Genomic DNA, 52700 nt, shown 5'->3' on the forward strand with positions numbered 1-52700 from the left:
GGTGGGGGGGTGGATGGATGGGGGGGCGGGAGCCCGGAGCGGTAAACACCGGCAGCGTGCGGTGGCAGAGCGCCCGGGAGTAGCCGGAGTTACCGGAGGAGTTGGCGGTGCTGGAGGAAGTTGGGAGGCTGAGCGCTGCCTCCGCCGCCGGAGAAGTGGCAGAGAGTGAGGCTGGAGCCTGGAGGCGACAGTCATCCAGCCGGGGCCAAACTCCCCGGCTCTTCTAGTGTTTTAGAGTACACGGTGTCCTAATTATTATATTTTTTTTTAAATCCCCTTTGGTGAGTATAAAAGAATATTATTAGCCAGAGCCCCAGGTGCATCTCGTCTCTGACAACCCATCTCCACGTGTATCAAATCAAAACAGATCGGTTTTGGTGAGGCTAAAATTGATCCCCTTCCTCTCGCAATGTTTTTGCTTTAGGCTGCTAATTGATTTTAACTTTTTATGAAGAAAGAGATAACACAGAAAGACCAAGTAGTTACTGTTTGCGTATTATCAGTAATTAGGTACTGTTAGCAAAGAATCACTTATTTAAAATGTCAAGAGATGGTTAAGGCTGTTCACATCTAAGTAATAATTATATAATGGATTGGAATGCCCCTGATTATTGAACAGCTATTTTAAGATTGTGGTTTCATTGCTTTTTAGGGCTTTGGTAACCTTAAAGGGAGATCTAGTTAACTTAGTGTCTGATGTTATGTTTGTATATCACTAATGCATTGGGGGCCCTTAATTCTTTTTCAGTGGGTCATAGTTTTAAGTGTGAAGAATAATTTAACCAAAGAGTTTTAATGTGTGGGTATTCAGACTGTCTTAGACACAGAAGAGGAGTGCAGGAAGTCTTTAGTCATTTTGTCATGGTTTCTTTTGATCTTAGCAGAAAGAAATAGTAGACTTCTTTAAATAAAGAGAATTTTTGTCACTGTTATTTGGTTGATTATACATGGTAATCTATGTCTTTTCTTTTTTAACTGGAAAGCTGTATTTAGAGATTCACAAGATAAAAAAAAAAAAAAAGAAGGATAGTGTCCTCTTTGTTGACATGGAAGAGACTTGGAAATGATCCCAAAGTTTTTGGAATGTTTCCTTTAGAATTTCTAGGAATATGTTTGGTTTTCCTTGGATGAGATGAGAAATAGTTGGGGGGGAGGGGAAGCTATTGAAACTTTTGTGTTTATCTTTTGATGTTAAATCTTTTGCAGCTTTCCTTTCAGTATTTTATGTTGATGTGTCAACTTCCAGAATGATAAATGGCCCAAATAATAAATACATCAATTTTCTTTCACATTCCACGTGTTTTAAAGCCTGCTTGTGAATAAGCAGAATGGACAACAGCTTTGTGGCCTTAAGGAGAATCTCTCTCTCTTCCAAATGGTCTTGAAAGAGAATGTTTTAGACCTCTAATAACAGTATAATTGGGTTCAGTAGTTTATCTTGTATTCGGATTATCTTTGAAATTGGGACACTTATCCAGGAATTCGGTGAGTTTTTTGAATATGAATTTATAGTGCCTAAGCACAGTATGTGGAGGTTGAGTTTGACTCAACAAGGAGATTTACATTTACCTTACTCTCCAGTAATTCAGCTATCACTTTTGAAACATCCAGATGATAGTTTCTTTGTGTTCTCAACTGTAGTTTGACACAGTTGATGTGTGATTTCTAGCCTCTGGTTTTATAAAACCTGTAGATGGTTCTGCTCTGGTTACAAAAATCTGGGGTTTTTTGCTATTATAGGGATTCTTTGCAGAATCTTTTTGGTTTTCCACTGTCCTGAATATTAAAAAAACCTGCACAAAACCTTAAGTTTTTTAAAGTTGGCTTTATTTAGTAGTTACTTCAATGATGATTTAATGTCAATTAATGCTATATTTAAGCATACGTGATATTAAGGGTGGGGGGAAACACTGCTGAAAAAAGTTTCATGGACTGGCTTGCCATACTGACACTGGAATTCTTGAAACCTTCTCTCAGTCCACTGTTCAGTGTTGAGATTTACTTTGCCAGCAATCTAAGGTGAGCAAGAAAAAATGTCCTTACAGATAATAGTAATGAAAACATGCAGTCCAGTTCCTGATAGTAAACTGGTTATTCAGTGCTATCAACCATTGAGTGCATTCTGAAATGGTTGCGGCTAATCTGCTGAACCATTTAAGATTAATATAGATTTTATAAATCTCATCGCTCAGGTTTCTTTGCCTTTTTTTTTTTTTTTAAGTAGGAGATAGTGTTAAACAGATTTATACCTTAACCATTCTTCTGTAGTCATAAGTACCAGAGGTCCCTAATGTGTGTATTCTGTAGAGTGCTTCAAAACAAGGGCTAGTTCATGGTTTTTCAGCAGCGTAGGCACATTTTGTTCCATCTCTATATGCTACCACCTTGCCCTGAAGGGCACTGACCTTGGTCTGAGAAAATACCAGTGCAGTGACATGTATCTCCTTTTCCCTACTTGTTTCATCTCTTTACCCAACAGTTAGGGATATGGGCACCGTTTGCAAGCAGAAAGCTGCGAACAGCTCTCTTTTGGATTTGAAAGTTGCTTGGGTTTGGTACCTAAACCACTTCAGTAAGATGATTCTCTTTGCATGGGAAGTTAGCTGCCTAACAAACCAGGACAAGTCGTCAAATAACAAATGGACAACTGCAGCTGCTGGAAGGTAGAAGGTGAATGCGTGTCTGCCTTTCTGTTCCCTAAAGCTGCAGCTCTGCTGCCCTGAACAGTTGTCCATCACCTCTACATCTGGGTCTGATGGACCACCAAAGGTAGGGTGACTGCGTTGGAAGGACTCTCAAAGGTTGAATATGCATATTCTGAACGTCAGTGGCCCACACCAGACTCAGCAAGTAGGTTTTTTCTGTTAGGAATTTAAAAAAAAAAAAATTCTAAGGAAGTTGCCTTTTGCTTTTAGAAACATTCTGCTTTCCTACGGCTTGTTTTTATAGCACATCAGATTGTTTCTCCAACTAAAAGTCTTAAAGAAAGCAAAGTAAATTTAACCAAATGTGGAAGTTGTCACTTCTAGGCTGGGGAAATTGTTAACTGACTTGACAAAAGATGATCAAAATACTGCTTTTAATTATATAGGAATAGGCAAGATTAAAATAAACTTTATATAAAAAGCATTTGCTTAGGTAACATATATGCGCACATACGCTCCTGCAGGCATATATGCATCTATGCCTTACATTTGTTTATGTTGTGCTAAAATGAGTATTTTCACCCATTCATTTTCATTATCAAATAATGCTGTCTCACAAATTGTCTTGATGAAACAGTAGTATTACTCTTTCTTTTTATCTCCGTGAGAACATAAATTTTGAATTGGAAAAACAGGGAAACATGGAAAAGTAGTATTTTAATTTGATGGTTCTCTGGTCAGTGATATTTCTTGTTAAATTTCTGAGATGGTTTCAGATTATTTCATGCACGTGTGTGTATATAAATATTAAAAAATTAAATATGAACGAATATGTAGATGGCATTGGAAGAAGAAGAAACTCATCTTCCAGAAGCTGTTTTCTAAAGCCTAACACTGTGGTAAATTGCATTATCTGCTCACTTTTTCTAATAGACACTAATAATAATGTCTGTCTTAATGCAGATTTTATTTAAGGATTGGTGAACTCCCATTTAAATGCAATCTTTGTTCCTCTATTATTAGGTCTGTAAGTACTGCTTAACTGTGATGTGCCTTCAAAGGTGCGATCTGTGAGTAAACCTGAGTGATGCGTTTAATGATGTTTGGAAATCTTCCAAGCTCGTTTGAAATAGCTTGAAAACGTCAAGCGGGTTAACGCTTGTTGTATCGCTGCTTCCTACCTGGCTTTCCTTAGACTGGCAGCAGTAATCAGGAATGTGACATTCCATGGGATCAGTGTCAGGTACAGTGTACATCCACACCTCTAGACAGCAACACAGGCCAAAACTGCAGCAATGAAGACTTCTACCTTTCTTGGTGTGCCCCTGGGGAGATGGAGACCCTTATGTGAAACGGAGGCTTACTGATACTGAAAACTTGAGTTTTAAGATAAGACTGCTCATCTGCTTTCAGATCCTAATTGGACTGCTCACTATCCAGAGCAAATTACTTCAGCAAGTCTGGTCACAGGAGGGATAATGAAATTCTCTCCTTTCAATGCAGACTCTGAATAAGCACTTCTTGTACACAGTTTTGCTTTTTTCAAACATACTTAATTTTTTACTTGTGATGCAAAAGGTGGTGACCCCTGTGGATAGTTAGGTGTAACGAAAAGCAATTGAAAGTCCTATGAAACAGAGAAAAGCAGTTTGTTGGGACTACCTGGAGCTCATTGGAGTTTTGTTTTAGAGGTGTTAGCAAATAAAGGTACCTATAACAATGAGGGTCAAATATATTTTTCTCTCAAAACCTAGGCAGCTGTGATTTTTAAGTTGTACTTTCATCAAACAGACAAGAGAGGCACCTTATACAACTCTTGGGCAAGTCAGTTGGTACCGGTGGTTATTTTGTGGTGGTTATTCTGGCAAGAAACTTTGAATGCAAATGGGGTTCATCCTTGTAAGGAGCTTCTAGCTGGTATTGTTGATGGTGGGAAGCTTAAGTTCTTTCTGAAGCTTTGCAATGAAATAGAATAATCAATTATAACAAAAACTAGGTTAAGAATTCACAGTAAAGTACTGATTTGTTGCAGGTGATTTATTGATGCTGTCTATATGGTGAAAGTAAAGCAAAATGGTGATTAGCATGTTATTCTGTTAGGAGACTTTCTTTACAAGTTGAAAGGAAAGGTGATGGCATTCGAGTTGTGTTTTAAACATCAGATTTGGCTTTTCCTTCTTGAGTGGTTATGAGTTCCTGTTACCTTTTGTGTGTTGCTATTGGCATTAAGAAAACCTTCTCTCACATACCTGTCTTCCATTCCTGGCCATGTTTTTCTAGCTTTGTTTTAGCTATCTTGAAGGTTATCGCTGAGTAAGGGCTGTGAAAGCAAGATTAACAGTGACTGAAACTGCTTAGTCCCCATCTATCTACTACTTCTGAAATGACATCTAGTGCATTGTTAGTCTACAAATATTGTAGGAGATCTTGTGCAAAATACAATTACATTTAAAATAATTTCAGTTGTCATAAATCCTCTGCAAACTATGTTTTTCTACCATTTTCCAAAACTGCAGCATTTTTTTCCTGAGATTTTAAGAAGTTAGTGTAGGCCTTTGACCTAAGCTTATAAAATACTGTTATCCAAAGTCAAAAGGAGCTTGAGGACCATGTTTTTAACACAATAGCTTTAATCTAGTGCTTTTTATAAGAGTATGCCTCAGAGAGACAAAATGTACTTTTAAATGGCGATGTTATTTCCTTTCTTTTGTTTGCTTTTGAATCCATGTCTGTATATTTCACATGTAACCTGAAATTACTTTTTATGAAAACACATAACTTTTTTAATAGCAAAAGAACATGTCATATTACTAAACTCTTGATTTGATGCTTAAAATGAAAGAGCAGCATGCTTTTAATAGCAGACTCAAAATCAGTATATTTTTATTAAGTGTGTGTAGGGTTCTATGCAATCTTTTGTAGTGCTTTTTTTTTCCCCCATTTAAGTAAATTGGTAAAATTATATGGGAGTCTATATATTACATACATTTTGTTAGAGGGATGCCGTTCAAATTGCAGGGGTTCAACATTCAGAAGCTGAGAAATAAGACTACCATGATGTATGTGAAAGAAAAAAAAAAAATCATTGTAACTGAACAATTGCATGGTGTTTCTTCCTTTGCTGGATTTAGCCCTTTCTCCTTTGGCTCAATATACTTTTCTGATCGCCTACCTCTCTGCTTTTGTTGCCCCATTCTTTTTTTTTTTTTTGCATCTTAAATGTACTTCTTGCCATTGCTACTGCCTGTGAGCCTTTCATGTGAGTTCAGTCTTACTCCATCAGTTTTGCCCCTCATTTTTCCTTCCAATGGTAAGAGGTCTTAGCTTTTCCACTTCTGTCTTCTGGTGCAGTTCCTGTGTGTCCCTGGTGTTTAAGTTGAGCTATTTGGGCATGTTTAGGATGGTATTAAGAAAAATAAAGATGGTCTCCCTAGTTTCTTTAGCATCAGAGAACTTATTCCAACAAGTCCTGCTGTGTTGCCATAGCACTGGCTGAAGTATGCTCATTCATCTTGTGGGAATGTTGCATGTGCAGTGTAGCAATGGGATAGGAACTTAGAATTATTAGTGTATGCTAAGCACAGATCCAGTTTACGGGGGAAAAAATTAAATGCAATGACTAGCAAAGGTTTCTTGAATAAATGCAGACTTTTTTTTTTTCCCAGATCTATGGCTAGAAGCATGTTCTTGATCTCAGCGATTCACTGCCAAATATTTGCTCTTTGGTGGAAAGCATGAAAATACTAGTGCTTCCAAGTGGCTAGAAAAAAGTACACTTTTTTTTTAACTGTTCTTGGAAATGGCTGAGCCATTTTTGCTGACTTTAGTATGTAATGCTATCCCTCCCAGCTGCAAGAGTATGCTTGTGACTAAAGACCCTCAGCAGCGGAAGGCAAGGTCATGAGTTTACACTTATTTGATTTAGTTGCTTGAAGCATGTGCACCATGACAATAGTACCTAATCCCTAATTAGTTCCTGTTATTTGCAAATCTCTGTTTCATCCAGTTTAGTCACAGACTACTTAGAAGAAACACCTAAGTATTGAACTGTACGATTTGTGAGAGAATGTTATGTACAATGCTTTCTCTTTCATATTTCTTTGTAGTATGTTAATCACTAAGGTACTTCAGTGTTTTATCAGGAGTTTATGAAACAACATGACTTAACCCCAGGCATAGATGCATGTTTTCCCTACGGCGGTGGTTGTGGTACAGTGCTGCTTCTGTTGTGTGTCTTATCATACACCCACATGTGAAACACCCTCACAGTGTATGCTGTCTTCTATTGAAAATACTGTTTCGGATAACAAAATAGGGTGGTCTTAATTTCTGGGAGTATATGCTTCATCATCTTGTATCAGTCTTTAGAAGGTTCTATCCATCCTGTCTTCTGTCTAAATGAAGCTGTTTTTTCCTGGGGGATTTAACCATGACTCCAACAAATGTTCCTCTTTTATGGCTGTTGTGGACCCAGCCATACACCTCTGTAAAGATTTGGTCTGGAGTTGTCTTTTATGATTCAGAATATCTTTGGAAAGCAGTGTTTTGAGCAGTAGCCTTACTGAGAAGTTACCTTGCGAACTTGCCTTATTTTAGCGTGTAGGGAAACTATGTGGCTTTGTCCTTGCTGCATTTGCGTTGTTAAGAGCTGACAGAGGCTTGAGTAACCTAGTTGGTCCTCTGGCAGAGCAGAAAGGGATTTTCTCATAAATGTGAGAAATGTCACTAAAGAGCCAGTAGGGACACAAGCACAGCTTTAAATTACAGGTTAGATTGATTAGCTGTGAATATATACTTTGAATCAAATGAGACTGCACTGTGACAGCTAACTCCCCAAAGTGCTTGGTTTGTTTTTTTGGTTAGGTGTTTTTTTTTCCCCTTTTTTCCATGCTGACAAGCAAATTTAGCTTAATCTAGTTCTCAGTCTGTAAATGGAATTTGCCTTAGCACTGGGCCATCTCGGTTGTCAGTGGTCACCCTGAAGGTACTGATAGTGTAGAGCTGTCATTTTGCTGTACTTTAGTATGTAGTGTCATGGGGTCTGATGTGTTAACCTCACAGCTGCTGGCAGGTACTGGAAACGCTGGAGGGATAATTGATTTAGATTGGCTTGTGCTTCAGCAGATTCCCTCCACAGTTTCTCATTGCTGCTTACTGGTTATGAGCCCTTATAGGAGTCAAGGAGAAATCCTAAACTCGTGCCACCTATCCCAGTGGAACAAAGTGTTTTACAGTTCACAGTGCAGAAACATGAGAAATGAAATTTCCCTTCTGTAGGTAAATTACCCATCCATGTCAGTGAGGTAACTGTAGTTCAGTACCAAACTCAAATTTGACATGTCTGAAAGCTGCTAACTGCTGTGCAAGCTTGTAATCAACTTCACCTCTTCATGAGCTTCCTCAGAAAAATGGGGCTCAGCCCTGTGTGATAGCATGGTGAGAACTGATGTACATGGAGAAGCTTTCTTCAGTGTGTTTTTGACAGAGAGAACTAATACCCCTTTGATACTTAACCGGTTTTGGTCAAACATCATACTTTTTCTGACTTGTATCAGTGTTTGTGTGGATTTTCCCAGTAGTTATGTGGATGCTCACGCTTCTGATAAGCAAATCGGCCCTTGCATGTGTGTTGTCTTTTGAGGGGAGGAGGGGTGATACGACAGTGTTTCACAAACCTTGGTGCCTTGTGTTGTTTTAAGTTATCTATTGCTTAAGACTGATAACATGGCTCACTCTTTTGGATGGTTTATTGGGAGTGGGGTTTGGAATTTTACTGATGACTGTGGTAATTTATTATCAGTTGAATTTTAGCACAAGATTTTTGAGTTTGTCACTTTGTTACAGCTTGCTTTCCAATAGTAATAGGCTTTGTGTAACCTACATCCTTGTTTTTCTTTATTACTAGATATAAACCAGTAAGAACTGGTTACTTTGGGAGGAAAAGAAACATGAAGGCTGGTAGATCAGGGTGCCAGCTGCATGACTAGGATTCTGAGATGAAGGAATGCTTGTCCCATACGTGAGTTTTCCAGTACGGAGAGAAATGGGATGTTCCTTAATTAGATACCTGCTGGTGATACTTTGTTACTGTCTTCAGTCCCTCATATGGGTAAATGTGGTGGGTTTTGAGTTTCTTTTTGCTTTGATAGCAACTCTTATTTAAGAGCATTAAATCGACACGGTGCTGTTGTTAGAGGTATTAACAGAAAAATACAAATTTTGTGATATAAATATGTTGCCCTGTTTTTTCAAGTTGGTACTCTTAGTTCTGTGTTGTACTGAAGCTTTTTGGATAGTGGCTTTTCTAAGTAGAACTAGAACACCATTGTTTACCCGTATGCATATGAATAATGTAAGATGATGAATAAAGTATATTTTTGGTTATTGTTAATAATTGTAGAATAGTAAGGAAACCTGTGGATCAGCAAGACTTGTCAAGGCACGGATACATAAAATAGTACTGCTGACATTGTTTGGCCGCCTTCTTACACTGTCCAGTAAACTGAAGTGTATTAAATGCACATGGAAAATGAGGAGGTGATTGGAGACAGCCAACATGGCTTCACCAAGGGCAAATCATGCCTGACAAACTTGGTGGCCTTTTATGATATTGCCACAGACTTGGTGGACAAGGGCAGAGAAACAGACATCATCTACCTGGACTTATGCAAAGCATTTGACACAGTCTCGCACGACATCCTGGTCTCAAAATTGGAAAGTCATGGATTTGATGGACGGACCACTCAGTAGATAAGGAACTGGTTGGATGGCTGCACTCAAAGGGTTGTGGTCAACGGCTCAATGCCCAAGTGGCGGCCAGTGACGAGTGGTGTTCCGCAGGGTTCAGTACTGGGACCAGTGCTATTTAACATCTTTGTCAGAGACATGGACAGGGATCAGAGGGATGGAACACCTCTCCTATGAAGACAGGCTGAGGGAGCTGGAGTTGTTCAGCCTGGAGAAGAGAAGGCTCTGGGGAGACCTTATAGCAGCCTTCCAATATCTGAAGGGAGCCTACAGGAGAGCTGGAGAGGGACTCTTTGTCAGGAAGTGTAGTGACAGGACAAGGGGTAATGGTTTTAAATTGGAAGAGGGGAGATTTAGATTAGATATTAGGAAGAGACTCTTTCTTGTGAGGGTGGTGAGACACTGGAACAGGTTGCCCAGGGAAGTTGTGGATGCCCCATCCCTGGAGGTGTTTAAGGCCAGGCTGGATGGGGCTTTGAGCAACCTGCTCTAGTGGGAGGTGTCCCTGCCCATCGCAGGGGGGTTGGAGCAGGATGATCTTTAAGGTCCCTTCCAACTCTAACCATATTCTATGATTCTATGAAATGCTAGACAGAATTCAGTCTGCCTTGTAGCAGCATCTCAACATGTAACATTCTATAAAAGATGTGGTGTGCCCCCGCAGTTTTTAGAACCTTCTCAAATACATGAGTTTTTTTCAAAATGACATCTTTCTTACAGCCCTTTTATGTTTTGCCAGTGTCTTACAGGTGCTCTTTTGTTAAACTTAAGTGAGGAACACTGCTTACTCCCTTCACTTAACATGAAAAGGTCTGTATGGCAGGTTCTGAGCCAGTTTATGATTATAAGCTTTATACAGGAAGGACACACCTTGTGTATGTGTCCACTGTAAGGTTCTTGAAACTCTTGGCTCTTTGGATGGTCAGACAGGTTACCAGATGATAATCGCTGTGTCTAAGCCACTGTAGCAGTTCCTTAAGCTGTATTTGCACATTTCCATTGAGTTCTGCTCACCTCCCTTGCTTAGGAGGCAGTTCTGATGTTGTCCTGTCTACTTCTGTGAATGCTGACTGGATGTGAGCGTTGAGTGTCCACAGCTGCTATTCGCTTTGCTATTGTTGAGGTGGCCACAAAAATGAAAGCGTTGAATCTAGCAGAGATGTAGCTGTAGCCACAGCACCTGCAATGTCAGTGTGCTTGTCAGTGTCCTGCTGCTAGACTCTGGAAAAGGAGGTCCTGAGAAGAACATTCACTGTGGTGTTTTGAGGTTGGTTTTTATTCTCCTTTTGTGTAGAGAAGGGGAAAGTCAGCAGAAGGCAGTACACTGTTTAGGGTGGTATAATTGCAGCCATTTGGCATTGACGGTTTTCTCCTGTGACTTTACCTTGTGTTTTCATGGATTTGGCAGGTAATCTGGGTACTGCTGTGTCCTTGAAGGGGGGGCAGTTCGACACCACAGTCGTAGCTGTTCTAGCACCTTGCCACTGCCAAAAGGGGCAATCCAGTTTTGTCTTCCCTCCCCCATTCTGTCACTTGCAATTTCTTTGGCGCATGTGTGGCTCTTAGCTGAGTCTGCTCACCATCACCAGTGGTGAGAAGCAGAGTCGCTTCTTTCGGTGGCAGCAAACTGTTAGATTAGATTAGCTTTCTTGGGTAATTGCATCCTTAGAGGGTCTGGAAAGAGTTTTTAAATCAGCGGTGTCTCCTCTCTTGAATAGCACTGATTCTTTTCAAGACACTGGATCTACATGAATAGGCTTAAACCACCTATAGAAAAAGATTTTCCCTTTTATTCCCCAAAGCAAAGCACTAGTTTCTTTCTTTCTCCCCATCTTTGTTGGTTCTATGGCATTCCATCTGGGAATGCAGACAAGGTGCAATTTGAGCACACAATGAGTAAAGATCCTCTTTAAATGCCCTCTTTTGAGTGTGCCTGTTGGTTCTATTCTTACTAATGTTCTGGGCCATGAGATTTTACTACAAAAAGGAGCAAATCCAGGATAAGTGCTTCCAGATCCTCAGTTTAGCTCTCATTTATTGGAGGGCAAACAGCATTACTGAATTGTTACTTGAAACAAGTCTACCTTCCAGGCTCTTCCGACAAATTTAAAATTTTTCCAAATAAAAAGAGCTGTGAAGGTTCTTGATGTACTTTTGCAAATACCTAAGACTGTCTTTTGTGGTTTTTGGTTTTTTCTTTTCTTGGCCTATGTGTTTTGTTGGGCTTAATGATACAAGTAGGTGAAAAGCTTTTCAAATGTTCAGCTGTCATTGGAAATACTAGATGTTTTCTCAGCCCATCTCAAAGAGGGCATGAGACTTCTGACAGAAGTTTTCAAAATTTTCATCAGCAGCTGGGTGTTTGCCCAATAATGGTCCAGAGGTTATGATGAGCCCATATGAGGAACTCCAAAGGACACTCTGTGTGCTGCCATTAATTACTAAAAAAAAAAATTCCAGTTTTGTAAATGTGGCTAATTATTTAGATCTGTTTTCCTTAAAAACATGCTTGCTGAGGGAGAGTCTTAAACCTCCTTCCGAGGTTTCTTAAAAAGCATTAAAATGCATAGGGCAAAATAGAGTCTTACTTATGACTGCCCAACATTTTGATGGGAATAAAGGGGGGTGGTGGCATTTTATTAAGCAAATAAACTTTGTATGCTGAATGTATGGCTGGCTGTTGTTTTGTATTGGAAACTGAATGTCTTTTGAGTTAGTAAAGACATCAAAACACAACTGAAAACATCACAAATCCTCCTTGGAAGAAAGGAAAATATTTTTAATAGAAACAGAACAGTCAAAATAAGTCACTACTATTAAGTGTTGATGCAATGTGTATCTAAGAAATTGAAATATTGCAAATGTTTCCTATATTAAGTCTGTTCAGGGAACAAGAATAAGCCAGTCTTGGACATAATTTTTGCCCTTGCTTACAGAAGATTTTGTTGCATGTATTCTTGATTTTCATCCCCCTTTGCAATTGAACAAGTGTAGTTCTGTGTAGATAGGTCTCTGAACCATTCCTGTATTGCAGGAAGAGTGTATTTAGCTGTTGCATTTTATTTACAGGGCGCAGAGAGTGCTTGTTAAAGGCATTGTTTTGTAGTTAGTCAAAAAGGAGACATGTTAATTTCATGTGTCACTTATAATTAGGCTATTATAAATTTTCATCCAATGATTTTTCGATGCCTGTGTAGTTTTAGGAGTTTAATGTAGTAGATTTTAGTTCAGTAAGAAATTCAGTTACATGACTTTGAACACACCAAGTCTTTTCTTTCTGCATGCACAGTGAATTAGTGTTGAAGTACATCTTTATTTTTAGGTTATGAGTTGTATGGAGTAGTTTGTGTTAATATACATCACTCATATTTTTGTGATACAGGAAACTGTTTAGTGTGTAAATGGCACTCGTATCAGTCTGCTTTATGGAGTTTAAGTACATAATGAAGCTACATTCCCCAGATGGACAGTGACAAATCTATTCTCACGTTCTACAGTTAACTCTGTTTAGGCACTTTTGTTGGCAGATGTCATTGGCATCTGCCTTCCACGAAGACAAGAACAGGAATTTCCTTTGAAGAATAGCCTAGAAACTTTAACTATGTTTAACTCCCTTCAAAAATAATGCTGGGATGTGGTGGTGTGTACTTATGGTAATGTCCTTGTTCACTGTTTGCAGTTTAATTTACTAGAGTATTTTTGCCTTTATGTCAAATATTAAATCAAATAAGGTATTTCTCTTACAAAGTAATTCCATTGAAAATTTACAAGCACCAGAAAAGTACCGTCCTGGCTGTAATGCTATGCTGTCTTCAGGATTTTCTTAAAAAGTCTTTTATCTGCAGAGTTGTTGGGAGAGGTTGATTCTGTTTTTTATCAGCACCAAGGTAGTATAGTCCTTGTTGCTGTCTTCTCAAGTGCCTTGCATGTGTGGGTCTTGGGGTATTCTCTAAAATTTCACATCAACAACTGAATGATTGTTACTAAAACGTGTTGGTCATGAGTCAGTGGAATCTGGTAGAAGTTCTTTTTGGATATTAGCATTCTTCAAATACATATTAGCCTGATCGGACATGATTAGCCATGGATATGGACATAATATGATCTTCATGTGAACTCATACAATTTGGTAACTGGGAGAATGACAAAAAAATTTATCTCACTCCTTTGACTGTCTCTCCCCATCCCCCGCCAAGACTACAGATTTCTTGTACAGCATGCAGCTGGAATGAAAAAATCTGAGAAATAATTCCAGATCTTCTTGAAGCTTAAAAGAATCTAAAGGAATATGTCACATTTTGGGAGAAATAGGAATTCTGTTTTCTGTGCTGTCTGCTTCTCCTAAACCACTGTGTTCTCTTCTCCTAACTCTGTTTTTAATTTTATAAATTTAATGGCAGTCTTTAGTGGTAACTGCTTTTCTGCTATTCCAATACCTGTGATGCCCCTTCTAAAGCAGTGGGGGAAGTAGTCTTTGCAAAGTTAATTTGTTAAATAGTATGTACATTTTGATTATGTCTTATAGATACTTATATTTCAGTAGTATTAAATTTCTCTGCTGTGATGTGTGAAATGCACGGTGTCAAACTGGCAAAAAGGTGTGCTGTGCAAAGTGATCTGTGAAATGCATTAGCGGTGCTCGCTATCTGCTTAAAGAAAAGGATTGTGAGAAGAACAATGTAACACCACATAAATGTTTTCAGTTGTTGCACATCTTGGATTTACTGATACTCTGTTAAAGTTTTAGAATCTCTGTTTTTCTAATTATTGTAACTGCAGGAATTTATAGGATGTCTTTGTGTCTAGAAAGAGTACAATGGAGAAAAGTTGGTTTTTTTGGTGTGTGGGGTTTTTTTCCTGGGGAAAAGCAAATCTAAAAAGCTTCTATGGGTTCTGTTTCTGCAGTCTGTCTTGGTGAGTTCAAGACCTATGTTGCAATAAGCATGAACTCTAGAGCTACTGTTTAAGTTAAGATTTGGTATTTAGGTGGTGTCTATTTAAAACCTTTTCTGTGGATAAATACAGAGTCCAGAAATCTTGATCTTGTCTTTAAATGGTCTCAGCTGTGATGTGTCCTGGGACTTTTAAGGTTGAGAGAAGTTTGACCACAGCTTATGGATTTTTCGGCTTCTGTGAAGCATGGCTAAGGTTTTGTGAAGACATAGAACAGAAGGAATGTTCTTATGTTTTATATATAGAACTTGCCGTTTACCACACATCATCATATGATTTAAACTTTTTGGGACCGAAGCCACTTAAAAGTCCTTTTGCAAATCAGAGTAAAAACAGTAGACTGTGATCTCATATTTTAAGTTCAAATGTGTTTGTGGTGGTCTTACCAAATTTGCAGATTTTGTTTAAGGGATTAAATTTTAAAGTAACAGTTTGGCTTTTGCTGGGTTTCATCTTGCCAAGCCTGCAAAAGATGATAGGTGATGGTCTGGTCAGTGTTTGTTCTGCTAACAGAACTTGCATAAACCTACAGCATTCACTGCAACACAGTCTGTATTTATGTTAGTGCTAGTAACTGCTCTACACTTGATGGCATTTATCCTAGTGATATCTTTTTAAGTCTTTTTGTTGTATCAAAATAGGAGAGCAATGTAGGGAGGAAATTCCCTCATAGGTCAGTTTTTGTTTCTTTCTCCCTTCATTTTCCTCCATCTTCAGTTAACTTGATTCACATGTTCCTTTGGGGGGATTGAAAAGTAGTTTCTAATGGGAACATTGTAGCCTTTTAGAATTCTAATTACAGATTTCTGATTTAGTTTCACATACAATCTAATTACAGATTTCTGATTTAGTTTCACAGTTTTGACTATTTCTTTGATGAACTGTCTGTGTTCAAGACTCACAGTTCAGAATCCTGCTTGCTTGCATCACCTAAGAAAGCAAGAAGTGTGTTATGTAGTGGGTGCAGAAATGCTTTTTTTTTTTTTTTTTTTAAGTAAAAAGAAATAATTGTTAAAACGCTTCCTGCTGCCAAGGTCAAGCAATAAAGACTTGATCAGAGGAAAAGTTTTGGGAAGCAGATTTTGTCTCTCCCACTCCTGGCCATCCAGGTGATAAAGGGGAAACCACTGCAGTTTGTAAGAGAAGCAGGAGGAAGTTTGGTTGAGGAGTGTGGTAGTGGCATTCTCAGCTCTGTCCTGCTGCTTTTTGTAGAAAAGGTGTTAAGGAGTAAAGGGTTTGAAACTTTGAAACCTGGGTTAGTTTGCTTCAAAAAAAAAAAAGATCTGCTTAAGTAGCATATCTTGGTAATTGCAGATTTCTTCAATCTCTTGTGAAGTTTTAATTAGTCATTTTAAATAATAATAATTTTGAAAGCTTTACATAGTTCTGAAGAAAACTCCTGGTCCCTCTAGGGTTGTTGGGTTGGAGCTTTAGGTGCTTATACCATCTCTGCTGTGACTGCAGGGGTTTGAAATGCAGGAGGTTCAGTCCTTGGTGTGGACATTTTTTTTTTTTTTTTTAATTGAAGTGTGTTTTGTTCTGCATGTAGCAGGTAGGCCTCCAAAGGCCTCCACTTGCTGTTTCTCATGCAAGATCAAATTCTTTCAACCTATTTGATGTTGATCAGAAGGATATTCTTTATCCATTTTATCCATACTGCTGCTTTGGAGAAGAGTTAAAAGGTGCATCCTTCCTCTTTATGGTACTCCCCTGCACCTGTGCTTGTCACCTGTCCCTTGTTTGATGATACAGCTTTCCCTGCGTTCTTTTTGAGGGCCAATAATTCTAATTGTCTGACAAAAGCAGAAAGCAAGCAAATGTAAGCTGCTTTCATCTTTCTGGCTTGCCGCAACTGCAGTGATGCTAGGTTGGGGAAAGCAACTAAATCTTCTGGTGCTTCTGTGTTTAATATTTTTACTTCAACCGTTTCTGAAGGGCAATTTGCAGATGTTAGTTACTGCAGTGTTAGGTGGGGTAGTTTGCATAGGAACGTAGCAATACATTTAACTTTAAAAGCACCATCGGTGGTCTTAAAACACTGCAAAAACTTTGCAGCTGTTGAAGAAAAGCAATTTTTAAGTTGGCAGTATCAGTTGCTAGACAGTATTGATGATGATCATAAATTGCAAACAGATTGTGACTGATCTGTATCTCACTCTTCGTGTCGTATGTTTCTACTCTCCAAAGGTATAATGAAATTGAGAGCTCTGGAGCACATTCATTAAATCCAAAATAGTCATTTTTATTTTCATGTTGCAATCTAAATGAACTCTGTAAACTTTCTATGTTTTCCAGGCTACGTTTTGTAAGAAGATGAAGCACAGAAAGCAATGTATTCAAGATACTGAGGGTCAGAAGCATGAAGGCATGGAAGGTAAAGTCTGTGTGTGTGAAAATATTGAAGTATATTATTCAGGTTCAAGCTGTGAAGGTCAGATTTTACATTTGCTGTCTTAATTAGTATGCTGCTTGTTTTGAAAGAAGTTGAGTAAACATAACCACTGTCTCAGCATAATATTTTTCTTTGGCCTGTGGGGTCTCCAAGTCCTTTCCTGTCTCTTCTATTTTTTACTTGTTGACTTCTAGTACTGGAACAAAAATGGAGATAACAATTGTTATTCAGAAAGATAATTAATTTAGAGTAAAATTCCATGAAGAAAAGTTCTTGCATTTTTATATTCTGAAAACAATTTGTACCTTTAACAACACTGGGAACATTTTTTATTTAATGTACATGATTAGGTAAATATTTGAGGATGTTCAGATTAAAATACTTGGAAGACTGGAAAACTAAAATAAAGGTAGACTATGTGCATATAAGATAATGAATATAGAATATGCTGGTCTAATGTATTTCATGGGGAGAGAGTGCAAACATTCAAGGAGAATGAACTTGGGAGAACAGTTTCTAAATGGCTAGATGGCCAATAGGAAGCACTGTGTGGTGCTTTCTTTATTTAAATAGCACTAGAGCTAACTTTCACTTGTTTTAGAATTGGTACAGTAGTCTGAAATATGTTGCTTAGTATTTTTCACCTGAAATACATTCTTTTAACTACTCTGGGCAGTGTCTTTACTACATTAGGCCTGAAAACTTGATTAGTTTGCTTTTAACTACAGAAAATTGTATGTTATTGCCTTATTCAAATCTAGGGCATTATTCCAAAAACTGGCAAAAATTCTAAGTGTCCATGTTAATAATACCAGGTGAAGAAAATGAAGAAAACTGTTCCTGTTCTACTTTATTGTATGACGGTGACACATGCCCCATCTGTCTGAACTGCCTTCTAGAACAAGAGATTGGTTTTCCTGAGAACTGCAGTCATACCTTCTGCATGACTTGTATTCTTAAATGGGCTGAGGTAAGACTGAGATCCAAGGTGTGTGTTTATTTTTCAGTAAAATCTACTGCATCTAGTAACTACATGCTTTTTCTTTTTTAAAGAAAATAAATTATGCGTTCTGACTCTGCACTGAAGTGTTTCACGGACGAGTCTATAAATAGATCATAGGAAACTTTCTCCTTAATGCAGTAAAGTGCTTTGTTTTCTTTCACTAGACATCCTGACTTACTAGTGGTTAGTAAAGATTAGGGATCAGTTAAAAAAAAAAATGGTGTTGGCTCTTTGGAAGGTCAGACGGTATTACGTACATGTTGTAATACTCAGTGTCATTAGCATAATCATATTTTGTTATCCCTTATTGCTGTTTGTCATACTGTCAACTCTCAGGGCTGGGACCAATATATATGTTTTCATGTTAATCTGCAATATGAGTCTGATAAAACCTCAGTTTTCTAACTCTAAAGAGAATTCAGCTAAAAGGTTTAGTGCAATTCTGAATTAAAAATTTTCATTTTAATGATAATTATGGCTATTATTTCATTGATGTTAAGACTTCTGTAGATAGTTCTGGAACCTTAAAGTAAAATGACTTGTTCAACAAATTCTTGATGATCTTGTTCTATTTAGTCCCTTTTTCTTCACATTTCTGTAATGATTGTATTTAGTCTGGTAACTTTTTCAATTGTCACTATGAAACACTAAATTAGAATTGTTTTATACTGTACGTGAGAGTGGTGGGGTGGTGTGTGTGCTCAAATGAAATGGTGCTTTTTGTCCTGTTCTGTGAACTTGAATGTGTTGCTTATTGTAGCAGAGACAACTACGTGGTGCCTTTGCAATAACTTTATTTTGAAGTAAATGATTATTTTTGTTTCAGTATGTCCTTTAAAAGGTTGATATGGCTTATATGTATGTGCATATACAATATTCTTGTTATGTAGTATTTTTATTTACTATATTTTTAACCTTAACTTTTGGGTTACTTATTACTGAAGGCAGACAGTAGCATAAATCACTTCTTTCTGAAGATTTTTTTTATGACCTTCAGAGTATTAAACAGAGGTTATTAGATGAAACTTTTTTAGATTCACAAACCAGATAATAAACTAAGTCTTCTGTTGCCAGATTTTCTGTTCTGCAAATGATTGATTGCAGTGCTTTTATTTATAAGAGAACAGGAAATTCTCATCCACAATTTTATCCTGACTTCCTTTGCTGGTTGTTACAATGGCAGCTGAAAGGCAATAACTAGTGAGATGCACATGGAAGCAGTGCAGTAGGTGGAGGGCTTGCTGGTGGATTTGTGTTTGTTCACATTGCCTAACAGATGCTTTTAAGCCCAATGAGGAAGGGAAATTCTCTTGTTTTAAAGAGTACGACATTTTTCTTGTCAATTATTTTATTTTGTTTTGGCACAAAGTACTATCCAAATAGAATAAAAGCAACTTACGCTCTTAAGAGTTCACAGATGAAGTAGATGTGGTGTCATAAAAATGGTGAGGGCTTGTTTTTAAAGCTCTGTAAGGCTTCTGCTTCTTTCCATTAGTGACATCTCATGGGTAAAACCATCCAGCCTTCCTTTTCTGAGGATACTTGACAGTTGGACCTGTTGAGTTCATGAAACTCCTTTGCCTAATCTAGTAGTTTTAATTAAAAGTAAAGGGGGAGGGGGGGGAAGTGTTGAAAACTGGCTGACAGATGTTCAGAAGCTTCAGCTGTGAGAAGCAGATGAGGTTTTATAGCTTGGAATGATAGAAACACATTGTTTCTATAAGCATGTGGCCATCTGAAGCATGCTGATGCCATGTGGTTTTTGTGTCCACTATTAATATTTAGTAAGTAAATGTTTTTGATCTTTTTGAGAAGTGTTGCATAAGGTTTACTAGTTCTTGGTTGATTATAACTAAGAAAAACTAAATAATTGACAAGCAGTCATTTTACATCACTTTGAATAATGAAGATATAAAAGTAATCTGCTCTTTAAAAAAATGTGATACCAGATTCTGCTTAAAGATAAGTATTTTTATTGGGTATAAATAAATTGGTTTTAAAAACACTGTTTTCCTGTTTAAGTGCCAGAGAACAACAAAATTGAGAATAAGATTATTGAGCATAATCTTTAAAAAAAAGAAAGCCTAATGCTCAGATTACTTGAAGTGCTCTTTTTGTATCTACAGTTAAGCTTCATACACTTAAAGTTTTTATCAGCAGTCTGTGTTCAAGTTGGATACTTCCTCTTTCTGTGTTGCACCTGGATTTCAAAATATAATGGGAGCAACTACATCTTTAACCTGCTTTTTCAATTTGTACATAATAACTGTTCTTCCCAGAGTTTATGGCTTTTATATAAAACTATGTAGATTCTAATTAAAACCAGGGTGGCTTAGGCAGACGGTAAGAGTTTGTTTACCATTCTGCTCCTTCTATCTATGGAAGATTTTAAACATTGCAACTGCATTCAAGTGTCCTGTACCAGCAGGTTTTCTGTCTGGAAGCAGCAAGCATAACACTTTAAGGATCTCGCGTTTTAAGGAGAGAGAGAGAGATAATATAGTTAGATATATGTGCACTTAAAAGCAATATGTTAAAATTGCTTTTAAGTGAGTATCTTCTGGTTCATTCCATGAAGGGCTGAAAAGAGATAGAAAATTTGCCACAGAACATCTAATATACTAGATCCGGATGGGTAAATCTGAGCATTTAGCTTCAGAATTAAGTAGCATTACAATTGAGTCAGTGCTGTATTTTCTTTCCCTTTGAGGAAAGGTGTCCAATTCTTGAAAGAAAAATGAGGGGGACACCAGAATCACCTCTGAGAAACTAGTCTTTTAAAAGCTATGTAGTCTTTAGCTATGTTTACTGTAGGTAACCGTGGCATCTGAGAGCATCGCTGTGCGCTAAATTTAGTTGCCTGCACTATTAAAATCTTCTATACTACTAGGCTGTCATTTTTTATGCCTTTGGCCATGCTAACCAGCACTTTCCAAGAATTGCTGGGCAGCACTGGGCAGGCAGACTGTTGGGGGTTGTTTTTAATAGGCATGCAAAGATTTAATAAATACACAAAGTGAAGTAATTGCATAATGTGTTTCTCTTGTCTGTAATACCACTAGTAGATCGGTTGGCTCAAAACCTATACATTTTTAACATTGTTTTTCTGGTATGCTTGTATTTTGTATTTGATTTAAAAAAGCACATGTGTTCTACTTTATAATAATCAGTTATGAAAGCATTTAAGTAAAGCTAATGTGAAGGGTGGCTAACTAGGTATCTATGGCAAGCAGATATGAGAAGTAGCCAAAACCACCTCAGCTAAGACAAGTGCTTTAGCAGCAATAATATCTTGCCTGTGTGCACTAGAGGAAAACTCTCTGCATTTTTGTATTCTATTAAAAGAAAAAAATATTAAATTGAAGGAGATTAAATATTTACTCTGCTTCGCTTTAGGCTTTTTTAACTTCTGTTCTTCAGAGTGCTAATATATATACTGGAGATTTATGCCCTTGCTCTTCTATTAATTCCTCTTATGAACCATCATGAGAGAAGAGTGTTAAAGAAAAAATTCGGCGTGTTGTCTCCATTATCACAGTGACTGTGTGGGAGACATTGATTTCTGTAACCCTCTCTTACTAAGCTCATATCTCTCAGTCTCTGCACCTGGTTTCCCTCATTCATTTTTTTTCCTTCTCTGGAGGGTTTGAAAGTGGAGTACGTTCAGCTGTGAATTCCCTAAAGCATTGGGGCATATTCAGGTAGGCCCTGTGCAGTATCAGTGGTTGGCTAAATAAAACTGAACAGTTGGCACAAATTCCCACATTATGTTTCTAGCAGATTTCTCTTCTTAGAGTAGTTGTTACTTTTGTGCTGGTATAAGGTCTGGAACATGGGTTATGTAGAGTCTATGACACGTGTATATTCTTCGGAGAGAAAAGAGAGTTACCTGTATGGTAACTGGAATTATTAATGTGTGTTCTTTCTGATCTGGATTTCTTTTGTCCTAAAGGAGACAGGAAGGAATCAGCTTATGTGGCAACAAGCTCCATAGTGATCAGCGGTACAGAGCACTGTGGGCAGGATTAAGATTACATTCACCAGCCAAATACGCAGTGTGTTCAAAGAAACAATAAATCAATTAAAAACCCTTCTTGCTCAAGTGCGTCCATGGTAATGCATACATAGACAATACATCAGAGAACTGCTGCACAGAAGAACTATTAATCAAATTCTTTCTGAAAATCTAGGCTTTAGATGACTCTTTTCAAATTACATATTTGTGGTATATGGATATTCTTGACACATGTCCCTGCTTAAGCAGGGCATCTGGCCAAGATGTCCTCTAGAGGTCCCTTCCAACCTTAACCATTTTGTGATTCTGTTATTTATCAAGTACATTCATGCAGCAACTTATGAAAGCTAACGTTGCTTAAGTGCAGTGCAAAAGTCTGTGGTTTTGAGTTCAACTTAAGTTCTTCCAATAATATAGTGTCAAAGGAAATGCAATGGCACATACAGTATCTTTCTTACAGAATTCACAGATCCTTACAAATAATGATTCATTTCATCCTTTCCAAAAGACAGCCACCATTCCAGTAGAATTTGTCAACACTTTGTGGCAATTTTGGATTGAAAGTTAAGGACTTTGCCAAGTGAGAGGACAAGAGGAAACGGGCACAGATGTTTAGATGGTTCCATCTAAACATGAGGAGGAACTTCTTCTCTTTGAGGGTGGCAGAGCACTGGAACAGGCTGCCCAGAGAGGTGCTGGAGTCTCCATCTCTGGAGACATTCAGAACCCACCTGGAGACATTCCTGTGCAACCTGCTCTATGTGGACCCGCTTTGGCAGGGGGGGTTGGACTAGATGATCTCCAGAGGTCCCTTCCAGCCCCATATCATTCTGTGACTAGCCACCTGTGTGATGTGTGTAGAGAGAAGACAGCTGTATAGAATTCTAACCAGGGCTGTTGATTAGCTGTTGAGACTAGAGTATCTGTTCTTACACATTATGTATCTTTACTATAGCATAAACAATGTTTCAAAAAAAACAACCCCAAAAACCTAACATCTCGTGTCAGAAATTCTGCTTTCCTAAAGCATAACTACAAAAAATTTAAAGGTACTTGCTTTTTTGAAGTAGACTGAAAAAGAAGTAATCCTGGGTTTTTACATGCTTCTAGAAAACAGTGCATTTCCTGCCGTGCTCCTCCTTTTCTTTCTTTCATCAAAATGTGGAGAGGTGTTTCTCACTATATGTGTTCTTACAGTCTCCCTTTTCAGTTGGAGGTGGAACTGTTGTGGTGCTATTATTACTAGGTGCAGTGAAATACACAGACATTACTTTTACAATCTAAACTTCACTGTTAGGTCTGAATTTAGTCATGAGAATCTGGTACTATTTGTGTTGCTTAACAGGCCCTCTATTAAAGAAGCAGTAAAGAGTGCAGGACCATTTTTCTTTTTGAATCAGCTTTTCAATACAGTAGTTGAAGAACAGACTTTATTAAGGGCCACTTGAAGGAAGAACAAATTATAGAGAAAGGGATTTACTGCAGCAACTTTATTCCATGCTCACATCTTGTTACTACTTGTTACGAAACCTTGTAACATGGAACTTGATGAGATGGGGATATCAGCCAAATATGTTCTGAGGTTAGCTTGTATCTATTTGTGTAACTTTCTGAAAATTCCCAGCTGGAATATAGGAGCTGCTTCAGCCTTTTTTCTACCTCACTTTGTTCAAATGCTTTTTGAAGTGATGCAGTGAAAATAAGGGACACTTACTCCTCGAGTTTAGAGATGACACATTTGGGGTGCTTTAGCAGTTACAGGAATATTGAACATTAAGTTATACCTGGGGAGCTAAAGCAAGATTTTTCTAGAGTATCATCAAAAACAAATAAAGAGTTTTTGGAAAGCTTGAGAACAAACATGCACGTGCTCATGGAGCTTTTCAGAGGTTGCAGACTTCGTGAATGCTTACATATTTATGAAGACAGTTCTCAGGATATCACAGGATAGGTGAAAGAATGAATCACTGCAGAGTTACCAGTTTTAACATGAAAACTATGAGTAGTTTTGTGTGAGGAGTAAAACAATCAAAGACGTTTTGGAATGTTCTGATCTACTATTGTATGTTTCCAAGAAACATGCTGTTGGGAAGAAAAGCAAAGCAACTCACAAATACCAGCTGTGAGGTTCTAATGATTTTTATGATTACATTAAAGAATACATGTTCTGATTTTTAAAGAGCTATATTAAAGCAAGATATTGTATGAAGCCGTGGTTCTTCTAAGGTTGTCGCACATCCCACACCCCTCCTCCTTTACGACCAATAAAAGTGATAGCTGCTGCTTGGACTCATTCCATCTCAATGGCTTTTTTTCTTGTTTGAAATATTTTTCCCCAAAAAGGACAGTGTACATTCACTATTATTTATGATGCTACCTGAACAGAAAGCTCATAAGAGAGGAATTGCTAACTGGCCTTGAATGAAAGAAGACCCACCACCTACTTCGGTCACTGAACCATTTTCTCAAAAAAAATTAAAGAGATGAGTGAAAGGCCACCACTCCTCATGATTGCTTCTTGTAAAAATGTAGTCAACTTTGTTTTTTCCCCCTCACTCCTTTGTATAGCAGCACAAATTGAATCTTCCTGTTGGGGGGGGGGGGAAAGGACAGGGGAAACTTTTTTCTTCTGTTTCCACTTAAAAGGCTTGTTCTTATGTGTTAGCGGACAGATGAGAGCTGATGCCCCATGGCAGGAGGGTTGGAACTCGATGATCTTTAAGGTCCCTTCCAACTCTAACCACTCTATGATTCTATGTTTAGACAAAACTGTTACATAGATGAAGAAACCTCTAGCTTTCCTCAGGACTATCCAACAATAGTACGATGCTGGAGGGGAAGGGGGCACGCATGGGACTGTCCTGTCTTTACTAAGAGTTTCTCTTGAGATCTGTTGTGAGCTGTCAGATAATGCTGGGGCTATGAAAAGCAACTGAGTGGGAGTGGAAAGAGCATCTGCTGTTTCTGAACACAGCCAAACCTAACGGTAGCTTTTGATTCTTCCAGAATGTTTTCCTCTTTTTCTACTACTATGTATAACTGTATGAAATTGTTAAACATTTGTCCAGAAGAACTGAACATACAACAGTAAACACTTTTTCTAGGGAAGCAAAAATGCTTGTAACACTCAGTATTCTATGATGCTTCATTGCAAGAATAAACATAACTTACTGTGACTTAAACATGGGAAAATAGCTTAATATTCCTGTGTAAATTTTATGTAGAAACAGATTGTATTATTGGAAAAACTTACTTTTCAGCCAAGTTAAATCCTGAAATGAGACTGAAAATGACTAAGAAAATTAACTTCCTCCTGCCTGTCTTTGACAGTCTGGTATGTCAAAGAATCAAAGTATTACCTGAAAGTTTGCAGCTGATTCAGCGGTTACAGCGCGTTGCATCCTATCGGATATCCCAAGTGAACAATACACCGCTATGTTAGCCTGGGGTAGTTTAGGTTGACTACAGGACAAAAACTGTCTTCATGATCCAAGTCCTCAGGGAACTGGCTTAATTACCCAATATGCTTTTCTTAACCAAGGCCATGACACTGCAGGGAACAATGGTATCCCCCAACAGGGGCAAGATTTTAGTTAGGATAAAATGCCAGAGCATCAAAAGGAGAGGTAATGGCTTTAACTTACATTCTTGTTCAACAACTTGTTCGTGAAGCTACCCCTGGGGTTTTTTGGTTTTGTTTGGTGGTTTGGTTTTTTTTTTTCTTTTTTAATCAGTCTAACTTTGTTCTGTCTACTTCAATTGAAATCAGAAGCTGCCTGAATGCTCAAGGTTTGGGGGCAGTGTAGGTGAAAAAGAAGTTGAGCACTCTTTGAAAATGAGAAACGAACAGAACGATCTGGAAATGGGGGGGAAGCCCAAATGAAAAGACAAGAATGAAGTTTACCACTGAATTTCAGGGCAGAGTTCACATGCAAGTTTCTCATAGCTGCTTATGCAATTCTAATACTGCGTCTTCCTTGCGTAAATATAAAGTGCAATACCCTGATAGCTCTCTTAAGGGCAGAAATTGTGTGCCCCTTAAGGGCATAGAATTCATATCCTGGTTCTGATTCAGCAGATGAATTTGGGCTGGAGCCTGGGTGTGGGGTTTTTTTAACTTTGTTTTAGAAGAGTTCTCAACCAAGCCTGAGAAGGCCAATGGAATGAAGGGGGAGAGAGGAAGGAAGGTGACAAAAGCCCAAAACATAGAAAACTCACCAAACGCTGCACAAATAGATATATGGAATTTAAATGAATAAACAGTTCTCTAGCAGCAAATATTGTCTACTATGGATTTCTCTGAAAGTTGATTCACTACGAGATCCAGTTGGGTGGACTTTCAGTTCCATTGTTATTAACATTCTGTTGTTCTCTGTGTGTGTGTGTTGTCTGATGTAGCGCAACCTCAATAAGAGGACGCTTAGGTGATTAGAAAACAAACAATCAATCTGTACCCGCGTCAAACTGTAGGGTAAAATAACCTCTAGTTCCATCCTCTTGCAAAGGCATTCGTTGTCTGACACGTAGGAGTCTGTTCTCTCTGCTGGCTGCCACGAAGGAGATGTAGTATAGTCAAATTGATATGCGAGATGAGGGAAGGTGTTACCCTGTTTGCTGTTGGTCCTCCCAGTTTTATGTTTGGGGCGGGGGAATGATCCAACACACTTTCCATTGAAAAGAACATTAAGAAATAGAACATTAAAACAACAAAAAATGAAAAGGACATTTGCGTATTGGTATAAAATCAGTTACCTAACAGGGATTAAAAAATAAAAAAATGTAGCTAACAATGTAAAATGCTTTCCCTTCTTTGAACACAACTTCTGAGTTGCATTCTTGTTTGCTTTAGATTTTCCCCTAAGGAGAAATCTACTTATATGAAACAAAATACCGAGTGTATGGATAATGTGTGCAAATACATTCTTATTGTGAACAAGTCACAATTATTTTGTGTTTCTGTAAGCTACTGTAATAGCAAATAAAAATATAGAAAACTGAGACCTCTCCTAACTTATTACAAATTTTGCAATAAGAAAAATAATTTTTCAGACACAGGCTTCATGTCCTATTGATCGGAGACCCTTTCGAGCAGTATGCAGGCTTGATGCATTAGAAAATCAGATAAAGGTAAGTTCCAGACTTATTTTTTTAAATACTTCAGTTGTAGGAACACCTGAGTTATGCTGCAGCCTTCTCTTCGTACATCTGTGTTAAATAAGCTTTCCTAACAAAATAATTATTACTTTAATGTCTCTTACATATTTGAAGCTAGGAATTATTCTTAATTATTTTTTCAAAGCAAGTGTTTACATTATTAATAATCACAAAGCTGCTATTGCTACTTTAAAGTATCTTTGAGCATTCACGATATATCCAAGAATAGAAGTACAGTAATTGGTCTCAAAAAGTTTTTTTAATTAGGTTTTGTAAACAAGTGCTGTATCAATTAGCATGCAGTCTTGCCTTTTTTTCAGCTGAGGTGAATCTTGTATGTTCACAGCCTCCAATTCACAGACAAAACCACATGAAGGCAAGAGGAATTAATTAACGCTAAGCCTTATTCAACCTAAATTTCAGAATTTTTTTAAGTTTTCAACTCTTTTGAATACTCTATGGAGAGCAGTTTATCAAGTGGGAAAATAAAACTTGATTCTGAAAGATGATCTTGCAAATGTATGTAGAAAGATGCTGCTAATTCTGTGTACAGTTTGTAAATTCTGTGATGAAATTCTGGTTATAAATAACTCTGAAGATGTTGAGTTTGCATTTTCCTATGTTTAGAACACAAGCTCCCACTACCCATTTCTTGTGCTTCTGGAGGCCCAGGCAGTCAGCTTCAAATGAACCACCAGACTGACAGCCACAGATAATTCCTTCTCACAGAAAATTATGCTAGCATATTTTATCTTCTTTATTTCTAAAGAATCAAGGAAGCAGCTGAAACAAGATAAACTGAAGTTTTCGTTGGGAAGAATGTAGAGACTGTGTCAACATATGTTTTGAAAGGTTCTTTGTCCATAGAATTGCAGTGTAAACAGGTGGGCAGAGAGCAAGGGTCCTGGTCTGAAAAAGAGCCACTGGAGCCATAGGGGCAGATGGAACGTGTACTGAGAAATGCTGACACCATGGCCAGTGTTAGCAGGGACACAGTCAGGGCATTGGCAGCTTTCCCTTTGTAATACTCATCATTAGAATGCTCTTGGCTTAAGGAGTTGTGTATAAATCTAGCATTCTAGAATAAAGAAATACAGACTATCTAATACAAACTGTTGCAATGTAGCCATTGAAGAAACTTCATAGTATGTAATAAAAAGTATATTGCTTTCTTAGAATTTTGAAGATGTGGAAAAACCCCAATATTATATGAAGCCCATAAGTTATTTTACTATAGAGGGAAATCTGGTGGTTTTTAATTATGAGGAACCATTTGAAATTGAGTGGCAGTTCGGCATTTTCCCAATCTGAACCTTGTCTATTCAGATCAACCAGCTTAGTTTAAAAAACTTAACTTCCAAATTCTCAATAGAAGATAGTGCATAGCTTTGAGATACTTGCCATTGGCAGTCTGAATGTTCAGGGGTATTTGGTCTCGTGGAATTAGTATGCATCTAAGCCAATACACATATCAAAGTGGGTTTTTTCCATTCCATGAAAAACAAATGAAAAACAAAACTTCAAATCTGCAAAGTGTGAGGTTAAAGAAGTAATGGTTTGAAATGATTTTGAGTCCTTCAGTTTGAGCTCTGCAGACCTTAAGAGACTTCGAATGTATTTAAAGCTCATGTGTATTGAGATTCTAGATTGGATTGACTTTATTCTTCAATACAGGTTCAGGTTAAAAAACAGCTAAGACAGAAGGAAGAAGAGGAAAACTGTGCCTGCAATAAGGGAAAATACAGCCATGCAAAGATGAGAAGTTTTATGAGGTTGGTCATCCACTTAAAACTCAGCATGTCATTGTAATGTTCAAAATATAAATTCAGCTCTTTTAAAATGGAGACCCTGGATTTTTTTAAAAAAACTTAAGTTTATTTTAAAATAAACTATTTTTTCATCAGTGGTAGTTCAGCTTTACTTTTATCGCTGGTGTAATTCCCACTTGAATATGTACAATAGCAAGGAAGAAGTAAGGAGCAATGCATTTCTTGCATTAAGCTGTGTGCATTTTTCAAGCAATTCTAATTTCTTTTTAATTAGAATTAAGACCATATTTTAACAATATAAATCTTTGGTTATGTAAACAGACATCCCCTTTCTCACATGTTATCATAAATGTTGGCGGTGTTCCTGTTTTACTACCCAGTTTGAGAGGAAGTTGTGGAAATACCATTCTTGTTTTAAGAGGCTTTATCTTGTCACCTTTGCACTATTGTATAAGGGGAAGCTCAGGATTACACAGTCAATTTTCACTAAATAGCAATAATCTAAAGTCAGTGTTTAATGGAATGTGTGATATATAGAGAGAGTTCTTGAGATTGAATTTGAAGCGGACTTCACTACGGAAAAGATAACTGGAAGTTAATTACCTTTTCTGGCTCTTATTAGAAAAGACTGATCTTTGCACTTCACCATTCTGAATCACCATTCACTTTGATATTCTTCAAAGTATTTATGCAAGCAGATTGTAACATCTTTCATGTGTTGCCATGAAATAAAGCAAAAATAAGCATTGAGATTTGATACAGGATATTAACTTGTGTTGTGTAAATGGATATTTCTTTTCCATATGTAAACTTTTTGAAGCACTGTGGCTTTTAATATGTGCGAGATATTACACATGATGCAAGTTCAGGTTTTAATAGCAATCAGAACTTGTTTATGTGCACAAAATAAAAATTCCTTAAAATAGAAGCTGATTTTGTTTGGATGTATATACGGTTAGCTTAAATATGCCCAGAAATAACTTCTGTGATATCTTTTGTTAATCTTGCAGAAGAGCTCTATGTCCAGACAGAGGGCCATTAGCAGCAAAATTAAGCAAAGTTGTGAAGAAAAAATACAGTAAGTTGATATTTGTCCTCCATTTGCTAGAATTGCTGGTTTTTATTATGGAACGCGAGAATTTCTTTTCTTGCTGAGCCCATTTAATATTTTTTTTTAATTACTTGTGTTTGCATATGAAAACCAAATAGAAGGAATAGAAGCATGGAACTTAAGAGAACAAAATTGCAGTATGTGAAACTACTGTTCTTATTTCACTGGAAGGACTGCCTCTTCAGTTCCAGTCACAAGAGAAATGGATTTGGTTTCAGCCTAAAGTCATTTTCTGCATCAGACAGTTGGTGAATGGCTAATGACTGGCATTTATTCACAGGAAGTTTTTTGGTGGGAGTTCAGACACAAGAAGCACTTTAGGTGTATTTTGGGGCCAACATTTTGAGAGACTTGTTTAATAGATATTGTTCTATAAGTGTTTTCATAACTTATGAAACAGCAAATATCTGAAGAGGTGAAAACTGCTTGATACATAAAAAAGCTATTGTGAAGGTGCATGCGTGTTAATTTTACTCAGTTTGTATGTAAACACATTGTAAATACATTTAAGATATATTTTCATTAACAGCTGATTGCATTAATGATTTTGACAAAAGTTACTATGTCAAGTAATAATCACAGTTTTGTTTCTTATTCCACACAGGTAATATATTGTTTGACAAACGAAACAAGAAAGCTTTGTCTGTGAAGATAAACAAGGTTGGTTCTGATAATGAAACACTTGTAAACACTTGTTTTAATGAAAACATTTTAAAAAGTATCTTTCTGCTTATTTTTAAGGTTAACTTCTTCTGTTTGTTATTTGGTATGATCCAAACTTTGTTACTTTGTCTCTTTTTTTCCTTGAAGGAAGTAATTAGAATGTAGTGCTGTGTTATATGAGCTTCTCTCTCAGATTAAATTTAGTTTATTGGTGGTAAATGTTTTCATTAAGATTAGGATGTTATATCATAAGATACTGTAACTACCCTGTTTTCATCTTTCTTCACCAAAAGAAGGTGGTATGAGCTACAAACTTTTAGCCAAGTACCATCGTATGAACCTTTTCATTATTTTCATGAAAATACATAATTGTAATCAACCAAGTAATTTGTTATATGAATAAGCCATGAGCATTATAGTTTGCATCAAGTTGTTTTTTTCATGGGAGATTACTCCTGGGAATGTTTGTATTTCTAAATTTCTTGTTTACTTCATAAATCTCAGCCTATAATACAGGTTTATAATATGCAGAATTTATAAGGTGCTATAAAGGCTCTGTTTGATTTCTGCCTTCCCTCCTTTCAAAAATAATTAGTGTCTCTGGGACACAAGTTTGTGATCAGAGCTTTCTTACTCATACCCATAAATGTATTTTCATGAGGTAATTCTAGACCATAAATTTCATTCTCAAGTGGAAATGTCAGCATTCCCCACCATTCTGTCTTACTTGAAGTTTAAAAATTTGGAGGAAAACCAAAGTCCCTGTTTTGCCTGTTGACTGTATATGGGCACATACACATCATGTGTCTTTTCAGTAGCTGGTGGCCTGAGTTGTCACTTATCTTTGGTGCTTGCACACCATCATTCTCAGGCATATCTTTAGCTCTGGCCTTCCCCTTCTAGGTCAGGTATTTAGAAATTTTGCTTCTGTTACCATATAAAATTAAAGGTACTTTTCATTGAATTGAAGAGGTTTTGAACTGGAAGGATTTGGCTAGTGGTAGATCAACCTCTAATTTGACTTCAAGGTTGGGGAATGCTTTCACATCTAGTTTCACTGATTTACTGTGCACTGTTTAATAGCTTTAGTGTCTCAAATGGTACCTGTTGTAAAAAAGGTGCATAAACAAAAGTAGAGCCATTAAAAACCTTGAGGAGGGGGTACAGGGCTTAATTTTTCAGTAAGTATCCAAAATTTAAAGAATTTAAAAGAAAGCACTGATTTAATAACAACCACTTCATAAGAGTATTTGTGGAACATCTGGATAGCTTTTTTTAGGTGGAAAGGGAAATGTTAATGTTCAAAATTATAGCATTTTTAAAATAAAACTTAAACTCAAAAGCTTTTTAGGAGAAACTTAAAATCTGCACATTGATGAAATAGGGCATGTTCCCATCAAAACCAGCTCTCTGCCAAGGTTTGATGAAGCACACAGGTAATGACTGCGTACTTGAGACATATATTTATATATGTCCTATTACAAAGCTTATTTTTCATCAGAGTAAATATATTCTGAAAGAAAATGACGGGAAGATTCAGTAAGTTCCCATTTTAAAACGCCAGTCATGGGGAATGAACAGGAATGTTTTAGTCAGATTCGAGGTGGCATTAACGCTTTAGGTGACGGGATAGAACAGGCAAAAATGGGTCAGCGTAGGTAAGTGGGTCAGTCTGGGAAAAGTATCTGGAGGGTTACAATTCATCCTTTTTTGGGCCTGCAGCCAGCCCCGTAGACAGCAACAGAGTTTCCTGCACACCATCAAAAGGCAGCACAGTAGCACACAGGAGGTGGTGGGCGTTGAGATCAAAATAGAAGGTTGTATTTGTTGAAATACGAAGTGGATTCTGAGTGTTGTGCCTTTCTGTGAGGGCTCAGTAAACAGATGCACCAGTCAATCTTCAACTTGCTAAGCCTACCCAAAGGCAAAGGAGAGTCCCAGCTACTTACATTGTGTTTGCCTGTTATTTTGAAACCAAATGTTCAGTGAACTGCTGTAAAGGGGTCTGCCCAAAGGTGCTAGTGCTGTGCTTACTCTGCTTTGTTAGGTACCAGAAAGGGGAATCGTGAAACAGGAAAGATCATGCTTGTTTATTCTCAATTTCTTTATGGCGCATTAAAGATTTTGCCATGGAACACCTGTATAAAATATATCATTTATCTGCAAGGAGCAGGTGTTGAAAATTTAGACCAAATAAAGAAAATTTATTTGTTGTAACGGCAAATCTCTGCATATAACTATGGAGCTGTGGTTGTGCCTACCTTTTGTGAGCGAAAGTCTTGCGGACATGATTCAACTTCAGTGCATCTTCATGTATTACATGTTAATTATTTTACTATGGACGTCTTTAATTTATAATATTTTATTTAATTTATAATATTTTTTTTGTAGCCCAGAAGACAGACCTGCTGGAATGAGTGCTTCAGAACCAATTTCTTCTCCACACTTCCAGCTGGTGGTAGCAATGAAGAATCCTTTTTTAGCTGTAGAAATGACTGGTTAGTATATACTAGTGCTTAATATAAACTGCTGGGTCACTGCCTTAAAATATTTTGATGGGCATATAAAGGATAAACGCAAACACTTCAAAATTAGTATTATTAAGGGCACAACCTAATTTGTCACAGAATCACAGAATCTTCTAGGTTGGAAGGGACCTTAAAGATCATCTTGTCCAACCGTCAACCTAACTGACAAAAATAGACACCCACACAACAAACAAGGAGCATCATCACTAAACCAGACCTCCCAGCACTACATCAACCCGTCTTTTGAACACCTCCAGGGACAGTGCCTCAACCACCTCCCTGGGCAGCCCATTCCAATGTCTGATAACCCTTTCAGTGAAAAAATTTTTCCTAATATCCAGCCTGAACCTCCCCTGGCGCAACTTGAGGCTATTTCCTCTTGTCCTGTCGCCTGTGACTTGAGAAAAGAGACCGATGTGCTTTTAATCTCATTGATTCAATAGGAGTTAAGTTTTATTTTTTGCTCATATTTAAACTGCTTGCTGAATTGAAGCCTTGGACAGGAAAGGGTTAGGCCTGTTACTACATCAGCAGTTAGCAAAACAGTGTCGTGGTTTAACCCCAGTCGCAGATAGGACCAAGCAGCTGCTCACTCACTGCCCCTGGTTGGGACTGGGGAGAGAATCAGAAAAGTCAAAGTGAGAAAACTCATGGATTGAGATAAGATGGTTTAATGGGCAGAACAAAAGCAGCATGTGCAAGCAAAGCAGAACAAGGAATTCATTCCCTGCTTCCCATGGGCAGGCAGGTGTTCAGCCATCTCCAGGAAAGTGGAGCTGCCTCACATGTAACAGTTACTTGGGAAGACAAACATGATAACTCTGAACATCCTCCCTTCCCAACTTCTCGTGCCCCCCCAGCCCTCACTGGCTGGATAGTGTGAGGAGCAGAAAAGGCCTTTACTGCCTGGTAACAACTGAAAACACCAGCGTGCTATCAAAAGTATTTCTCATCCCACATCCCACCAGCTGCTAGCAAAATAGTTAACTCTGTCCCGGCTGAAACCTGGACAGTTAACAGTAAATACCCTGTTTTGTGTCAGAAACAATCTTTTTCTTGTTGTTCCTTGATTCCAAGAGGAATACCTTAAACATAGCTGAAGCAATTTAGCTTAATGAGCCTAATACTTAAAAACAGGTGTTTTAAAAAAAATTGGTTTGGTGAGAAAATGGAAGAACAAGAATAGTCTGGAAGAAGATTATTTCAACGATATGGTCTAATAAAAAAAATTGTGTCTATATGTTTTTTAGCAGTCTGCTGTAAACAGAAAAAAACAAACATGTAAGAGTATTAATTTGTCAAAGATGCAAAGTTTCTCTATCTTTTAACTCCCCAGTAGAGACATTTCATCTCCTGTCTTCCGTAGTATGCCTCATTCATTTAGGACTTCTGTTATGTTTGCTATTGCTTTTTTTTCCCCTCTAAATAACAATGCATAATTTCATGATGACTGTTGAGAGTTCTAATACAGTGAAATTTAAAAAAAAGTCATTGATAGAAGCAATTATTGAAATACAAAATCATCGTAGTACAAATTTACTTTTTGTAACTTTTTGTGTGAAATTTGTATTTCAGTACAGAATTCACGGAAGTTGATGCAGCGATCGGACAGAAGAGGCAAGAACTGGAATTGTCCTGTTCATCTGTGCTTGCTAGAGTTGAAAGGTATGTGTTTAGTATTCATAATGCAGAGGATCTTAATATAACAATTCAAGTATGGCATGGGATTAATTAATTTGATCAATAATAAAATTCTGGTTTTGCCCAAGGTTTGCTGAGGGAGGCTGAATATATATATATATATATTTATTTATTTATTTGTTATGTTTAGGAGGGGGAAAAAACAAGCTTTTACTAAATTGCTGTGTAGACTGTTTCTCATTTTTCTGCAGAAAAGGCTGTTTTTCTGCTGAAGTACTAAATCAGTGTCCACAATTTTGTTTCCAGTATTTGGAGTGGACACTTTGTTACAGTTCTATGCTTTGAAGAAAGCAAAATGTATATTGCCTTAACATAACATACCTTGCTTGAACTTTTTTACTAGAGTGGACCTTAATATAAACCTGAAATTAAATAAAAGTAGGAAAGTTTTGTTCTCTGTCAGCTTTCCCTTTCTCTCCAGCTGTGATGTGGTTTGAAGTGTCATTGTTTCCTACTGTTTTGGTTTTGTACATTGTTTCCAAAACTTGCTCCAGACAGCTAAAACAACTAATGTTAATGCTTCTAATTTTCCAGAATTCCCTTAATGTCTTATGGAGCTGAAGCCGAGACTTTTCTTCTCACTTCTACTACAGTGGCAGGAACAATTCTTCCAAGAAATATCAGGCCTTTGGAAAACTTTGGTAAACTTTTTTTTTGTAAGTTTTATTTATAGCTCATGTGGAGTATTGTTAAAACATGACTCTTAGAATTCAAAGCAGAGTATATATTTACAGCTAACAGAAAAAAAAAAAAAAACAAAACAACCTGTTTGGTGCAGTTTGGTTTTATTTCAAAACCAGGTGGTTTAATTTAGAAATTCCAATATAGAGGATGACCCAGCCACCCCACAACTGGCATAACTGTTCTTCATTTGAAGATTAATTAAATTTCTAAATCCAACACTTTCTTTCCTGTTACAACTCCCTTTTCCTGTTGTTTAAGATCTCTTTTTGATACATTAGGAATTGCTTGACATATTTCAATGGTATATTGCGCAATGCGAGCAACAAACTGTTCCCTGACAGAGAAGAATAGTGGTCAGGAAACAATGCAGCATATGGATCTCTTTCAATATGCCTACAAGCCCTACAGGGCAAATAGCAAAGGTGCTCAAGCTCAGGGTCTGTCAGGAATTTAGCAGAAGACAAAGACATGGAAGGCATTACCTTCCTCCTGTTGCTTTTACAGCCTCTCTCTCCATACTCAGCAAGAATGTAGTTTCTCTTCCAACAGGCTGCACAAGTTCAAAGAAGTGAAAACAAAGGAGTGCTGTTTTTTTAAGGCCAGAGATAATGCCTTCTTTGAATTGGGAGTTAGATTACTCTTATTTGACTAGTAGGCAAAGAGGTGGGAGAGATTTGGGTCTCTTGGCTTACAAAAATTGTGAGGAAGTGAGTGAATTGCTGGACAGAATTAAGTAGTAGAATGATCATGAAAAAGATGCTTGATTCATTCATTTTCTGCATTCCTGTTAAAGGTACTTATTTCACCTCTGGATTCCCCAGTGAAAAAAGGACAGGTTGCTTCCTCAGGCCTCTGATGTTTAGCACTGCAATTTAACTGATGCTTAACCATTTCTGCTTCTAGTGGTAACCGAGTACACATGCTAGAGCATAGCTCTTGACTTCACTTTACCTTTCTACTTACACAGTCAGGTTTCTTTGTTAATGTACATCAGAAGCATTTTTAAACAAACAAACAACAACAAAAAAAAACACTTTGGTTTTTTTCTCTCAATGGAAAGACAAAGAATATTTAAATAAGCTCCAAATTTATTTTTCCACATTGGACTATTTAGGACATGTGAGTAATTGCTGTTGATAATATCAGCAACTGATCTAGAAACACTGATAACATTGTCAACTCCTAAAGCAGAATATGGAACTAAATCCCTTATACTATCTTTTGGGAGAGGCAGGAGATTTTGAGTTTGAGTCTTGACAACAAAAGAAAAGGAAATCTTTTTTTTCCCCAGATATTTTTGGTTTATATGTTTCCATGTGTTCTTGCCACACCTGAACTGAAGTTCAGATGTTTAATGTAATATATTACTTATATTGTGGACAAAGTGTAAAAGAGTCATCAAGATAGAATCTAAAAACATTGTAGTATGTCAACACTAAAGATTTAAGTCACTTTCAAGTTTGACTTAAAGACTGCCTACTGGTAAGAAGCATGCAGGAAGTAAGACATAGAGTCTTCAAATTTCCTAGTGAAACTAGTGTAAGTTTGATGTGAAAATGTCCCTTGAGGATTTTGTTCACATTCTGTTGAGTGAGTGTTCCTTCCCTATTCGGTTTTTATATTGAAACTAAGGAAAAGACAGATATGCACAAAAAAAGGTAAGGACAAAAGCAAGAAGCTTAACCTGAATACTGTTAGAGATGCCTGGCAAATATATATAAAGGAGAAGAGTTTACAGGAAGTATGAGAGATGGAGGAAACAGAGAGGACACTGGGACTTTCTGCAAAGGTGGAGAATAGGAGAAAAATGAAGAAAATACTGAATATACATGTATACAAAAAAAAAAGGCAAAGTGGATCTTGTGATTCTTACTAAATTGTGTCTGGAAGATGGTCACATAAACATTTTTTTTCAATTTATTTTTACACACGCTCCCCCATCTCTTGGTCACACCTAAGGTGTACAATCTTGCATCAGCGTAGTAGTTGACAGTTGCTTCCAGGGTTGTGCAAGGAGTCATACAAATATCAGTGATGGTGATGTTAACTGTACTGCCTGGATCTTCCCTGTAGATGCTTCAGTTTTTAGATTCTCTTACCATTAAATAGTTGTCTTACTAATTTGACCTGAAAATGTGTCAGTGAATCTACAAATACTGCTGTGATTTAGGCTGGCATTAGGCAGTGCTTTTGTGTGATTAAAATATTTTTAAATAAAGAGTCAGTGAACTGAAATGCCTTGTCTTTGGTCCAAGTCCAAAGCTTGTGAAGCTTGTCTGTTAAAATTTTACAGGTAGTATGGAATGCTAAAAAGAGGCTTGCGTTTCACAAGTGAACTTTGAAAGTGCCACAAAAATTACTTGCCTTTTTAATTCTGTCAGGATTCCCACATGCCATTTGTATTCAGAGTTTTTATTACGCCAGGGTGATTTCTTGCCTGTTGAAGCAAATCATCCTAGATATTATATGTCATTACAAATTTTTAATATCTGACTTGTTTTCCTGGCTACTGTAATAGGTTTGAAGACATAGTTAGTCTGAGACAGCCACATGTGGCTGAATAACTGCTGGTTAACCACTTCCTAACAAAATTATTGGGGAGACTCTTCCAGTAGGTACCTCAAATAGTGCTAGTCACCTAAAACTCCTTTGGAAATTCTTTACCACACACATTGTTGTCTTTTAAATACGTGGTACCTTCTATACAATCGATACCATTAGTTTTCTTTCTCTTAAGTGGTAATTTGATCAGCGAACATCGGAAAACCAAAACCAGGTATTTTTTTTTCTCATGTTCAGTCAAATTATTGTGTTTACAAGGGAACTCAGAGGAGGTGATTATAGTCCTGTGCTCTGCTGTAGCCTTCTAAAGGCTAGTGAGTACTTGTGGAGTTACAGCTCTATGGTTATCAGATGATAAGTTTACATTTAAAAGACAGTTGATATGGTTTTGATTCTGCAAACAAATTAGGAAATGGTAGAAAGAGGATTTTGCGCTGTTACATACTTGTCTTATTCCTATTTGATTTTTATATAATCCATTTAAGAATACATTTAACAAATATTTTAGTGCAGTAAAAACACAGGAAATAATGTTATACAGAGAGTTAGAATCAAGAGTTCAAGTGTGATGTGATAAAACCATTGCAAAATCCATTGAAATTAATCTTTCTTAGCAAGTTTCTACTATTTGCTTATGAAAATGAAGCTGCAGAAAGAATTCATTTAAACACCAAATTCCTGATGCGTTCTGAAGTCTACACAAAGTAAGAATCAAATTAACAGACATCTCAAGAAATTAATTTAGTTCTGAAGTGACTATTAAATTCAAGTATATTTACTTAATTATCACCAATTGTTAATTCCTGAGCTGCCCCTCGTAAGCTTTTATAGGTATCAGGAGTACCAGCTGTTCCCTTTGCAGTGAATATAACTCTTGGCTTCCCTACAGAGAATTTTCTTAAATTGTGGATAGCAGGAAATAAATTATTACAGTATCCACTCAAGAGCTCCCGTGCTGCCGTGTGCAGCTTAAGATCATTCTTCTTAAAGCTTTAGGTTTTTTGATGCACCGAAACTTGCGCTCCTTATTCAGTTTGTTAGGTGCTGCAGGAACCCTGGGGACTTTGCAGCAGAGTTTGTCCAGTTTGCCATGGAGCGTGCAGGGTCTGCCTTACAACTGGTGAACGAGTTTGTCTGAAATCAGATTTTGTGGAGAGGTGTGCTGCCATGGCTGCTTCTGATCAACTGCTTCCCATGAGGTCATCCACTGATGGCCATTGAAAAATGTCACTTGCTGTAGTATTGGACTTCATTTCTGTAGTATTGAGGCTTCACTGCCAATAGACCTGCATTGTAGAATGATGGGGGCTGCTCTGTGCCAACAGTGTTGTGTGGTTAATTCCTTGCTTTTCTAACAGCTTAAATACTGACTATCTTTGAACAGCAATTCAGTTGTGGTTTCATTGCAAATGCCGTTACTGTCCGTGTAGCCATGCTGATACTGCTTCTCAAATGTGTGTTTAGATGTCTGATGTGTCACTTCATTAGTTTAATTCTGTTCTTTAAAGAAAAAGTCTGCACTGAAAAAAAAAAAACACAAACCAAAACAATGCTGTGGCAGCATTTCCTACTAAATCTTAAATTGTATTATTCAAGGAGATCTGTTTAACCAGTTATTTTATGTTCTTAACTGTGTTTGGATAAATAGTTATTATCAAACTTTAATATATTCTGCTTTTCTTAGAATCTTTAGGCAAAGGATATGCTGTTGCATGTACCCAAGAAGGAGAAGAGAAAAAGCAAGCTTCTGGTTCATCTGGGACTAGAGGAACTAGAAGGAAATTGATGAACACTACTCCTAGAAGAAGATCTGCACGAAACAGCAAAAACGAGACTCTGAGTCAGTCTCGGAGCTCACCTCGGTCAGGCAGTTCTGCGTGCGGTGCCTCTGATGGCAATAACCCATCTCTGAATAAATCTCCTTCAGAATCAGAGAAGGCTCCTCCAAAACGAAAGTCTAAAAGAACAGTTAAACAACAAACACCTGTGGTTAAAAAGAAACTGAGAAGTGCTGCACGTTCCGAAAAATCGTCCAGTGATTCAGTGGAAGATGATGATGTTGCTGAATCTGAAGCAGTTCTAACATTGGATAAAGACCAGCAGTCAGATGATGAGAGCAATAACACAAACCTTTTGCAGAACAATAACATGGAAACAGAATCTGCTAACGGATTGGAAAGCTGTAGTGAACATGCAGAAATTGAGGAAACTACAGGAGAATGTGACAAAGGTGAAGATACTTCAGATAACGTGGATGTAAGTGTTTCTGCCCAAGAACCTCCAGTACTGACTTCAGGGGATGAAAGCCAGGAATTTGAAGTAAAAGATGTTACTGAAAAAGATGTAGATGATAAGAATCAGGATATCAGTGAAAATACTCTTGAACAAACAGAAACAGTAGCTAGTCCCAGAGGTGAAGCATGTGACCATGCAACTTCTGAAAAAGTAGATCAGACATCGTGTAGTCCTCAAAGTGAATCAATGGAGAATGTAGAAACTCTGACAAAAATAGATGAACCTGTAGCTAGCCCAGCAAATGAATTGTTGGAATATCCGGAACCTTTGGAAAAAGATCAGCCATTAGAGAGCCCCAGAAGTGAATTGCCTGAGCATCCAGAAGCCATAGAAATAGATTATTCTGAGGCTGAAGAAAAAACAGTAGTAGACTGTGCAAGTACAGATATTCAAAACTTAAAAGCTGTTCAAGATGAAGAACCAGACACATTAGGAGACAATATTTCTGTAGACAGTACATCAGAACAATCCTTAAAAGAGAAGACCATGCCAGAAAGTGAAGAGGGTAGAACTTCAGAGTCACCCCAGGTAAATGCTGAACATAAGCATTTTGGTGAAGATAACAATGAAATGATACCGATGGATTGTGACTCATTTTGTAGTGACCAGAACGAACCTCAGGTTGAGCCATTACCACCAGCTGAAAGTACAGAGCAAGAAGTGAACTCCTCACAATTACCACCAGCTCAAAGTACAGAGCAAGGAGAAGTGAACTCCTCACAGTTACCACCAGCTCAAAGTACAGGGCAAGGAGAAGTGAACTCCTCACAGGGTGATGCAGGAAACTACACATCAGTTTCAGGACTTTCTGATGAAAAAGATGAAAGTATTCCTCAAGAAGGAGAGTGCCAGTCAGAACCCCAAAAAGAGAAAAAGACTCGAACTAGGAGGTCTAGGTTTCACTCTCCATCAACAACTTGGTCTCCTTCTAGGAGAGAGGGCAGGAAATCTCAATCACCATCCCCTAAAAGGGAGATGACCAGAGACAGGAGCTCACGATCTCCCAGGAAGGAAACTGTGAGGGAGGGAAGGAGATCCTCATCTCGTTCTCCAAAGAGGGAGGCACTCAAAGATGAGAAAAAAGCGCCATCTAGATCTCCCAAAAGGGAAACTGCCAGGGAAGGCAGGAGATCATCTTCTCAGTCAAGAACTAAGGATTCGTCTCCGAGGCAAAAATCTAGATCTCGAAGCAGTGATAGAGACAGTCAAAGAAGAGATCGTGACAGAGACAGAAGAAATAGGAGGTGGTCTAGGTCACGGTCACGATCTAGGTCAAGATCACGATCTAGGACAAGAAATAAAGGTTCTTCCTTCTCTAGAAATGAGAGGGACAGTCATTCACCTCGATGGAAAGAGAGATGGGCAAACGACAGCTGGAGGAGTCCAAGAGGAAATGACCGATACAGAAGAGGTGATCAAGAGAAACAGAATGAAAGTCTTAAAAAAGAGAAAGACAATGCAGAAAAAAACAATGAGGATCAGTGCTCTTCCGACAAGCGGAGGAATGACTGTCCAGACTGGGTAATGGAAAGAATAAACTCCGTTCCTGAAGTCAGGAACAGAGAGAGAGAGAAGCCACATTGGGAAGACGGCAGGCATGATAATTCAGGGCACTCTTGGAATAAAAACTTTGGTTCGGGTTGGATCCCGAATCGAGGGAGAGGTCAGCGTGGCCGAGGGGGGCGTGGAAGAGGTGGTTTCATGTATGGAGACCAGAGTGAAAATCACTGGCAAAATAGAAAACCTCTCTCAGGGAACTCAAATGGTTCTGGGAATGAAACTTCAAGGTTCCCAGAGCATCAGCCATACAAGCGTAAGAATGAACAAGATTACTCTTTTGATACACCTGCTGACAGATCTGGGTGGACATCTGCATCGAGCTGGGCTGTAAGAAAGACTTTACCTGCTGATGTGCAGAATTATTATTCAAGAAGAGGACGCAGTTCATCAAGCCCACAGTCTGGATGGGGAATGAGACAAGAAGAGGAGACACCTGAACAAGGTATTCATAGTTTTGAAGCATAAAAGCTTAGTCACAGCTGCAGTAGCCAAGTAAAATCCTAGTCACGTTGACCCATCTCAAGTTGATCAGCTCTTCAAAATAATTTGAGGTGAATCTGTAGCCTTTTTGCAATATAGAGGGTGGCAGATGTGGCGTTTAGGGATTTCTTGTGTTTTCGTGGCCTTATAATGGCTTTTTGGTTTTGCTTTAAGTTAGACATAATTTAAGGACTATGCATCTGAAGAGTGCTACTTAAGTAAATCGATTTGGTTGAAGAGAAAGCATGTCCTCTTCATGGTTACTTTTAGCCTCCACACACCTTTTAAAAAGGGTAATTTTTTTCAAGGAGGTTTGCGTTTGCCTGTGCAGACCCACACGGTAGATTCTAGAGATGATAAGTCATTATGTTGACATTTTTCTTGTTTTTAAATAAGCTTAAAAAAACCTAGGGAGATTTAGAAATGCAAAAATGGTACTTTTACTGTACTTCATTAAAATTCCTCGAAAGCCTCAGTAGAAGCCTAATATTTTTGATTATTTTATATCTAAAAAACTAACCACCCTGACAGAAAGAAAGCCTTTTTGGTAGAAAGTGTGTTAACTGTGGATGAGATTGACTTCTTAGCTGCTCAGAATCATACACGGATTATTAATGCTCTGAAGTAAGACACAGATCCCTGTTGTATTTAAAAATCTGTAAAATCCAGTTCTGAAGGCAACCACACTTGCACTTTCCCATTGGCTTCTCGTTTTGTCTTTTTTTAAATCCATTTTCATCCTATATGCCAGCAGTTTTTTCCCTCTTTTCAGAGACCACTGCATTGGTGATTTCTTAGTTTTGAGGCAACTTTGTCAACCTTCAGCCTGCTGCAGGCAAAATTTATCAAACCTTTAATTGAAAGTATTGTGTGATTTGCAGACTTTATTTCATGTTGTTCTGGACCAATCACACTGTTATGTTTACTTTTGGAATGTGAATTCAGCTGAGAACAATACAGTCATCTCTCAAAACTGGATAAAACAGGCTGGGTTGGCAATCAACCTGCTTTTGCTGACCCTGCTTGAGCAGGGGGGGTTGGACTAGATGGTCTCCATAGGTCCCTTTCAACCTCCGTGATTCTGTTATCTCATGATCTTTAAAAAAGGTGATTTGGGGTGAGGCATAAGTGTTTAAATACCAGTCCCTGTGAATTAAGTGACAGGGTTCCTCAAGGAAGGGACTTTAAGGGAAGGATATCCTAATTATAACCCATCAGCTGTTTCTCAGAACTAATTTCTTGACTTCTGGAAGGTTTGCTGCTTGTATCTAGAGTTTAATTCTATTGAAGATAGAGTAAGGTAGCAATTTTTTTAAATAATTGCCACCCCAAGGGGTTATTTTTACTTCTAGGCTTTACCTGTTGTACCATTACAGAGGTTTTGAACAACTCTTTCTGAATATGAACATCTTTGAAATTGGTTGAGGATGATTTATTATTCAGTGAAAAAAAAAAAAAGGCCAAAAGAGCAGAATATTTGTCTATTTACCAGAAAGGGCTACAGTGAGTGTGTGTGGATCGGGCCAAGGCGGGGAGGGCACTGCGGGTGTGCTAAGGTGTGACTGCTATTGCAGAAGCTGGATAAGTTATGTTGTCTTCCTGCTCTTTGGGGGAGAATTACTCTTTTCATTGTGATGAAATAATTTATTAGCTGTGCTGTGGGAACAAGCAGAGAAAACAGAAATTCAAAATGCAGGCTGCCATAGTAACCCAAACCTTTTAAGCTCAGAAACCAGCACTGGCTGTGTGACGTGTCTGGTGATGAGTGTAATAACGTTCAGCTTTTTGATACTCCGTCCTTCATGAAGAGTTCAGACACCTGGCTCCACTTTTACTTTATAAATTAGGGATTTTCTGCTTCATACCCTGTCTGTTTTTGCTTTTGACAGATCCAAACCTCAAAGAGCAAGGCAGCCAGCAAAGCGAGGGCTCTCAGTTACCCATCAATATGATGCAGCAGCAGATGAATGTGATGCCCCAAGTGAACGCGCAGCACCAACCCATGAATATCTTCCCCTACCCAGTGGGTGTCCCTCCTCCCATGATGAACATGCCACGGAATCCTTTCAACATGCCCCCTCCGATGCCCGTGCACCTCCCCGCCGGCGTGCCTCTCATACAGGTAGCTGCTCCCGCTAATTTGTCTCAGGGATTACCTCCGCCTCCACCTCCACCCCCACCATCTCAACAACTCAGCTACGTCGCTTCCCAGCAGGACGGAAAGCAGCTGCAGGTAGGCTTTAGTGGAAGCCACGGCAAGAGCAGTTCTGAAGGAGTGTCACTTATGGATTTCTTCTACGGAAATGCCATAGTCTTGATAAATTTACACTTGCCGTTTCTTTCTCTCTTGCCTGGCTTTTTCCACCCCACGCCAAATTTGAAGTGGAGGTATCCACCAGGATATGAGTTGTTATGGGGCTGTAGCTTTTAAATAATAATACACGGCACCATAACTGGGGTTCTGTGGTAACGAGGTGTTCCGGCTGGGAATGGAACGCTGAAAAATTCATCAACATTCTCCATTACCTTTTCCTTCTTGGAAGTGCTCTGTTTCCAAAACTAAGGTTTCCCCTTCAAAATCTAATTCTTGAGCTCATGCTTGAATCCCCTTGCAGCAGCGTTAGGAAGTGGCCCCAGCCTCTTTGCTGTGGTTCTCATCCCGTGTGGGGCATCAGCAGAGGAAAGCTCTGGAGGACTGCATGGCACCCATTTGTTCCACACTTCCATTCTCCAGCTGTTGGTATCTCAGCAGCTTCCCCACACACACACATTTTCTTTTCTGTTTAATCTTTTTTGTCGTTTTGTTGCTTTCTTTGGTATATTTAATTTCCCCTTCTTGCCTGATTCTCCCGTTTTTGCATGCCCTGTTCCAACCTAACTCCCACTTCATTTCTCCACTTTCAAAAAGACTCTGCCCTGCCTGGGGCAGGTCAGACCATCTCTTTGTGCCTCTCAAGATATCTTAAAACAACCTCTGGGTATGTGAGCTCCTCCTGTGGCCAGCTGTTTGTGTATTAAGAGCTTTCATATCAGGGAAAGGAATACGAACAACTTCAGGAGAATGCATGGCACCACGAGGGGATGTAACGCTGCCTCTGGGATGTGTGAGTGAGGTTTGTGCTCTCCTCCTGTTGCAGGCTGCCCCCTCTCACCTAAAATGCTTTCCCTGCATTCCAGGTTGAAAAAGTGATGTCTTTCAACAGTAATTTCTAACCCTCTGTTTTCATGCGTCATCTCTAAAGATTTGAAGGGAACTGATAAACTACCTGCATCCTTTTCACTTCCAGCTGCTGTTACCCATTCATACTCATTAACTCAGAACAAAAGGAGTTAAGTATTATGGGGGACAGAGGGTGGGGTTACAGGCCAGAAATACAGTTGTCTGTTAGGAAAAGCCCCTGTTGTATTTGTTGCTCTTCCCTGCTCTTGTGGAATGGTCTCGGTGCACCTGGATGGATGCTCTTGGGAGCTGCTGCTGCTGCTGCTTTTGCTTTGATCTTTTGTTGAATGAGTCCTTGGTGGTAGCACAATACAAACCAGTGAACACTGCGAGGCTCCACCTGCCCTTCTTCTTGAAAGGAAGATGCAGAGCTGTGGCCTTTCCAAGGAGCTCAAATCCCTCTCTCATCATTTTCCATCTGGATAAATGCAGATGTGGAAATAAGTAGTGCCAATTACCTGCAAAACAAGGTGTGTTTGGGGTAGCCTACAGGAAATGTGTTGTGTTCTTGGCTTTTACTAAAAATGACCTCTATCTCAGCTCTGAGAGCTACTGAATTTTTCCATTGCAAAGTATTAACACGGCCCATGGTCTTTTGGTGATGTTTGGAAACGTACAGCAAATGGCTTTTCCTTGAAGAACAGCCCCTGGTGCTTCAGCCAGTGTTGCACCTCTAGCCTGGAGTAGACCTGTCGCTTTGTTTGCATTGAAATCCATTCACAAGTTCAAGCTGATAAGGAACATGAAAACAAATGTTTTCAAAGCAGCTTCATTAGGAGGCATGAATGCAGGTGTGTTTGAAGGTAACTTTTTATATGTATGTTTAGGTGCTGATTTTGAAAAAAAGGTTACTCTGATACACAGAACGGGCCTCCTGTGCTCTCCTGAGGCAAGCAGAAGGGTTGTGCAGCCCTAAGCTCCCTTCCCCTTGTGCCAACACCCTCCCTGCCTGCTTGCTGGATGCTTTGCTTGTTTTCTCAGTGGAATCAGAGCCAGAATTGAGCGACCACATGGAGGTGACATGGAGGATGCCTTACTTTTCAAGCTTTATGTTTATTTTTTTCCTTTGAGTGGATCTAATATAGTTTCTGTACCTTCCATAATAATGGACAGTGTGGAAATGAGCTAAGGAACCCAAGCATGTAGTGTTGATGCTCCTTCTAGAGCTGCTGAGACTTCTAGAAAGGCACGTTGTCGTGCTGCAGGATAACGTGTCACCTACCCATAACTTTTTAAAACAGGGTGTTCCAAATGCTGCTCACGTGAGTAATAACACGAGTGCTCCAGCCTTGCCTGCTCCAGCAGCAGCCCTGGGAAGCGTGGGGACAGTTCAGGGACCAAGCTCGGGGAACGCCACGTCGTCAACTCACGTCAAAAGCTCTAATGCAGCCGTGAAAGTGGGAGAAAACAAAGCCAGTGTCACGGTGGAAGCCAGCGCAGACAGCTCCAAGAAGGACCAGGCAAGTTCAAAGTTCAGAGTCTTTATCTATATGGGGGTTTATATATATATTTATTTATTTATTTTATATATATAAAACAAAAAAAATTGCGATACTAAAAAATAGCAAACTATGACAAATAGCCCTTCTGTGTCACACACTTAATACCATCATATATGTGACACTTCCATGGCGGCTGCAGGACATTAAACTAGCAAGCTGACTCTTTTCAATATTTTTCTTATATTCTTATATATAGTTTCCTTTAAAGCAGCACTATTATGAATAAAAAGCTGCTGTGAGACAAGATTCTCTTCTTAGTAGAAGACAGGCAGCTCGCCTGGGAGCTGAAACGTGAGCGAGGGGAGTGTGGTTTTCTGGTCCTCTGGAGTAACTTTGACCTGTGAAGTTTTAATTTGTGATGAATAAAGAGATCCATACGCAGGCACTGGAAATTAAAACTCAAGTTTGTTTTTTTCATCAGAAATTGTTAATTCAAGAAAAAGCGGCACAAGAGGTCAAACTAGCTATTAAGCCTTTCTACCAAAATAAAGACATCACGAAGGAAGAATACAAAGAAATCGTGCGCAAAGCTGTAGATAAAGTAAGTTGATCTGTTCATCTGAAATGTGTACATTGCAACTGACCTGGGGCTTGGGGTGGGTTTCCTGGATCTTGTGGGAACAACTGGTAGTTGCTGGGAGGGGGAACAGGAAAAGCAAAAATACCTTGGTCTTTCTCCATCCCCAAGAGCTTTCTCAGCTCCTCAGAAAATGACTTACTCATTGTTTGAAAGAGCTGAATGGGGATTGGGGAGCAGTTGGGGAAGTACCAGGAGTTTTCCAAGGTGTCCTGCCTGGATGGGGAAACCTGGGGTGTTGGGAAGATGAATAAATAGCATGAAACAACGGCCAATGAACAGCAGTGTTTCAAACATTTTTATTTTTTTTCCTTTAAAACTATTGTAGGTTTGTCATAGCAAGAGCGGAGAAGTTAATTCTGCAAAAGTGGCAAATCTAGTGAAAGCGTATGTAGACAAATATAAACACTCACGGAAGAAAAATCCCGAAGAGGCAGTCTCCTCTGAAAGGAAATGAAATAGAACGTGGTTTCAGTTTTTAATTTTATTCTATCTGCAAAGTGCAATTTCAACATGAACCATTAACTGAAAAATTGTACATGACAGTGATTTGAATCTGGTTTTGATAAAATTATTTTTCAATGTAGTATATAATGTTTTGTTCTAAAGAAATATAGATCTACAGGGCAACTTCTTTATTCCTTTTTAAAAACAGATGTCTAAAAAAAATTAAAGGTGTAAAGAAGAATCATTAGGAATGTACGATTGTGTGGATACTTAGATGTACAGCGTTTTGACTTGAATAACAGAGTGCATTAAATTAGAAACTTCTGTGGGAGTACCTTGGGTTTGGAACAGGTATGTACAGTACATGTAATCGGTCAGATTAAAGGAAAATTTTTTTCTTTTGATTTCTCCTTAATTATAGCAAAGATAAAATAATGTATTGCCTTGACAAATATTTCTAGCGTTAACTGGACAGGCTGAATGCAGGGGTCACAATGTGTATATAAAAAAAAAAGAAAAAAGCACATGGAGTTGCCTGAACAGGAGAACTGTTTGGATTTTAAAAAGAAAAATCATAAACAGTAAAATGTGGTGCCCAAAGCCCCGGGCACTGCACCTCTGTTGTAACACCAAATAAAAATTATGCTGCTTGGTTTCGTTTGTGACGTTTTTCAATTTGTTTTAAGACAGTGGGATGACCTTGAATAATTGTGATGTGCTTGAGAGCCCTCCGTCCCCGCCCACGGACAACCTCAGCTGGGGTCTCACCCTGCCCTGGGCCAGGAGGGGTTTGGAAGTGAGAGCTGGATGGTCAGAAAAGCAAATCGGTTTCTTCTTCAAGTAAAATGAAGAACAGCTGGAATGTAGTCCTAGGCTTCATCAGTTGTGCCAGTCTTAGCTGCGTGATGCTTTCCTTTGTTAACCAGGCCTGGTAGGGTGGATCAGCAGCCCCGTGTGGTGGAGTTGGTGCCATCTGAGGTGAGGTGCAGCAGCTTTTCTCCTGGTGCTGTGAGGCAGGGAGGGGAGCAGAGGTGCCACACGCAGGTGTGGGGACACCCAGGGAGGTACAACTGGTTTCACTGAGGTGGCAGTAGGGAGAGGTGCTGAACCACCCTCTAAGGTAGGCATTCCTTATGGAAAGAGCAGCTTGGGATCCTTCTGGAGTTGGGTGGAGAAGGAGCCGTGCTCTGAGATAGAAGCAGTTGTTGATGGATAGAATTCCAGTGCTCTCCTCCAGCCCCTCCGGCTTCTGCTCCAGCCCAGGGCTCCTGGCCCAACAGCAGGAATAAACTATTTTTGTCAAAAAGCATCAAGCTGTTTTTCAGAGAAATTACCTCCTGGTACCCAAATTAACTGTTGGTGGCAGAAAACTTACAGTCTTACCGTGTAAGTAACTTTTACAGAAGCCTGAGGATGAAATGAGGGATACACACACAAGTATATAGAGAGATTTATGTGTAAAAAATGTGCTGTTTATCACAATTGCTCACTGGGATTTAACTATAGCTTTCTACAGACTTAATGAAGCATTTGACTGTCTATATTTATTTTTGTGTGCCTAAAGACAAATACTATGTAAATTAGAAACAGATATAATACATTTTCTACAGTCAAGCCAGGTTTTAGATTTTTTCAAAATACTCGCTTTTACAGTGTGGTAGCAATTTGTATGATCTCTTGAACTATTTTAAGCTAAAATGGGTTAGCACTTTTTGAAAAAAAAATACTGTTGTAGCAAATTGCTATGTCTCTCCTGGTTTCTCACGCCGTGCGTAACTATTTTTATTACATTTTCCTTCTCTGACTCTTTGGATTTGAATGACTTTTTATATATTTTTACTCTATACAGTTGAGCCTTACTATAAAGTTCCTTTCAGGAGACAGATAAATGTTTTATGGGGTTTGGTTGGTTTGTTTTTTTTTCCTTTTAGAGGAGAGGTGGAAATTGGGTGGGAAGGACCAATGGAGGGTTTAAACTGGGAAGAGGGGGGGTCATGAATTTCTTGTTTTGCAGCTCCTGGCTGGAAGATCAGCTGTCACCTGCTGCCATGTTGGTGGGGCAGTGACTATAGTGATGCTCCACTGTATTTAAAATGAAGAATATCGGGTAGAGTAGCATGTGAGCCGTAACTCTATTTTTTACGATGGAATACTCAGAAAATATGCAGTTCGTTACAATATCTATGTCAAATTAAAAAAAAAAAAAAAGCATTGCCTTAATACATAGACTCACCTCCTATTTTTCCTGAAAAGCAGTAAGGGCTCTGTTGGTGTGGCTGCCCGAGAAGGCACGGGGTCATGGTTTTTGTTTAAAAAGTGTGAAAGCTGTATTTCTATTTATTGCACCTCTGAAGGTCCCGCCCTGCAGGAGCACTGACGGCGAAGCGCTGGGGACGCAGAGCCCCTCCTTGATGCCTCTCGGGCTCAGGAATTCCTTCCATCCTCATTGCCTTGAGGAAGACAAGTACAACCCGTGTCACCTTCTGTCACTTTCTGTCACCTCGCTGCACGGAGGGGTTTCCCTTGCGCTGTGCCTGCTGCTGCCCTGGCTCAGCCTGGGGAGGGCTGTGGGGAGCGCAGCGGCTGCTCACCACCGCCACGGTTCAGTGTGTGTAGCCAACAGCTGGAGTGCTGTCTACTGAAAAAAAATAATACTCTAAAAATTAGTTTTGTGTAGTGCTTAACAGTTTCTAATAAATTCTTTTCATGAAGCCAGCAGTAGTCCGTGTTTGGCCTTCAATGACTCTCCCTCCACAGCTGTAATTCAGAGCGATGTAGTCACTAGAACTTACCTACATATGTATATTTAATTTTGGTTTGTGTTGTCAGGGCTCCCCCTCCTTTTACATGTTATTTGTTTTCAGTGCGTCTGACTTCACACAATCACAGAATGGTTAGAGTTGGAAGGGACCTTAAAGATCATCGAGTTCCAACCCCCCTGCCATGGGCAGGGACACCTCCACTACAGCAGGTTGCTCAAAGCCCCATCCAGCCTGGCCTTGAACACTTCCAGGGATGGGGCATCCACAGCTTCCCTGGGCAACCTGTTCCAGTGTCTCACCACCCTCATAGTAAAGAATTTCTTCCTGGTATCTAATGTAAATCTCCCCTCTTCCAGTTTAAAACCATTATCCTGCCTTGCTGAAAAAATAACAGATGTACGTGGCAAAATGTCCCTTCAGGGCAGCGAGTGTTGGGGTGAGGGCTGGGGGTGCTGGGGCTGGCACAAGGCTGTGGGCCTCAGTGTGGTGTATCATCTGCTGCCCAGGCCAGACAGGGGCAGGGCTCACACCAAGTAGGCCGTGTCCTAGAGGTACTGACCAGAACAGTGGGCTTCACTGAAAGCAGCCCACTGGGAGTTCAGCACATGGGGGCCTACCTTACCTGTGAGATGTATTCCAGGAATGACTTCATTTCCTAGGATGAACCCCACTGCACCACCACAAGGTTCTTCCACAGGTAATGGAGGGACAAGCCGAGAGCCTGATGGCCTTCAAGGTGGCTCGTGGCTGCTCTGTGAAAGTCAAAGAAGCTTTGTTAGATGTTGGATGGTATTGCCATCCAGGGTGGGAAAGGACAGTCTTACCCTGGTGTTGCTCAGGTGGTGGCTTAGTTCTGTGTTCGTGAAAGGTGCCCCGATAGAGGGACACGTGGTCTTAGGGAAGAGCACACCACTCTGAGGAGCAAGGGTAGAAATTAAGGTCCAGACTCAAGAGAGAAGGAGGCTACCTCAAGTAGTTGGAGATACAGTTGTGCTCACTGCAGTGGAAGCTGAGGGAAAACATGCTGAAAGACATCATTTCCAAGAAAAGGTGGTCTTGAAGAGGAAAGTAATTAAAACCAACCGACTACAGTTAATTAAAAACTTACTGCCATAGTTGTAAGCCAGTTCAATTTCCACACGCCTGCTGGGGGGCATGGACATTTTCAAGCAGCCCAACAGCAACACCCACCACTTCACCTATTGTTGCAAAGGGCCTTTCAGTACATCAGGTTGACTTAAGCTATGTCCGCTGGTCCCCTCAGCCTCCACCTGCAGTTGGCTGCACACAGAAGTCAGTTTTTACACACGCAAAGCTCTCGATCTGTGTCCTACACACTCAAGCAGGTGAGGACTTTCACGCATTCAAAATCAAATTATACTTGCGTGTCAGGAAACCCATCTGCCTCATCTCCTCACAGGGCTGTCACTGCACGGAGCGTGCTGCTGGGAGGCAGGGTCTCCGTTTGGGTCTGGGCTGTGGTGGCACCACCAGGACAGCAATGTACCCGAGCCTGCGCCGGCCCCGAGCACGGGGAGAGGAGCAGCCCGTGGGGACGTGCAGGGGCAGAGGCAGCTCCTCAGCCAGGATTTGTAGTTTTTGCTGAGCCAGCACAGACGGGTTTGTACAGCCAAAGCCTCTGCGATCAGTGCCTTGCCATCTGCACGGGGCTGTGCGGCAGAGCTCACCCGGGTGGCATCTAATGCCACAAAAAGGGCTTGGTTTTTTCCCCAAAAGGCACATCTGGAGCATTGTAACGCATCCATGTGTAAAACAAATAGGTTGATTCCAAAGGTGGATTTGTGTGAAAGAGTCCAAATACATAAGCTCTACATTTCACAGAATCACAGAATCTTAGTGGTTGGAAGGGACCTCCGAGATCGAGTCCAACCACATTAAAAAAAAAAAAAAAAAAAAACAAAAAAAAAAC

At 39.0% G+C, this 52700-nt stretch overlaps 1 protein-coding gene across 1 annotated transcript; it reads left to right on the top strand.

The window, feature by feature from the left end:
- The first annotated feature begins 3696 nt into the window (after positions 1-3696).
- Positions 3697-50723, top strand: SCAF11 (SR-related CTD-associated factor 11). The gene is made up of 15 exons (XM_014963751.1): positions 3697-3715; positions 16641-16719; positions 17553-17707; positions 26805-26882; positions 28584-28681; positions 29689-29756; positions 30394-30449; positions 32844-32950; positions 34556-34645; positions 35216-35322; positions 39612-42224; positions 44152-44495; positions 46724-46942; positions 47406-47525; positions 47890-50723. The coding sequence occupies exons 2-15, from the start codon at positions 16659-16661 to the stop codon at positions 48016-48018; spliced, it is 4245 nt and encodes a 1414-aa protein (XP_014819237.1). The 5' UTR covers positions 3697-3715; positions 16641-16658; the 3' UTR covers positions 48019-50723.
- The last annotated feature ends 1977 nt before the right edge of the window (positions 50724-52700 follow it).

The sequence above is a fragment of the Calidris pugnax genome, unplaced genomic scaffold, assembly GCF_001431845.1.
Source record: "Calidris pugnax isolate Ruff unplaced genomic scaffold, ASM143184v1 scaffold44, whole genome shotgun sequence".
NCBI classification, from domain to species: Eukaryota; Metazoa; Chordata; class Aves; order Charadriiformes; family Scolopacidae; genus Calidris; species Calidris pugnax.

What these genes read in the sequence shown, in the direction of transcription:
- SCAF11 (XM_014963751.1), top strand. Translation starts at nt 16,659, where the DNA reads ATGAAGCACAGAAAGCAATGTATTCAAGATACTGAGGGTCAGAAGCAT. An exon ending in AGTTGTGAAGAAAAAATACA is followed by an intron (nt 29,757 to 30,393) that starts GTAAGTTGATAT and finishes TATTCCACACAG; the next exon opens with GTAATATATTGTTTGACAAA. An exon ending in AGAGGAGACACCTGAACAAG is followed by an intron (nt 42,225 to 44,151) that starts GTATTCATAGTT and finishes TGCTTTTGACAG; the next exon opens with ATCCAAACCTCAAAGAGCAA.